The sequence below is a fragment of the Calonectris borealis genome, chromosome 23 (genome assembly GCF_964195595.1).
Source record: "Calonectris borealis chromosome 23, bCalBor7.hap1.2, whole genome shotgun sequence".
NCBI lineage: Eukaryota > Metazoa > Chordata > Aves > Procellariiformes > Procellariidae > Calonectris > Calonectris borealis.
The window spans coordinates 7138001-7208952 of NC_134334.1; the positions used below are offsets into that span (position 1 = coordinate 7138001).

Sequence of the window (70952 nt, forward strand, 5' to 3'; positions counted from 1 at the left end):
GATTCATCCTCTGCTCCAGAGCACTCACACAGCCTGTGCAGGATTTCCACAGCTCCCAGCCCCCACAGAGCCAGAAAAAGGGGAGCAGCTTCCATCTCCACCAGTCTATGGGACAAAATCCACCGCTTACCTCCCAACACATCTGCTCCGAGACCATCAAGATGTACTTGCTCCTTCTATCATTATCCCTGCGCTCACCTTAAGCACCATGCACAGCTCTTCTGTGTCCAGGCAGGCGTGAGATGGTCTCCACCAGTTCCCCCTCTGCTCTCATAGAATCATAGAATCATTAAGGTGGAAAAGACCTCTAAGATCATTGAGTCCAACCGTCCCCCTCTCCTGGCCGAGGGGGATCCCAGGCTTTTTTACGGCCCCACCTCAATAACAGATGTATTTTACCCTCTCCGCAGGTGGCCACAGCCCAGTTTCAGGCTCTCCTCTAAGCAGCGATATCCAGGGTTTGGAGGTCTCCTGTCCAGGGCTTGGAGTTGTCCGTCAGCTTGGCAGTGGCTCAAGGGCTGTCCATGCCTGCCAGCCCAGGAGCTGGGTAAGGCCTGGGAAGGCTAAGAGGAGCTTCAGCAAAGGTGCAGAGGCACCTGGCCATTAGCACTAATCCTCAAGACCTTGAGCACCATCTCCTGGTCATTCCTGGATTCAGTGGGAACTTAACCTCATGCTTCCTCCATTTCACTGTCACCGCAAAGCCTGGGGGACAAACCCTGCGTGCAACCGAGGAAGAGAAAGGTGGGAGCACTTCTTGACACGTGCAACACTTCAACGGGGTCATATGCCACACACACACACAAAAAAATGCCATGCAGAATATTTGCTCCACCAATCCCCTTCCCTGGGGGCACCCCTTGCTGTTCACTTCTTCTCTCTGAGTTGTAACAGCAACAACAAACTATCTCACTGGCACAACCACCTTGGCACGCTCCTGTGCAACCGCCTCTGCCTGGTGGCTGCGAGCAGCCAGCACAAGATGCTGCTGGAAAACTCCAATCTGTTCATCTCCTGCACTCCCGTGGCTCTGGGCAGCGTGATAAAACGGGCACTGCTCGCCGCGGGGTCTCAGGCTGTGAGATGCGGCGGGGATCACCGCTCAGTATGTAAATATCGCAGTGGCAGAGTTCAACCTTTTGGCATGAGGGAAAGGAAGATAAATGCTACCAGTCCCCTCAGAGCCACAGGAACCCTGCATCTATCTAATTGCACTTCATAATGGATTCAGCAAACCATTAATTATCAGATTATATTTTAGGAAACTGCAGATAAAAAAGCTTTATGAAATTTAGCCTTAAAGGGGCCACGGTGCTGTAATGAAGCTGTTGCATTGTGCTAGTACTGGAGAAGCAAACTTTACATTAGGTATCTGAATGCATTAAGGAACGTCCTGTGTGCCACGGGGAACAGCTACGTGCAGTCACAGCAGCTATTGCACACTCAGACAAATACCTTCATTAGTGCCAATCCACTGATACCAGTAACAACGGGCCCTGGCAGGCAGGCACAGCTCCTTCTCCTTTCTCAGATGTGGCAGCTTCAGCACGTCCTTGGTGGATCAGAGGAGGGGTGGGAGATCTTAGGGTGTTTGCTCGCAAAGAGGGTGTGGATGCCCAGACCCGCCTGCGACCCTTCTTCGTAACGGACAGCCGCAGCAAAAACATGGATGGGATCAGACCTGTGCTACACAAGGTGTTACCTAAACAGCTCTGAAGCCATTTAGAACAACTTTCAAGTCTCCGCTCGACTGAGAGGCCCAAATGTCAGCTCTGCGCTAGGGGACTTTTCTAGCTGGCACAACAGGAAGCACAATGGTACAGGGGAGAGAGCAAGAGAAAAAACAAAGCAGCCCTTTACTCATCCTGCAGAGTAGCAGATACCTGCAAGCACATCACTGATTCAGCCATAAAAACCTGCACCCCAAATTCTCAGGACAGCTTTTCCTTTGGTTTCACATACCCGTACCACCCCAACTTTGTCCTGCACTAGTCTCCTCCCCTCCACTCTGTTCACAGAAGTGGAGGAACACACGTGAACACACCCAATTCTCATCTTTTCCTCTGCTTCTTTATTTCTTTTGAGCTGGGAGGAATGGGTGGTTCAGCTCACCCGAGCCAGCAGCTGCTGACTGCAGGGAGACTTCCCAGGCCCTCGTGAATGTCTATAAACCTCTCCTGTCCTTGGCCATGCTGTGCTTGCTGCATGCCATTTCTTTTGCAGCATCACATACCCGGGTTGCTTTCCCAAAGAAACCCTGAATGTCCCTGCCAGAGCAGCACGTTGAGGTACAGCTCCTGAACCAGTCCAGTGGACATCAGGTGCCGCGCGCGGGCTCCTGCTCACTCTCACTTGGTTTCTTCGCAAATCAGAGTGACTTTGTCATCAAACAAGTCCTCCATGGTCACTGCCACCAGCTCGGAGCCAGCTTGGCTCACTTGTGATTCGGGCAACGTCACAAAGACTTGGGAGCCAGTGAGTTGGGCCTCATCAAAAGAGATTATGTGCTCTGGTGCTCCTTGCTCCGACGTCTGAATCACCTGCGGGGAAGATGACCTGAGAGTCAGACACTTACAGCATCGCTTTCCCCACAGTCACTTTGCTACACACATCTTTCCCGGCCCCAGCTCTGGTAATAACATTTAGCTTCACGCCAGAGGTCTGCAATTACAATAGGCGTGAGACTAATGGGAAACACCAAACCACACACACCGATGATGCAAAAGAGAAGACGAGAGAGTAATTTAAATATTTCTCTCCACAAAATTGCTATAATTTAGCTCCATAAGCAGTCATAGACAATAAACACTCTGTGATTATCCACTGGAGGAATGCCAGCCCAGGGAATTTTGCACACTGGGCTCCCTCATCCATGGAGCTGTTCTCCACTGATGGCTGAGATATTGAAGAGAAAGAGTCTGGGTTCAAGCCTAGCATTTGGCCTCCAACAAAACAGTTATAATCTCACGGGGTATGTCATCTGGGTTTTAATAACCTCCAAGTAACCAGGCACCTCTGCACACACTGTCAGTCCCTCTTCTTCAGCTCCTGAAAATCAGGACTGAGCTGCTTCCCCTCCAGCGAGCCCACCTCGCACTAGCACAGAAATCCCAGAGCACTGTGGGCTGGGGGGCTTGCGTCCTGGACCCCTCTAAGAAGGGGGAACCAGGGAGCAGAAGGGGTGACAGGACTTGCAGGGTGGATTTGGGAAGAATAAGAGGGTTGGAGGGGGAGGATGGATGAACAACCGCGGGGGCTGAGGCACAGAGCAGTCTTCACCTGTACAATCTGGGCCGTGGTGGCTTGGGAGAAGACCACCTTGGGATGCTCAGCACTGTAGTGCCCCTCTAGCTCGCCCTGGGAGGGGAAGAGCTCCCCACAGAGCTCGCAGGTGAAGGTGCTCTCCGTCTGCTTGAAGTGCTCGGTGGTGACGTGGTTCTGCAGAGCTCCTGGGAAGCGGAAGGATGCTGAGCAGTACAAACAGCGAAACGGCTGGGAGCCTGGGGGGAGAAGCACTACCCTGAGCCTGGCCTCTGACGCCCAGGGCCAGCCCAAGGGCACAGGGAGCTGCAAATGGCCAGGACGCGCAAGGCTGAAACCCACCAGGGACTCAGGGCACAGTACGTGCCAGCGTCCCTTCTCCTGGCTACACCACTGTCTGACAAAGAGTTTGTGGCTGTTCAGATCTGTTTCAGCTCTAGCTCCCTGCAGCACCGGTGTTCAGAAACCAGGTCGGTGTATCTGACTGTCACTGCAGCTGTCCCTTCTCGCAAACATCTCTTCCACCATCCAGCACTGCTCCTTGTTGGCCTTGCACCTCTTGATTCAGCTATTGCAAACCCATTATCCACCCCAGGGGCTCTCTCCTCTCAGACAGAGCTACGTCTAGGTCTTCTCCTTCCTTTTCCTTCTCCAGGCTGCTGTTGGCTGCCCCCTCCAACGTCTCCTGATGCATCTCCTCTCCTGCTATCCCACGCACAGCCCTGGGGACCCACCTTTCGTAGTAGTCTGCTCTGCCAGCTCACTTTGCCCTCACAGCCTTGCTTCAGCTTGCACACTTGCCAAAGGGCCCTTGACGTGGTCTCCCCAAGCCCAGGTCCCTCTCTGATTTTTCTGGTGCTAAACTCCCTTTTTCTCCAGTCTCCCAGTAGCTCTATCCTCCACAAACCCCAATGCTTAGGGTTCAGTTCCTTGTTTTTCTGTGCTGATGTCTCCTCACCTGCACTTAGCTCTCCTCTCTGCTGTAACAAGCAAATCTAGATCCCTCCTTGACTCCAGAAGCTTAACAAACACATCCCAGCCTCACCAAAACCAGTGCTTTTCTAGTTTGTCCATATTTTCTGTTTCCTCGCATTCTGCTTCCTTACTATATCCATCTTCACTCTTCCACTTACAGCTTAGACATCACTCACTGAGAGGAGCAGTCATTGCTCGCAAGGTTAACGTGAACAACAGCAAATGCAACAGACCTGAGTGCCTGCACTTCACATGGACCTGCAGGAGAGCCAGCGTGGGGAAGAGCTCCTTGCACGTCTCGCACTCGTGGAACTTCACATCTGCAAATAAGGCCAAGAATAGAAAAGTGTGTGCCCAAGGTCTTCTACAAGAGACCTTCTGGACCAGAGCTCCGTTAATATTTCAGCAGTACCACACACGCATATAGACATGAGGAGCAGCTTTGGAGATAAGGCAGGAAAAGGAGAGGCCAAGAGCAAGTGAGCTGCAAGACACTGAGGATGAGACTTGCCAGAAGAGACTGTTACAGGATACAAAAAAATCTATTGTGATGCGCAAGTAAATGGGATGCGCAACCTTGTCCTATCAGAGTTATTACTACATTTCTCCCAGCAGTCGCCACATGTTTTTGTTTTTAACGAGTGGGCCGTTACCTGTGTGCTCTGCCTTGACGTGCTTTCGGTGAGCAGCAGTGCTGGAGAAGGTTTTGTCACAGGAGCTGCACTGCAGGGAGGAGAACTTGGAGGAGCGGTGATTCTGAGCTGCAAAGACATCAGGGTGGTGGGTCCGGTTGTGATACCATAACCCTGACAACTGCTGCAATGATAAGGATCAAATCATAGTTACAATACAAAGCTGTTCAGGGACATCATGACAGCAAGAAACCGCGTGGAAAGCAACAGGAACAGTGGGGTTGTGCTCAGCAGGTAAAAGACCTGCTCATCCTCCCACAGGACAACAGCTAACACCTCACTTCTGCTTCCCCATTGCCCCTGAAGGGCTGAACACTGCTGAATCCCTCATCCGCATCTCACTCGCTGCAGGTCTCCTTTTGGTGTGAATTTTTGTTCCCTTGTAGGAATGTGCTCCCACACACACTCCCACAGAGGCATGCCATTTGCTACACGAGTATTTTTATTCCTACACTTCCTGGCAGCTAGAAATTTGGGTGAAAGAGATTCCCGAGGGTCCAGATAGGCAGGCATGTAGCCCTTTGCAGTCATGGCCCATCTCTCTCCATGGACCTGCCTCTTCCCTACGGACTCTGCCTCCTCTGTACAATTTTTCCTTCTGCTGACCACAAACTGCTGCACTCAGTGCGCGTGGATATGAGAGACATCCTGGTGCAGGAGCAGGCAATGGCAACTCCTGGCACATGAGACCAAATCCTTGTTGCACCAGCTTACCTGGTAAGCTTTGTCACAGATCTCACAGCTAAAGGGCTTTCCTCCGACGTGGGTCACCATGTGCCGCTCCAGGAGCGACGGGGCGCTGAAGACTTTAGAGCAGGTAGGGCAGGGGTGGTACTCCCGGGAGTGGGCTTCGTGGACATGCTTGCGGTGCTCCTGCAGGGTGGCAAAGCTCATCCGGCACTTCTTGCAGTCATAGGGATCTTCGATGTCTGCCACCCAGAAAGGCAACAAGAACCACAGGGGACAAAGAAATCACGGAAAAAAAAGAAAAGAATTAAGAAGAGAATTCACAGAGGGAGGGAAGAAAAGGGAAATAAAAGCTTGTTACTTCCCAGATGAAAATTAGCACTGGAGTTTTGGCTTTGCATACAGATGTGGCTGCTCCTGCTCACCTACAGCTTCCCGTGGTAGGTTCCCAGCAGCTTGTGGTTTGCTGGAAGCCAGCCCTACCATTTTCTTTGGGATAACCCTACCCACAGCATCAAATCACTAAAGAGTCTTGCTTTTCTTGGGAGGGAAAAACCCCACCATGAGACACCCAGCCAGCCTTCAGGAACCAGTAACACCTGCACAAGCCTCTGCTGGCACGGATGGGTCTGCCATGACCCCGCAGAAGCCATGTCTTGCAGGCTGGACTGCCCAAGCCAGGGAGGTGGCTGGCCACACTCACTGTGGAAGGTCCGGAGGTGGATGGAGAGCCCGTTGGCCTGGCGAAAGCCCTTCCCACACTCCCGGCAGACGTACGGCTTGTCCCCCGTGTGAGTCCGGACGTGGCGTGACAGCTCGATGGACTGGGCAAACACGGCATCGCAGTACTGGCAGGCGTACATCTTCCCTGCAGTGACAGCCAGGGTGAGAGCCTGCACCTAACGGGACACGAGCTCTGTCTGGACTATGCCTAATTTCAAAGGGAGAGGGAAGAGACTGTAAAGTGGACAGGCTTTCCTGGGGTAGCCAGAGCATCTCAGCGCAGGGTCAAAAAGGTCCAGACGTGCTGGAGGAAACCACACCTGCACAGGGAGTATTAAATTACTAAAGACCTCAAGTGTCTGAAGGTACTACACACTTCTGGGAGGTACTACACACTTCTGGGAGGTACTACACACTTCTGGGAGGTACTACACACTTCTGGGAGGTACTACATGCTGTCTCATGTTCAAAATTAACTGCCCAGCTGCAACATGCTCATGCCCTGGTAGTGGAAGCGGCTGGGTGCAGGGGCAGGAGAAGCACTGGCATGAAAAACTATGTGAAATTCAGCCAGGGGGAGGGACGGGAGAAAGGAGGTTAACCAGAGGGAGGAGGACGCATCGCAGGAGTCTAGATGTGAGGGGACAGAGCTACTCAGGGGAAAAACAAGGAAGGCAGAGGAAGAGGAAGATCCCCTTAGTGGAGAGTGCTAAACTGCTAACTGGCTAGTCAGAGATCCTGGAGAAGAGGATAGGGGAAAGGCAGAATGGGGAACTGCAGGCAAAACCATGTGGGTGGAGGAGATCTGGGAGCAGCTTGCTGCCCAGGGCTCCCCCAAAGGATGGGGAAGCGGCCAGGAGGCAGATGGAGGAACAGGGCAGGAAGGGCTGGACGGAGCCGGCCAAGCCCACGGCCGGGCTTCCACAGGGAAGGCTCACCCTCAGCGTGCTTCTTCTTGGTGTGGTAGGCAAGGGCCGAGGCCTGCATGAAGGTCATCAGGCAATGCTTGCACATGAAGGGCCGGTCCCCCGTGTGCAGCCGCAGGTGGTTCTTCAGCGTGGAGTTGGCCGCGAACTTGGCCCCGCACTCCTCGCAGGAGAAGGGCTTCTCGTCAAAGTGCTCCGTCAGCTTGTGGTACTGCATCCCTGGGGAGGCAGGCAGGACACCGGGCTGGCATTGGTGGGACCAGTGCCGGCCCTGCCCAACCCTGCTGCAGAGGCACCGCTCCACCCAGCCTGGAGGTCCACCAGCCCGCTTGCGACACCAGGGGTCCACCAGTGTCCTCCAGCCCAGAGGTCCACCAGCCCGCCCGGGACACCAGGGGTCCACCAGTGTCCTCCAGCCCAGAGGCCACCAGCCCACCTGCGACACCAGGGGTCCACCGGTGTCCTCCAGCCCAGAGGTCACCAGCCCACCTGCGACACCGGAGGTCCACCAGTGTCCTCTGGCTTGGAGGTCCACCAGGATATTGTGAGCTGCCACAGGGAAGGCAGAGACTCAACTCCTCTTACTCGTCATGCTAAACCAGCCGCAGAACCGGAACAGGTTGATTATTTTTGGAAGCTTTTAAATTTGCCAGTAGCCCCACTTTTCCTTGATGAGCCATGTGGAAAACCAATTAGGGAAGAACTAATCAGAAAACGGTTGTGCTCAATGGGGCAGGAGAAATGAGCTGAGCTGTGTTTCTCACACAGAACACTCACAGAGCTGCAGGGAGGAGGAGGAGGAGGAGATTTCAGACTATTGCTTTATTTATATTGTCCAGACTTCTGTCCAAACACCCCTGCTCCCACCAACCCTACCTGAGGCATGAGCAAACTCTCGGCCACAGATATCGCATGCCACGGGAAGCCTCTTCTTCTTCTTCTTGGCCGTCCCCACCACCCCATGGACCTCCAGCTGATGCTTCTCCAGCTCCTTCTTCGTCGATTTGACCTCGCTGCACTCCTTACACTGGATTTGCTTTCCTCTGGCCACCCGACAACGTTTCATGTGCACCTTCAGGCGGCAGTAGAAGTGGAAGGTCTTGTCGCAGGCTTTGCAGACAAAACTCTTCTTGGAAGAAGCTTTTTCTTGGGGTTCCTTTGGTTCCTTGGCACCAGCACCTCCCACCTTGTCCTCATCTTTGTCCAGAGCTTCAACTTGGGATTCACTGTTCACCTTCCACTTCCTGATCCCAGGTTTCTCCCCGCTTCCCTCAGTCAAGAGACCTGTGGAAATAGCAATTCCTGTTTTGGTGGTGACCAGCAGGACTGGGCACCATCTCCTCTGTCTCCCATCTCCTGAATGCTCCTACACAGACAGTTGCCCTTGCACAGCAAGAACAGACACACATCGGACACGCTGTCCCATCACAACGGTGGCACATGGCTCTGCCCAAAACTGGCCGTGGCCATGCGTGGTACAATGTATGAAAGAGTGGTCCTTGAGTTTCTCCACCCACACATACCCGGGGCTGGATTAGATGGCAAGAGCCAGGACCAGATTTTCTAAAGAGCTTTCTCCTCAAACAGTAACAACTGTTGCTTCCAAGCATCTGCCTCCTGCTCAGATACATGAAGTTATGGCCGTGCTTAAATGTTTGAAGATCTTATCCTCAGGTACTAAGTCTGCCATTGACAGTGGCTATCCAGCCATTAATTACAAGAAATCTTTGGAACACTTCCCAAACGCAAACACTTTGAAAGGAAACAGATAATCTTGCTACGACCCTTTTAAGCCTTCTGGTTAGGGCCCGGAGGTATTTTAAATCGCTCATTACATTCACTTCTTACAAAGTCTAATGCTTTTCTGAGTCCCTGTAACACCATCATCTCAAAAAGCACAAGCTGGAAAATTCACCTAGGATCTCAATCTACAGAAAAGATCCACAGGGAATGCATGTATGAAGAAATCAAAATACAAACATCTATTTGGCTTCTTTGCTATAATGAGAACTATGCAACTGTGTGGCCATGGAAACCAGTGCAAACTTCTCCTTTTGCCAATGCACAGGAAATTCAGCCTGTGCTTGCAAAACTTCATTTCTGCCTTCCTCACTATGGGAAGAGCTCAGCAAAGTGTCCTCCCTGCACAGCGCTGCTGCTCTGAATTTCCAACCAACTCGAAACCAGATGACATACTCCAACAGACTTGGAAATCTTAAGATGTCAAGTGGTGACCCACCAACCTGTGAACACATCAAGGGAGAAAAACAGACTGGAAGTCTGGTTTCCAGTTTGTCCTGCTCTGTCAAGATAGCAATACGCACCTTTCACCTCTAAGGTCTCTTCCCACATCCCTACAACCAACACTGTCAGTTTTTCTGACCCAAATGAAGACGTATCTTTAAACCTCCCAGAACTGTTGAACATCAAAAAGAGTCATCTTGCTGGGCAGGATGAATGTGAATGAAGATACGAGCACTAAGGAAACCAGGACTGGAAATGTCTAGAGGAAGTGCCATGGCAGCAGGGGTGTAACCTGAGTCAGATGAGGTGAAGAGGAGTTTTGCCACGGACCCCAGTGCGCCAAGAGCTGGCTCATGGTCCTCCTGCTCTTATGCCTGTGAAAGAGTTGTTCAGAATTACAAACCTTTAGCCTAGACAACAGCACAAGACTGTAATGGTATAAAGGCAGGGAGAACTCTCAACTTCAGTCCACCTTCATGGGGAAATGCATAAAGGGGCTCCAGGAACAGCTCTCCATCTTCAGGGGGATGCTACTACTCCCAGAGAACAGTTTTGAAAGAAAGCTGAAACAGATCACGTGAAATCAATGGCTCGGTACCTGCACCTTGTAGTCCCAGTATAATACATACAACCTGGATGGCAGGAGGAACCTTGCCTGATGTGGAATACACCCTCAAAAGGCTTTCAAAGTCTGGCTACCATGAGACAGGTGAATGCGAGACAGGCTAAACTGCATGACGCAAAGCTGATGTGACAGTAAGGTCAGGTGCCAGGTTGCTGAACTTGCAGGTTTCTTTAATGGCATCAAGTACCACGGGCTGGCTGCTGCCTGAACAGAAGAGGGGACACATGGCACTGCTACGTCAGGGCAGCAATTCCTTTCCGCCTGGCAGCCAGGATGTCTCCCAGAAAGCCTCCTATGGGTGAAGACAACATTTCATACCTCGTTAGAGCAGCGTCAAGCAACAGACATTAGCCGGTCAGCTTCCATCATTGGAGATGCAGGAAGCTTGGAGGTGAACCCGAGTGCTCTCATGAGAAATAAGACCAGACTGAAGAAATGATTGCACATCAAGTTTGAGGGGCAGGAACTTAGCATGTTTTGGTCACGCCTCTGGCTGAGACGAGCCCGAAGGTAAACGTACACCAGAAAGGTCCCAGGCATGAATTCCCAACTGCGGGGTCCTCCAGGACTCTGGACTTTGCATCGCTTTCCATTCTCTGGTGGCAAAGACATTCAACACTGGAAGAAAAACCCTGCTGTTAATTATGGTGTATTTCATACCAAGTTCTCTTTCTCTTTTGTAAATGGTCTGCTGAGTCTGTAATCCTGGTGGCTGCTCTACCCTCCCTGCAATTCATGATAGATATTAGACTCCAGAAGCAGAAGATACCTTGGTGTGTGACCATCCCATCTCCCACTTCTTCAGCTTAAGCTGGAAGAAAATTTCACCTACCCCTTTGCATCTTGAAGGTCATTTCGATGGTTGCTGACACACATGGTGGCTTCTAACGCAGAATCTTTCTAGGGGAGAATGGTATTTTGCTTACAGACCCTACAGTTTAACAATTCCAGGGGCTACCTCAGACCTAAGTTAGATGCTAACTGTCTGTTTTAAACACAAGACTATGCAGAGGAAAAGCCTTTTTGCTGGAGTTCTTGACACATTTCTGCGATCTGAAAGTAAGGTATATCTTCTGACTGTACGGAGACCTGGAAAGCAGCTGGCTGGAGAGGAGGTTATGGAGTTGGCTGGAAGAGCCAAACCTCATCCTTGCAAGCACCAGCTGCCAACAGTGAAAGTGCTCTGACTACAGAAGGGACCCAAGGAGAAGCCAACAGATTTCATATTGTACCTCCACCAAAGAAACCAACCCATTACTTTGATGATGCTAAGTGTGGTTGGGGATGGACGCAGACAGTTTCCTCCACAGGGATGCCTGATGCTTTCCAAGTGCTTCAGCTCACCTAAATGAAGTATCAGAATTTTCTTCTTTTTTTTTTATTTTGGTAGAGATGTAAAATCTGTTGCTTTCAAGTGGCAATGCAAACTGTACGCATGTCCATGCAGCACATACGTTCTTCAGAAATGTAAGATCTCCTCTGTTTCAAATGGAAACTCGCATCCCTCAAACATGAGGCCCGCAGTTATCGTTCATATCTCATGCCAAAAGCCACATGGCTATTGATCCATAAAGCCACCTGCAACATTTAGGGCTGGTAAGCAGTGATACCAGAGCTAAGCAGACCGGCCTAGGAATTAAGATATGGAAGTTCAGTGTAAAGATCCGCAGGATGCCAAAGAGGGGCTGGTAACTGGCAATCCTCCTCTGCACACTTCATACAGAATACATGTTTTTGCCAAGTAAATACCGTTTTTCCAGGGCTCTTGTTTTTGATGTTGCTTCTTGCTTGATTTCGTCTCAACCTTGGCTTGAAGCCCTGCAAAGACACTTGGTAACAGCAGTCTGCTCTCTTTGATATTGGTGCCAGAGAAGCAGGCATCTGCCAGAGCAATCTAGCTGACTCCCCAAGTCCCTCGCTGGTAAGCACTCCGGTGTCCTGGAGCTAAGATGGGCTGCACGTTCACAAGAACGTGCAATTTTTGTTGGCTTACCTCCTCTAGAGCCACCAGGGCATCAGCCCTGGCACATCCCATGGTCAGACAGGGACAAGGGGAGTGGGGCAAGTGCCTGCAGCATCAGGAGACAGAGAAGGAATGGCAGATAAAAAGGAATTGCCTTTTCTCTGGAAATCCTCATCAGAGCCATGACCAGGTGAAAAAGCCAACTGGATTGGTTGCAGCTCTTTCTGGAGTTAGAAGAGAGGACCTAGATCTGAACTGGGCATGGATTGTGGATCTACAGTCTAGTACATCTCTCAGGGAGACCACTAAGGCCACTGAATCAAGAAAGGGGAGCAGAGCATACGCTATCATCCTCTGAGCTCTATGGCTACAGCAGCAATCCAGGTTTCCTCTACACACGCGCTGCTCCCAGTCACCCCGTCCCATCTACCACCCCAACATTTCCCCGTTGCTCAAGAACGCAGGCAAGCCAACAAACCTAGGCGCAGGTCGCTCTCTGCCCCCTCCCAGCACTCGGGGAACATTGGCTTCGCCTGTCACTGTCAAACACAAAACGATGGCGAGTGTCAAAGCCACGAGGCTTGTGTTCATTCATAAAGACCAATCGTGGCCCTGACCCAAATTTTCAGACAAAGCAATTAAACCTTCTACCCCTAAAAAAAGACAAGACATTAATAACAAGCTGCTTACTCTAACTACCTAGCAATCTGCTCGTATTTCCACACTGCACCGTAAGCTAAGCAGCTCTGGCACCACAAGTAAATAGGGATGGATTGAGCTGAACCAGCGTCTGTGCTCGTATAAAAATCACACTGTGTACATCCCAGTGGATTCTGCAGCCCAAAGAATCTGGATGCGCTGGGAAACACAATGCCATAAAAATGTATGTGAGCAAACAGAATAAGCAAGTCACATTTGCATCCTTTTCAAGAGAATGCAAACCTGCAGTTAGCTTCCTGGGTCTCTGTTATCTTTTTCATTAAAGCACCAAATTCTGTTAAGCATTCTTCCTTCAAGTGACGGATGCAGAGATACAATTCAGCTCAGCCGGAAAGACTCCCACAGCTCAGGGCAGGGTCTCACACATGGTTATTGCTATGCATTGTTTCCGGAGTTCACCAAATTGCTATCTGCATATGTTTCGTTCATACCTTTGCTGAACTAGTACAGTATGTAACATTCCCCTACTGCTGTGGGACCCTCCCAGGGGATCATTTGCTCTGTAAAGTGTACATGCAGCAAGACCAAATTAAGGCACTATAAGTAAATAAACTCAGAAAATAGCCTGGGACTACAAACTGCACCATCACGGTCATCTTTGCACAAGACAAGTGCGCTCTGATGTGACCTTTCCACAATCAGCCTGTGAAGTATCCACACATACACATATAAAATCAAGGGATTGTAATACAAGTCCAAATTCATACAGATCCAACAGCACAGGAAGAGCCAAAGAAACCCCACAGCTTAAGGATAATAATACTGAAAAATAAGCCAATATAGATACAAATTACATAACTAAGTTGTTTAAATGCCTCTACAGCAAGGGCTGGGGTGGAGAAACACAAATGCAGTTAAGAAATACCAGTATGGGGTCAGTTACGGTCTCCACAACCCTCATAATGTACAAAACTTTAACATGGTGCATGTTAAAACTCCAAGCGCAAACTCCAGCGCTTGGATCCAGAGGTCACCCCTACGAATCCTCCTGCAAGTACAACTCCGACATCTGGCCAGGGGTAGTTCTGTGAACCAGGACACTGAGGTCCACTACCAAACTGCCCAAGACTCCCATAACCATGTGTAAAAGATCACAGAAGGATGAAAGCCTGTGCTTTTCTTACCCACATGCCCCAGCTCCTGCATCACTGGCTGCAGGTCTGGAAAGGACTCATGGACATTGCACAGCAGCTGACAGATCTTGATGGCTGGGACAGACTTCTCCTGGGCTGTGCTCAGAGCTGCTTTCAAGGAGGCCTCTGAATTTTCCTTCTGAGCAGAAATACTCAGTAGCTGGAGAAGTAAGAAGAAGAAAACATCACACGACAGAGATTTTGGGCTGTGAAAGGTCGGGATGGTCTGGGATTGAGGGTACATCCTCTTTGTTTTATCTCTACTGCTGGGAACCTGCTTTGAGAAACCAGAAAATAAATCCCTTTCCATACAGGTCTTTGGCCCTCCACTGATGTATGTGCATGAGCTGAGAGAATTTCAGGATTAAAAAGAAGTTACAACAAATTAAATTCTCAGACTTTCTGTTTTGGTATTAGCTCACTTAAAACCACCTTTCCATGGAAAGAGCGGTTCCTCAACGCCTTATAGCATTACAAGCTTACCTAACTCATAAACCTGTGTTTCATACACAACTCTCTCTGGGCTTTACTCTCCCTTCCAAATCCAAACCTGCTTCAGCCAGCCACTGCAAGGAGAACCAGGGCGAGGATCTGTGCATGCCCATACATACTTCACCCTTCCAGATCTCCAGCAGCAGCTAACCAGAGCAGGAATGAGCAACCGCAGACTACTTGGTGGAAAAGGCCAGCTCGTTACTAACTAACACAGCTCATTTTCCTTGTCAAAGGGAAAACAGGCAAGGTGCTCGGGGATGCTACACAATGGCATCCTCAGTGCATTTTCGAGGAGCGTTTCATTCTCATATGTCCTGGAAGAGCCAGCTCAAACGGCACCTTCAACTTTGGATGGCTTCCCCAGCCCAAGTAATGTCCCTTGATTTCAGTGCACGCTGGGGCGTCCACCCTTTGAGCCCCGAACCATGCCGGCTCCGAGAGCATCCCCTCGTACCTCTTTCACTGCTTCTGTGAGTCCTGCCTCCCCCGGAGCCAAGTCCTCCAGGTCCCCTCTCTGCTGGATGGCTTCCGAGATCAGCTTGCTGTGCCGCAGGATGATCTCAATGGCTGTGCTCTCGCTGGTGGCCACTGAAGATGAAAATAAAAAGTAAAGATATTTAAAAACACAAAACCCAAGGAGAATCTGAAGGCCTTAGCTTTGCTTAGCTTATTCCAGCCCACCCCTGAAGCTGGGCTGTTAACAGCAGGAGTGACTTCTTTGGGGCATGGGAAACAGCAAGCTTTGATTACACTAATTGCAGCACTGACACCCAGCATAAAACCCATAAAACCTCACTTATCACTGCTTGTCCAACTTTGGGTGAGAAGATCAGGTTTTCCAAAGCGCATTGCTGAAAGAGACACTGACAACCTCAAAAGGTAGACATGATTCTCCCGCCCCACGAGACCACCACCCTGAGAGCTCCTCACACTCGCGTGAGATTTTCGTAACGATTTTGGGGGAAAAGCAGAGTTTAGGTTTTAAAGTAGGAAAACTCAAAGCCAGAGGCCGAGGCGCCGGGGAGCGCAGGGTGGCGGCTGCACACAGACCTCTGATGAAACCCATACTTTCAGTCTGATGGGCCTCCAGCTGGTTCTTAGCGCAGGATGGTGGCCAGCTCTCAAAAGGTTTGCTCATTACAAAACCTGAAGGCACAGAGCCACAAGCAAAGCAGCCGCACTTGCGGACAGAAGTGCTTTTCCAACCAATCCACTGTTTCACCAACGACATGGGTGTTAAGACCCATTGGAAGAAAGGTTCTTGGCCGGGGAGAGGGTGAGGAGTTAGAAAGCAGTGGGAGAAGCTCAGGGAGAGCGTGGGGGGACACCAAGGACATTACCTGCTTGGAAGAAAAACTCTGCGCCGGGTTGTTTCCGGATCTCCTCCATGAGCCGGTTCAGCGGTGCAGGCTCCCGCACAGCCAGCAGCAGCTGCCAAACGGCAGAGACCGACAGAGACTGCTCCTCCAGCGCTGCCGACACAAGGGAGGCGAATCCGCCGGCCTCACGCTTCACAACCTGCTCCATCGCCTTGGAAAGACCCACAGTGAGGCACTAACAAATGACACCATCTATCTGCCCTGCGTCACGCTTAGCGACAACTGTGGCTCACCCCAGACCCAAGCCTTCCCTTGCTTCCGCCCTGCTGAAGACCTGGCTCACGGTGACTGCTTTGAAGGCCAGCCCTTCACCCAAACACATCAGCCATCTCCTCGACTCACTGAAGCTGAGCATCTCTCCTCAGTGCCCAAATCAGCCGCTCCTACTTGCCAACCTTCAGCTTCATACGCGTTACCTGCTTCACTCCCGCTATGAAATGCTAAGGAATCACTAAACCAAGTCCTGCTGGAGGACTGCCCCAAACCAAGCCATGACAGGTAGTAAATCAAGTCCTCAGGACTTGATAGGGATCCCACATGGGGATTAAAGCTCAGTATCTGCTTGCACACATGCAGGAGACTGCTTACCTCTCTCTCAGCAGGAGCCAGGCTCTGTGCAGCAGAGATGCCCCGCAGCAGCGTCGGGGTGTCTGTGAGGAGCTCCGCTAAGTTTTCTTGGTATTGCCTCAACAGTTTGGCTCCATAATCCTCTGGGCTCCATTTGGCTGAATGCAAATGAATGAAAATAAGAACAGCTCAGCTTGCAGCATCTTCCCAAAGGGCTTCAGAGCTAGGGGAGATCGAAAAAGTCAAGGCAGCCAGTTCTCCCTGGGTCACTAATGCTCAGGCCTTATGCTCAGGACACTTGGATTCACCTTCAAGCAGAGGATGGACATGACAAATCAAAACTTCTCCAAATCAAAGATAACACAGAATATCCTCTGCCCATATGTGCCTACAAAAATAGATCTCTGGCACCCAAATGCCTTCCGAGTCTCAGCCCAGGAGAAGAAAGTCTTGGTTTTCAGCCATGTTCAGCAGGTAAACATGTGCCCTTGTCTGTGAAGACAACACCTCGAGATGTTCATCAGCCTCTTCTGATGCCCTGGAATCAAGGAGACCCCATTACTGACTCTTAATTGTAGTTTCATTGAAAGAGGTCTGTAAGTGAGAGTCTTTGCTCCACTCCACCGAGGAGCTCTGCAACATGCTCCATCTCAGCGGTGTATGACTATCACACATACTAATATTTTACAAACACACAGATGGTCCAAGGTAATCAAGAACTTAGCGGGCTGAGTTGTCCTTGGTGAAAACGTTAAAGGAATACAAACCAGACTTGTGATTGCAAAGCAGTAACAGCCTCTTCTCTCCCTTACACCAAAACAAATGCGACTTTAACCTCATTCCTTCCTCCTCCCATATCTAATTCCAAGCTGGGTCTGCTGAGGTTTGCCCTGATGAGTCTGAGAGGCGATGGCTCTAGAGTAACACCGCAACCCTTTAAAGACACCCCAGTATCAAGACTCAATGGACTAATTCAAGAAAGAGGAACAGTGTTTATTCAGGATAATGAAGAGACTTGGGCAAAATCCTGTGTACCAAAAGTAATATATGACTGTACTTGCCAGATTAGTTGACAAATAAAACTGGAAATTGCCGAAGAGATGAATCTGAAAAGGATTTTTTTTCACTGTTGGACTTACTAAATTGGAGAAGATGTGTAGTTATACTTTTGTAGGACAAACCAAAACAAAAAACTGTTGTTCATCCAAGACATCTGTGTGCGTTTTTTGTTTGTGTGCTTAGGTCTTTTAATCATTTTCGTTCAGCAGCAAACAGAAAAACCTATTATTTGCACAGCACTACTTGGGAGAAAAGCAGCTAAATACACACAGTTTGGTGAAAAGAAAATAGAGTCTCTGGGACCCAGAAGACATACAGAGAAGAGAAAGCTCTCCAGGATGGTGAAGGGGGCAATGGCGGGCTGTGGGAATAATCACCAGAAGATTTTGAGCTAATATGAAAAACTCCCTGGACAAAGACTTCCTGGAGACACAAGTCTACTCCCTGGCAAAGCTAAGGGAACCTCATTAAGCACTTGAGCTCCGTAAGGTTTAGGTGTGACTTGGATGTGCCCCACATGGATCAGGGGATGGTTTACAATAAAAATATTTTCCCCCTTCTCCCACTGGAATGTTTCTGATTTATTACACAAATTTGAGTTGTTAGGAATGCACTCTCGGTTCTGCTGCCGTACCAAGGTGAGCTCCATAACCAGAGCGTGCCCTGCACCAGCGTACAAGACGTCCTCCTTTCTGTTAGCAGGACAGCACAGGACGTCAAAGGCTAACAGCAGTGGCTCAAATCATTCCCTCCCTCTCCATTTCCACGATAAGAAATATTTGTGCTTCTGTTTATTCAAGCTGCAATTTGAAGAGATTCAGCTCTATGTAATTAAGGAATGCTCCTCCTTGGAATGGGTATTACCACTAGATAATTAACCATGTTGGGAGCCTGGTGTTTCAAGAAAGCAATCATGCTTAACAAATGACAAAGCAAACTGCCTGTCGGGAATGCTTGCTGCAGAGGAAATTATCAGCATTATGAGCACAATTTTGCCTTCTATTAAACATTCATTTACATTTCACTGCATGTTAATTTAGTTTTTAATTTTTAAGTGACTTCAGAGCTGGTGAAATTTGCCTCTCTATCTGAACTGCTGCCTAAACCCACCCAAACTTGGAAGGCTGTCCTCCAGCCAAAAGGTGAGGACTCACAAGTCCCTGAACCATCACTGGCAGGCAACACAATAAAACCCCACTAAAACAAAAAGGAGGAGACCAGATGTCCAAGATAATGATGTCTAACGGGGACACTAAGCGTGGGACTCCCATCAGCATACTCTGCTCCACACAGGAGACCACAACTCAATGACCACGACGTGCAGAAACACTACCCAATCAAAGGCACAGCCCGCAACCTCCCTCAATCACAAGGAGTTCACAAAGACTGAAGCCAGGTAAGACATTGCCTGTATTTAATTTCAAGACGTGTACAGCTCTGGGGAAGTTTCAGGTATTTTCTTTCAAAGCCAGCAAATATCATGAGTTAAAGTCACCAATGGACCAGAGTTTGGTAAAGATGCCTTCACCTACGAAGGGTTTATTAAGTGAAAATTGTTCTTTTTATTATGGAGACACACGCTGCTGCTTTTAAGTGACTCAAAACCAAAAAGTAATTTGACACTGGAGGGAACAGTTCTCCAGTTTTCCAGAGATGACATCCTAGCTTCTACCCTATCAGCGTTAAACTCAAGGAAGGAGCCCAACAGGCTTCTGCCCAACACTTCTCATTTCATTGCAAAGCAGGGGCCTTCTTGCCAGCATAGTCCTCCTACGCAAGTGCTCCCAGACCATTTTTGTTTGCATAAAATGGCCATCCCATTCCCTTAAATGAAAGCAGAGAAGCATCCAAACTTCCTGGCAATTCTCTGAACTGAGTCCCCAGGCGTCTGAAATTTAGTGTACCCATACCTTTGCCATCAGAGACGTTTGCCGTTGCCACCAAGTCATCTAGCAGAAGGTGGAGACCAGGGAATGATGCTTTCACAGCCCCCAGAAGTTTGATCAAACTTTCCGCTTTCAGGGTTTTCTCTTCATCCACCTTCCTGAGCAGATTGTCCACTGCTTCCCTCTGAGATCCACCTTCACAGCAATCCAAAATCACCTGTGACAAAGAAACAGCCAAAAACCTGTTTGTGAGAGCTTCCTACAAACTCCAGGATATGAATAGAGATCAGAGAAACAGTAAGAGTATCACAGTGCACAGTACCGCAATAAATCCACATTCACTGCTTCCACTAATTAGATTAACTGGGAGATGTTACAGGGTGCTAGTTACAGGGACATCTAAACAAGTCCCAGGTATATCTGACGTGTCACCTTGAAAACTACCCTGGTGGGTTATTCCACCACGTCTAGCTCTTGGAAGTGGCTGACAAGCAAAAAACATTTTTTCAAAGGGAACAAAAAAAAAAAAAAAAAAAGACTTAAAGACAGGATTCAACATAATACTTCATTTAATATTTTTTGCAAGTATTTTTTAAATTGGCAGTCTCTCTTCCCTTGTCTCCCCAATTTTTCTGCTTGTCATTGAAAGACAAGGATGGAGAGGAAAAAAAAAAAAAGACTTGTTATTTAAATAAGCATCCTATTAATTGAATGATTATATCTACGACGAGGCCACATGAGACATCTCTTATGTGAGATGCAATCACTGTAGCTTGGAAAAGCTCTAGCACGCCAGTATAAGATCTACAAGGCTCCTACAAGGGAAAGGCAGTTGACAAATACAGGTTGACCTCCTCTCTGCAAACACTGTGTTCCTAAGCATTTGAAGTGTAGGACTGGCAGAAACTCTGTAGGTCACCAGCCCAGTTCCCTGCTGTCATAAACACTACACTACACAGCCCCATTAATAAAATTATTAAGGTCTGTCCTAAAACTAGTTACATTTTTGCTTCCTTTCCCCTGGTTGGAAAGCTCTCCCACAGTCTCATTCCCCTGTTGATTCTTCTAATTTTCAGCTTCAATTTATTCATGGCCAGTGTATACCCATTTGTTCATGTGCCAACATTATCTTTTAGCTTAAAATGCTCTTCTAAAATCTCTGAGGCTACCCTACCTTTCCTCTCCAATTTCTTTATAAGAGCACAATCATATTCCCTCTCAGTCTTCACTTCACTTGTCTAAATAAGGCAGCTCCTCTCGTAAAACAGCTTCTCCACTCCCCTGATTTTACAACTGCAGATCCATCTCTGCTTCAATACAAATTCACCTTTTTTGAACAAGACTGGAACTGCACACAGAAATTTCAGATGAGGTCTAAATTCTTAGTTCTCGTTACTGCATCTAAATGTACGCCCTTCACTTTATACTACCACGTTATTCAATCCTTACTACTTAGTTCTCCAGCCATGTAATTCTTCTCCCTCTTGCAGATCCTCCTCTGTGTGGACAAAAGATCCCAGTTTTGCTCATCAGCAAGTTTTGTTAAGCATGCTTTGATATTTTTGTGTCAATAACATTAGTGTTAATATTAAGAAAGTGCCAAGAATCCCAATGGTAACCTTGCTCCAACCTGTCAGTCCTGCCTTCAGCTCAATCTGCAGTTATCTCCCAATAAGATACATCCTTTTTTAATAGCACCACTGCCTCTCGTTTAACAATTTCCTCACATGAAATTCAAATGCTTTGCTTAAGTCTAGATCGAGGCAGAAAAATCCATTTTTATCTCATCAAATAAAGATTCCAGGTCAGGCAGAAACAATTTACTCAAACACCCTTTGCATTTTATCCCATTTTTTTGCTTACACGCAGTGCTTCAGCTACGTGCATCCTCCAGCCCGTCCCAACACATATTCCTGAGCACCCACAGAGCTGGCTGCCTGAATCACTGCTTTCCTCTCCCACGTCTGTCCTGGTTATCAATTGCAGGGACCAGTCTCAACTTGGAAAATACAGTAATAAACCTTGCTGTCGCTCTCATAGCCACATGTGTCAGCTCCTCCAGTCTGTTGGGGGATGCCCTTTGAGTTGTGGTTTCACTTCAGCTGCAGGAAATTTCTGTTTCCGTGTCTCTCCTTGATTTGTCCCTAGGCTCAGTTGTGAGTTTGAGAGTCATCTCTTATTATTATTATTTTTCTTTACTTGATCAGACAAACGTTTGTTGCTTGTCTCAATATAGGCTGTGATGCCCAGCAGCCTAATACTGCAAGATCCTCTTCATACCTCTAAAGTACCTTTATTTGCCTGTCGGACATTTCATCCATTCCTTGCTGGTCCTAATACTCTTCCCTCAAGTTATTAATTCACTCAGGTCTGTAACCTCTCATACGAATTCTCCTCTCTTGTTGAGGATGCAAACTTCAGACAGTTCTCCTACCTTTAACATGAAAGAAACTAATCCAACAGCTCCTCCTGCGCTCTTACGAGCAGCTGATCTCATTAATTCATTCCGCTCATTTCTAAAAATCTGTCCTTTTACAGCCAAAACAGGTTAGTGAACCTGTTGACATACCCTCCCATCTAATTCACACTGAGCTGACTCTGGATTGCTCAGTCTGAAGTTATCTTTCAAGAGAACACAAAAAGGGGTACAAGAGCAGCATCTTTTTGGGGAGCTCACGCTGTAATCTACCGTTGCTCCCAGGCAAGTGTCGACAGGCGCAGAAGTGATGGCCCTGGCAGTGGGGGATGCAGTGCTGACATTTTGACAGTCAGAAAACATACCCCTGTTCTGCTTGCAATGGGACTTCTCCATCGCCCGGTGCGTCCAGTTAGGATTGCTCCTGCAACGGCCATTGCTGTCATTCATACCTGTCCTAGCTCTGAAGCAGTTTGGTTTGAACATCAAGCCGTGTAGGCACTGGAGCCAGTGGGAAGGGAAAGTACATAGCTCAAAATGTCCAAGTCCTCTCTAGAAGAAAGCCTGGACAGAAGGAAAGGATGGGTGTTTTTACCAGCTACTCTGATGCTCCAGGTTCAGGGCTGTACTGTGGTCTGGTCGCTCTGAACTCTGCGACGACCTAAGCCATGGGACACCATGCACAAGAGGTTACCTGCTCTTCCTTTGTATCTAAGTTTATTTCTCTTAAGTGAGAATCTGCACCCAAGCCATCCCCCAAATCCTCCACCCTACCTCCCCCACATTACAGAAACTCTAATAAAGCCATAAAGTTAAGCACTCAAAAAAATAGAAATTCTAGGTTAAAAGTTCCCCAGAAAAACAAGGGGCTTCACAACACATCGCGTACCGGTTTTTGAGCAAAGAAAATCAGACTTGCTCCACGCATAGCTTGGACCAGGCACAGAAAGAACCCAGTTGCCTAGAAAAAAGGCTGTTACATGTAAAACTCGCGCTTGTCTTGCTGAATAAATGTGTAGCTAATGAGGCAGTGACTGTGAGAAGAAAAAGGAAAGCCTCGTCTTTATGAACCCTTGGAGAACTAGACCCTATCTCTGCCAGCCCAGAGCTCTCGTGCAATGCTGGATGAATCAGGTAAGATGAAACCTTCAGAGGTGGCTGCTAATTCCATGTTCGTTTTCCCAGTACTGCACCTGAGACACCAGAGATCTCAACTGCACATATGCCACAGGACCACCGTTTTAATCAATTTAACTTCTGAAATAATTAAGCACTTTTCCACTTGTCTGGAGGGGGAAAAAAAACCAACCAAACAAACAAAACAAAAACCAAATAAACCAAGCCTGAAAAAAGGGAACCCCCCAAGGTCAGTCTACACTTGGCAATTTCCACTTTATTTTCCTGTGCCACAGCAGGGAAAGAGCGATGCACCAAGCCTCACCAGAGTGCTCCCCAAACACGTTTGTTATTTGCAGGGAACCCATGGGCTACAACAGGAGCACAAAGGGATCCCATAGAAAGGAGAAGGATTTTGTATTCAGAGTAGGGTTTGGAGGCTCTGCAGCCAATGGAGCATAGAGTGACTGAAGAGGATAAAAAGAAGTACTGAATAACACTACCCCTTCACCAAACAAGGCAGGAGTCCCGTAGTATATGACGATGCAATTAAAGGCTGGATCCTGTGCCCAAGGGACAGAATTATGAGGGCAGAATGGTTTTAGTTTGTGATTGGTTTGTTTGGTTTTTTTCAACGGGAAGGGAGATAAAAAATGGCTGCATTATAACTATCTAATTTCATGAAGACAAAAAGAAGAGAGCAGGGAAAAGGCACAGCCTTTAAAAGAAAGGTCGCACTGCAACATGAACAGGCATATATGAAAAATCCTAACCTCCCCACTGCTGATGCAGCTTTCACGGCTAGGAGCTCAGCTCCAGGCATGCTCACGTAGGTCTCTGCTGACAGCCGCAATATCCCCGGCAGATACCGAGTCCTTTGCTGCATTCACGCCTCGCTCTCTCCTCTCACATCCCCATTCTGCTCAGCCATGCTGCTTACGGAGGGGAAAATTCATCAGCCACCAGCCACAGCCTAGCCCACGGGGACAAGCCGGATGCCTCTGTTGGCAGCACCTTCTTTGGCCCTCCTGCACCGAGCTGCGCCCTTACCCGGGGATGCTCCACGATGAACACTTGATCAGGGACTGCGTGCAAGTGAGCAAGACATTATTGAGGGACTTACAAGACCGGCAGAGGTTCTCAGCCCACCCGTCATGGCTCTGGTCAGGCTCACTCAGACAGAAAGCAGCCATCATTCATGCCACTGAGCACAACAGCGCTTTCCACTCGCTATAATCCTGCGTCAGGGGAACTAACTGATGTGGCAAACTAGGACAGGAGGTCTGCAAGCTGTGTACCGAACGCAGCATGCTAGGGCACCCTGCAAGTTTCAGCTGCACAGGCAGGATATAGCCAGCTCCTCCCAAAACACAAAAAAAAGCAGGTTATACACAATGTTTTGTTCGTTATGGCTTCTGCAAATCAGCACACGTAATGCAATTGCTTACAGGAAAGCAATAGTCCTCCCCACCAACTGCTGCATTAAATAAAAAAAAAAAAAAAAAAAAAAAAAAGTCAGTGGATGTGCTACTCTTGCAGGCAACTGTGTGACAAGAGTTAAAGAAAAGAGTTAGAGTTGGGAGAGTCAGCTGAAAGATAAGCCAATGATCAAGTATACGAGGATATAACCGGAAGACAGGCAGCACAGAGGTTTTAGTGGTTCTGCTAAAACCCAACTCCACTACAGAGCCTTCTCCAGGCTCACAAAAAGGCATTTCCAGGGCCTATGAGGAGTACCAGGCACCTCCTCTGCCCCAGGCTCCACTTGCAGGGGTGGTCTGACACTGCACCAGGCAATGTTCATCCTGGTCTTGAGGTTGCCTTCGCAGCTCAGCTTTTATTATTCCCAGTTCAGCACAGAAGGACTTGAGACAACACACATGCAGTCCGTGCTGTGCCAAGGGGAGGTGAAATTGCCAGGTGAGGCTAGCACATCACTTGGCAAATCATGCAGTAAGATGGTGCCTTGCAGACACACACACACACACACACCCCCCTCGCCCACACAGGTTTCCTTATTTCAGATTTTTTTTTACCCGCTTCTCCGAGGCAGTCAGGAATCCCTCTTCTGCCGCCTCCAGGAACTCTACGATGGGGCTTAGCTGTGTCACGCTCTGGATCAGCTCCTCCCTGCGTCCCAGCAAGCGAGCAGCCAGCGTCTCTCCCTCGTCTGTGCTCTCTGGGGGGAAAAAGATTCAGAAACACAAGAGAAGAAACAAGTCAGTCTGAAGGAACTGACAGGCTCCTGAAGCGAGTGAAACTCTGAAAGATCTAAGTGAATAGCAAAGCTCATCCCAAGCACAAGCAGCAGAGGAAAACCACTTTGCTATTCTCTTTAAACTCTATGAAAGGAAAACGTCTCATTTATCTAACAGAGCACAAAGCCATAAAGCAAGCTGGAGGTTAACACCAGGTTTGCAAGGCCACTGCTTTGTGTCAGACTCAAGTAAAAAAGGAGCTTTCAATGCTGAGGCTCAGCTGTGCTCTGACCCACGCTGGCTGCACAGCCATCGATCCAGCCCTCCAGGCAGCAATGGGGAGAGCCCTGCGCTGCCTGCACCCCTTTGCTGCGGGACAGAAACGCTCCAGGATCTTGGCCAGCACGTGATAAACCTCCTGCATCCCAGTAAGGATACAGGGTTTCTGGAGAACTGCTTTGCCTGTAAGGTTGCCCACTCACTTTGCCAGAGGTTGCACCCACTTCTCTACCTGTTTGCTGCAGGGCTTCTCCGCTGCCTCCTTCCCTCTCCAGCAAAGCCACTCTCAGCTTGGGATTCACATCTTGAAACAGCTTCAGTAAAGACACGAGGGTCTGAGCATCTCGGGTCTGAGCACCCAGGGTTTGAGCATCCTTCACTTTGCTCAGCAGCTTCTTGAAGACCGACTGTTCCCCTACCTCTGCCAAACAGGCAGCCAGAGCCTACAACGGAACAGGCAAACATGGAAAGTTTTAATAACAAAATCAACTGCCCTATATAAACCAACACAAAAAGCAGAATCCTGGGTTTTTTGTTCAGGGGACAAAAAATTAAACAAAACAAAAAATAACCACATAGACACACACCATTGTCTGCCGCCACCAGCCCCGGGAAGGAGGGCAGCAAGCCCCGCCTGACAGCTCTTATCTTTATAGCAAGTCCCACAAACTGGAGCTGGTTCCAGCACCAAACATCTCTTTATTTCTTCCCCTAACAGCCAATGCCAATAAGTCTAAGAGACCTAGTAAAATATGGTTTAAACACCGTTACTTTGGAAGCCCAAGGCTAGGGCAGGGGATACTAGATTTCACTGCAGAACAAGGAGGGATCACTTGCACAGAAAGCAGAGAGCATTTTAAGTGGGACTTTCAGGAATCTCCATCTTCAAGTCACAATGGAGTGGCGACTCCTAGAGAAAGCTTTGGAGAGGAGGCACGCAAACTCTGAGTGTCATGGGCTCTCAGCACGCCTGGCAATCACGCCCAGAGCTCCAAAATCTACTCCAGTAACCCAAAACAGCAACCAGAGGCAAACATGCCTGTGCAGTTATGAAAATAAAAGTAAAAAAATAAGCTGTAACTCTTGCTCCCATTTCCCCGGAGCCCTTTAACGCTGTAAATATTGCCCCTACAGACACACGCTCCCCAGCTCTCCAGGAGAGATGCCAGCCTTTCAGAGCAGGCGTCCTTTATTAGAGACTCCAGGGATGCTATAAAAGTACCTTTGAAGTGGAGAGCTTAGCCCAGCTCCAGAGAGAGCGGCCATTTTCTGCTGTCATTGTCATTTTTATTTCTATGATAAAAAGACTGAATGCAACTGCTTGGGGCCGCACCAGGGGGATGGTGGACTTGCTTCTCCTAGGAGGTGCAAATGCTCATATATTAGGGCAGTGTGACAGTGCAATGACCTACTGCAAAGAGCGTCCACAGAGGGGAAGCTGCAGGAGTCCCAGCTCTTACCCGCTAACGGCATTTTTCCTGCCGAACAGAGAGACGTGGACATGAAGGGCTCTGTTATAAAGAAAGAAAGGAGATGCCGCAGACGTGCTGAAGAACAAGCTTAAAGGTATTTTTTTAATGCAAACATTAATTTGTAATGAGACTTGATAACCAGATCATGTTTGTTCTCAAGGTTTGCATGCCTGGCCCCTTCCAGATCAAAATGGTCCTGTAAAACACAAAATATCTTGACTCTCACCATCCTAAAGGTGCTCAGCACCCTGTCAAATACATGTTTTTACTAATATGGATGAAAAGTAACTTGCATTGTCGTGGTATTTTTTTTCTTTTTAATTTTTTTTTTTTTTTTAAAATTAAAATCAGCACAGCATTGCTGCCCAGAGCTCCAGATAACACCCCTTCCTCAGTGCAGTTTTGGTTAATGGAAATGAGTTTTCAGAAACTGAAAGGCTCTGCTATTTATAGTCTCTTTTCGGAAGACCTTTCCTTGGACACGTTGCTCAGTGGGAACAACAGCCTTTTAGCATTGTTTTGAAAGAGCACACAGCGCATTTTAGACTCACTTTGAAGCACTAACAATTCCCAAAGATCCTGGAAAAAACAGAGAAATACTGATACTAGCTCGAATCCCAGCTTCCACTTAGTCAAAACGTGCCCACGCATTGCAGCCTGATCCATTAGGCTTTCACTGCCTGGGACACTTGCAAAACCCTTCGTGGCCAAATTGGCACAAATTAGCACACATCCAGCTTCCAGAGTGGAGGAAGAGATGGGCTCGCTGAGCAGGGAATCCCACTCACCAAGATCTGGCTTAAGCTTGAGCTGTGCCACCGAATAGGTTCAATGTCCACTGAGAAGTTGGGTCCCAGCTGAGGGTGTCAGTTCTGGTGGCCACAACACTACTAACTCAGTAGCCCAGTACCGCTACAGTCAAACACCACAAAACAGCCCTCCCAGTTCATCTCAAACCTCCCCATGTCCACGGCAGCCCCAAGGCAAGCTCTGAACAGGCATCACTGCAGGTAACGCTGCAGGAGGTAGGTCTCCTATCTCTATATCATCTCCATATCTTCCACATTTTTCCAGATTTCTTTCCTAACAGAATCAATTCCTACACTGCTGTGTCCCTTCGTCCCACCGCAGGACCTCTTGCTCTGCCCCATTGCTCCTTATTATCTTCTGCTCCTTCCAATGTCCCCTGCCGCTTTGGCTAGGAAGATGCCTGAGGCTGCTCACGCAGAGCCACAACCTGCTCGGCAAGAGCTGAGTTAGCGCTGTGTCCTCCCAGCCCGGCACTGATCTTCCTCCTCACACCAATCCACAACACTCCTAGGAAGACAGTGTCCCTGGGACATCCACCTCCCCCCTCCAACACGATCGTGAGATGAAGTTTTTCTCGAAGAGCAGCTGGTGGCTGGCCCTGCGGGGAGCGACCCTGAGCCTGGGCTGGGTTGAACTCAGTTGGCGTGCCATCCCGAGGGATGTCCTGGGGCACGGAGAGGACCTCAACCAGATGGGCAAGTAATGTACATCCCACCTGAGAGTGCAATGGTCCGTAACTGAGACTAAAGAGGGATGTGGGGAGAGAGGGAGGGCAGGTCAGTGTGGCCACTAGCCCAGCTGGCCACTAGCCTCTCCCCTGCAGGTGGGCAGAGTTACGGCTTCTCATGCCTTATCCATGCTCCTGCTCCCACCGTGAGAGCATGTCTCAGCAAAAAGCCACATTAGTGACTATTCCTGAGCAATCTCCCTCAAGCATCAGCTTTAGAGCGAAGGCAAACACCCAAAGGGTGGTGGGGAGGGATCTGCAAGAGACAGGCTGGAGAGCCATGGGGTTCAGGGTGACAGAAGCAGCTAGCTCCCTTCAGACCCCTCCCTCACAAGCCGAGGCACATCCACCCCTGGACGTGGTGAATCCTGTGCCCGTACCTCAACGCCAGCTCCGTTCCCCGAGGAAAGCTGCACTGGCCATTCAGCGAGCTGCAAAGTCCCTGACTGCAGGAGGCTGGGCACCGCAGGGAAGCTTCCAGAGACGTAATCATCAGTCCTCTGTGAACGCAAGCTGCTTTGGGTTTTTTTTACTGGTTAATTTTTGATGTGCATAAGGTGAAGAAAATATAAAAAAGCCATTGGAAACCCGCAAAGACAGAGCTGCTGCCCGCAGGGTCGGTGGCATGGACAGCACAGGGACTGGCTCCACACATCTGGACCACAGAGAAGCTCGTAGGCCATGACCGAGTCATGAAGTCTGTCAGCTATCACTGTGCATACAATAACCAGAGAGAAACTAGGTTCCTATTTCTGGTTCAGATATCCAAAGTGCTTTGTTTTCAAGCCTGCATTTGTACGTGACTGATGAGGGAGACCCCAGTACCAGCAAGGCTCCGAGGAGAACGCTGACCCCTGCTTGCTCCACACAACAGGAACAAAAGCTCAGCCAAAAATTCCACACAAGTACACCAGAACAGGGGGGAAAAAAGTTCTCCAGCTCCGCCACCATGAAATAAAACCCTCAAAACCTATCACTCCTAATCAGGATGCAGAAGATAATGGGAAACTTCTTTCTTCTGCCGCATCCAGAAATCCCTGCAGCTGCAAATGAAGGACGACAATAATTGGACAGGCCCATAGGCAATGGAAATGATCCACAAGCACAGTGACATTTATTCTACCCAGGAGAATCAATGCTCCCCCATTTCATCTGAACCCAGTAGTAGTGGGAACAAATGAGCTGTGCAATAATTTGAATTGAGTTTCTCTAAGAGAGCACAGGAAGATAAGACTTGACACCAGCAAAGCTCTTCTACGCTCCCCAAATTACTGCAATTTCAGTCTTGTTCTCATTTCCAAGCAGGTTCCATCCAGGCCAGAACCAAATTAGATAGGAATAGTTCATGTGAGATACACAGAGAGACTCTAAAACAAAAACAACCCCAAAAATCACATCTCCCTACACAGAAAAGCAACGCGTCCGCATTTTTCAGCCCAGGGAGCAGAACATAACATCAAACTTCGAGAGAAGCAACAATTCTCACAAAAGCAAGCCCTGCACTACAAACCTCCTTGGGGAACAACCCCACATCCTAACAAATCTCCACTGGAAGTAGCAGGAAATAAGGCAGCAACACCGGAAGGGAGCAGACAGGAGCACCGTGGGGAACAAGGCACCCATGTAGGGACAAGCTCATGAGCAAAGGAATAGAAATTCAGAGGCTATGTCCAAGGCAAAATGCCACTGAAACTAGAGGAGCCTAACCACCAGGACAGCCTCGGTGTCAACAGGCAGGCTTGCAAAACGCCCACGAACCCCCACTTTGCTGTCAAAAACAGATCGCTGCTTGCCTATAGGGATAAGCCACCCACAAAAGGCTCCTGAGCAGAAGGAGGATGTGTACAAGGGATGGGAGATCTTCCCTGCAGCAGAGCAAGCACATGCGGCAAGACTGCTTACTGCAAAGAAACGGCATCTCACCAGCTTCCAGACCGACTTTTACTTGCTCCGAGGCACCTAAGAGACTTCAAGCAAATGACTGGCAAAATAATACAAAAAAGGGGAGGGGAAAAAACAAAAAGGAGAGAAAGAAAAAAAAAAAAAATCCATTGACATCTACCACTGGCACAATCTCAACCTTAATTACGCATCCCAAGCTGGGCTCTTTGGAGCTGAACTTGCACTTTAAGCATGACTTTAAAAACACACCACGGTGTTTCCCCTGAAGAAAACACTGGGGCCTTGTGAGGAAAAAGCTACTCCGTCTGCTGGAAAGAGAGCCCCGGCTTGGTGCTGGTGCCCACAGGTCCTGCTTGTCCCAGAGGGGAGCTCAGAGAGGGACAGATCTGGCTGAACCCTTGCTTACGACAGGCTGCAGTCTGTCCTCCCCCACTGCCCTGGGGCTGACACTTTTCATGCTTGTCACAGCTGAGAAGTGATTTTTCAGGAAGGCTTAAAGAAAATCCATTTCTCATTTATTCAGCATTTATTTATAGCTGCAGAAAAATCGTCCAGCTGCCGTTTTGCGGTCAAACACCCAAACTGTCTCTGAGCTCCACAACCTCTCACTTGGCTCCTGCTGCAGCAGCTCATTTGGGAGCATAAAGGGTTTGCGAACCTCACCTGCTGGGTCTTGGAGGTGCTGAAGAAACATGAAACAACAGTTACTGCAAAGCAATAGAAAATGGGGCTGTTATGCAGAGCAGAAGCAAGGCAGCACGCCTGCCTGGGCATTTTGCAGGTGTGGTTCTGCCCTGTGACCGTGGAGGCAGCACAAGGCAAGGGAAGGCATGCCAGCATGTGCGATGCCTGCTGGCACGGGTGCACGGAGCTGCCAAATCCCTTCTGGCAGCGCCCATCCACATCGCACAGCACCCTCCCCAGCTCTGCTCCAATTGCCAAGGTGCAGAAACCTGACATATTTTTCTGATCAGGGTGACGAACAAATGTACAGAAACCTAATCGTTCTCAGGGCGCGCGGGCATGCTGAGAGCAATGCGCTCGCAGGTGCTTGTCAGCCCGTCCAGGCTTGGGCTTGCTGCTACAAACACAAATCAGGACCCACATCTCCCTCCTAAAGCCCTAGAAATGTTAAGTTCAACACCATCAGGGAGGGTCAGCAGCTAAGGGAACATGGGCTTCCCTCCGTGAACATTTAAAGACTCGTCAGAAGAGAAACCTGCACTCCCCGACTCAAGGGAATTCTCCTCCCTGCTGACATACGGGTTTTTTTCTAATAAACATGTTACCTTAAGTTTTTAAAAGCAGAATGCCATGATAGCCAAAATGTCCTGTGATCCATGGTCGTATTGGTACTGGAGGGACCAAGTGACTTTAATCCAGACAGCTTCCCAGCATGGGAAGCTAGACAGCATCGCAGCCCCCCGACCTAGGGAATAGCATTTCTTGGCTTCAAAAGGTTAGCTAACCACGGAGCCACTGAAGAGCCAGCAATATGAAAAGCTGGCAATAAAACAGTCATATTCTCATTTTTCCACATACAGAAAAGGTACACAGGGCAGTTCATGCAGCCTGGTATGAAAAACGCTCTATCAGAAACAGCCGGGGCGAGGAGAGAAAGTACAGTCCCATCCTCACTCCATAGCAGCCACAGCTTTTTTCACAGACCCTGCGATCGCGCAGCAGCGTGCAGCCAGCACGAGTGCCCTCCCGGACCCACTGCAATCATTTCCAAGCTCCGTGTCCTCCTGCACCACTGCTACATCAATACAGACATAACCTGTTGTTTCTGTAGTGGCTTTGAGCCGGTACGACAGCTGGTATCTGGCTACCGTTGTTCAGAGCCCAGAGTATCCTTCAGCATTAACCAAGCACCAGACTCAAATATCCCCTCCAACAGTAACTCCAGCATCATTCATCAGCGACGACTGCTTTTAAAGCAGCACATCGCCAAAGAAGCGCTGCGGAGCGGCACCCGTAACCCCCCCGTAACACTCCCCACGAGCAGCCTGCCATACGCAGAGCGGAACAGATGCTCCGCAGCAAGCCCTCGCTGAGGGCTTGGGAACTCTATTTTGGGATCTCATATGTCACTCGTTTACAAGTCGATACAGTTCCCAAAGCAAATGCCATAAACAGGAGGAAAGAAATCAGCGCTGGAGCTCTCCTACAACACAACGAAGATGTCTTCGGGGCAGGACATACACTTCTTTACCTACGTGCACGAGCAGGTTGCTCTTACAGATGCTTCTCTCCGGGGTGTTGCTCAGGTGAGCACATGTTGCCCTTCAAACAACCAGGCACCAGAGCCCCAGTTTCCCAGGAAACAATTTCCTAAACAGGGCACAAACTATTCTAGCCCTCAGCAGGGTGAAGAAAAAACTTGTATCATTTACCCAAGTAAACACACCTACCTCCTTTTGAGAGGCATCAATTTCTCTGCACTCTTCTAGTCTTTTCAGCACAGCTTGGGCATCAGAAAGGGCCTCAGAGAAAACACTTTCATATCGAAGAAAGAAATCCAGTTTACAGCTTTTGCTCTCTGCTGCTGTGTGAGAGAAACAAGATGAGTTATTTGCTAATTGAAGGGATTCACAGAAAGCATGATGTGATTGAAAGGCATCAGTTTGTAACCAGCACATTGGCTCTAATAGGGAAACTGTGACTCACAAATCCCTTCTAAAGATATCACACAGCCTGGAGGGAAAACCAACAGTTTATTTAACACCAGTTATAAATGGAACATTTATTTTAAACCCAGTACAGCCTCTGTTTTCCTCCCATGCTGAACAGGAGTTTAAAGGATAAGGTAGCATTAGCAGGCAACTCTGTTCACTTACTGTTATACAGATTGCCTTGTCAACCTCGTGTCCTGCACTAACGCAGATCCCACTGTACGTCAGATGCAATCACATGCGTGGGTAAGAAAAGTTTTGCTCACTATGGCTCTGGTAAAGTGCTGAGAGTGAAGCAACTGCAAAGGCCAAAGGAGAGTATTGCACAGTGCCAAAGGAAGAAAGTCCCTGCAGAAAAGGGGTACATGTCATGCCGCTCCCAACTCAGGGCAGACTAAAAGAACAAACACAGAGGAAAAGATCCCCCGTAATAGGAAAACTTGAGTCAACGCAGTTGCAAATAAGAGGCAATGCTGTGCCCAGAGCTGTAAAGTCTTACCTAAATCCCTCGCTCCTCCTTTCTCCTCCAGAGGCTTAGCAAGCTCCTCTTCTGCTCTGCCACCCTGCTCGGCCCGGACAGGCTGATCAGGACGAGAGCCTGAATCCTCCCGGAGGGATCTGGAGTCACTCGGCATCGCATCCTGGTGAACCCAGGTGTGATTCACGGTAAGTTCCTGGCCAGGAGGAGAAACATCTGCTTCCATTTCTGCTTCTACAGGGCCAGGAGAAGGGGAAACTCTCTGAGGGAGGAGGATATCTGTTTTTCCTTCAGCAGGTTTTTCAGACTGGGGCAGGTTATTAGCTTCAGCATGGTTTCCAGGTAAGTCTGCTGCCTGGCCGGAGACTTCTCTCACTACCTGGTCCTGAGTCGAACAGCTGATGAGGTCCCTGAGGAGGTTTTTGCAACTAACAGCCACATCAAACATCTGCAGACTATCTGCCACGGAGATTACTTTGGTGAAATTGTGTTTCCCCAGTGGGAGTTTGCCACTGTACATCATCTCCAGCAAGAGCGCAAACTCCTCAGGGGTCACCACAGAAGCATCGATGGAGATGGTGTCCGTGCTGTCCAATAAGGATTTAAAAAGCAGACTGGCAGCAGCCAAAACTACCTTGTGTGCTCTAAAATGAATGTTCCCAATGAAGATGGTGCAATCGCAGAACTGCTGCTCTTTGCAGAGAGCGTACAGCTGCTGCAGGAGCTGCTTGCTGTAACTGGGAAGCTCCATGGCGCCAGAGTCTACTGGCCTCCTCTCGCCGTGGTCTCCACACCACCTTCACAAAGCCCAACTAGTGAAAAAACACAGGATCCTGTTAGCACTTTGCTCAGATAGTAGCAAGACAGAAAGAAAGAGTAAGCAAAAGTTACTTTTCAGTTTACACCTCCTAGTAGCTGCAGTTCAGTGGTCAGAGCAAGAAGAGGCCCCCTTCTGAACTCACGCTCCCCAAATTCCACAACTTACACCACTAGAGCTGAAGAGTCTAGATACTGTTCAAATATAAATACTTCAGAAAGAGCTTGGAAATGAGTACTGAATCCCAGGAGTTATAAAAAGGGAGAAGAAACTCCCTGATGTGCCCCTGATAGAGCTCAAGGAGGTGTGAATGCTCTTCAGATCAGGCACCGATGCTGGGTTCAGTAGCTGGTTTCTGGAAGGGCAGGAGGGGAAGCAGTGCAAGAAGACCTGTTCAGACCACGTACGAAACACAGAGGAGAATCTGAGGTGTTGGTTTTAAACTGCAAAGCACTAAGTGGTTTGGGACCAGTTAATTTTCTCCCCACATCACTGCTAAGATCAGTGGGGGCACACGAGCGTTGGAGATAGAGGTCTGCTTGCAGCCCAGGGCCTTCAGCATCTCCCTTCTCAGCACACCACGGTCCTAACTCATTGACTTGCAAGTCTTTTCCGCCAAGTTGTAATTTCTTGTAGAAGTTCACAGCCCTAATCCCATCTACCAGAGCCTCCCTTTTACCTTTCCCCCCGCCTTGCAGGAGGGAGAACAGATAGGACATCTGCCATGAGAATTGTTACCAGCAGGATATCTGCGGTTTTTACCTAAGCTAGACAAGATAAAGATGTTACTGCCTTGTCTACACACTAGGATGCCTAACACTGGTACTGGCAATGATGCTGAAACAAAACAGCATGAGCGCTAGAGGAAGAGCACCTGGATGGACACGATTTACGTGACCTTCAATTACTTAACATCTTTGCACCCAGCTTCCTACTCTCTCATAGAGAACAGCAGTAATATTGTCTATCATCAGGGCACGAGCTTTAACGTGCCGATGCTCACACACCACCGTGAAGCGCTGCCTCGCACAAAAGCGGGCTCGGAGCAACTCCCAGCTTGCACCAAATTGCAAGTTGCAAGCAGACACTGGGCACAGGTTGAGCTGGTGTCTCGCTCCCGCAAGGCGCCAACCCCTCTGGAGTTCAGACTTTGTGGGAAGCAGGACCTCCTGCCCACTGGCAGGCAGGACTCCAGCTGTCCTTCTGCACGGCACTGCCTGCGGTGGCTGTGGGAAGACAGGAGGAGCCAAGAGACATCACTTCGTACCAAAGCCACAGACAGCATGGGATACCACCCATGCATGAGAGCTCTCCTGCTCAGCCGAGAGCTCCCCTGTGCTTTAAAGATGAAGTACTACGTAACTTGCTTTTCAACCATCAGGATGAGACCACAGATGGTTTTGACATCACCTCAAAGCAGAGGTGTCATGGTCTCCATCTGAATACCTTTGAAGTGAGAGCACAGGGTAGGTGGGTCCTTTTCTGGAAGGCAGGGAAACCTAACAGTCACTGATACCCCATCCTCCTGCTTCCCAGGAGCCAGAGCTTCTCCGGGGGCATCACCACCAAACGCTCTCTGGTCTGCAGCTCATCTCTGCTATTTATCGAACATATATATATATAAATTATACATATTCCTTTTCCGGGTTAAGTAAAGGTGGCCCATCCACCCGAATAAAGGCCGATAATTGCAAGTACCAGATCCACTCCCTCACCATGCACAGGGCTGGCCACCTGCACTTCCAGCCTATTAAATGGGCAGGCTCTGCTATCCTCCCACGCCGCTGTAAATCACAAGTAACCAAGCTGCCATCAGCGGAGTTGCTGCTGGTCGTGGGAGAAGAAAGAGACCCGTTTCTTTTGCCAGACTCAATGTAATAGCAGTTTTAGTCCACCCACTCCTTCCCTGGAGCTGAAGGACTTCCAGAATCTGAGATGAAATTGGATCTGCTGGTTAAATAATAATAGCTGTGGCTCTTCCTACAAAAGGACAAGCAGGAAACATCGATGTCCTGGAAGAGATGTCTGCTCACTTTGCCATGAATAGCCTTCTGCATAAAACCTACCGCTTCCACCGTTGCAAGCTGGAAGAAGCAGCAGCACCGTCTGCTCCCTCTATTCCTGGCAAGAATATAGAAGATATATTTGCCCATGACAGCTCAATGTAGTAAAGCTCTAAGCAGCCTAGCAGCACCTCCCCTTCTTTATTACAGCAACCCAGAGCACTGGAAAATGTGTCCTGAGCAATTAGATCAGACATATTTGTTTAAATACAAATTTAATTATAGGGACCCAAAGATGTAGTACTGCCAAAGAGAACAGTCATTTTTTAATGAGGGGTGATGGCCAAGACCATCCTCGAGGCAATTGCCCCCTACTTAGAACACGCTTCAGGCTTTTATGCAAAGCTTACGGCCAGAAGGGACCACCACCAGCAATCTGATTTCTCATCCGTCACTGCCTCCTAGATTTCCGGACTCAGTAACTTGGATTTGGCTAAAGCTTCTCTTCCAGCAAGGTGCCCAGTCATGATAAGAACTGATTTTTAGGGGGAGGACCCTCCACTGCCATAGTTATTCTAACTGTTAAATTACATGCCTCGTTTCTCACCCGAATTTGTCTGGCTTCATTTCCCAGCCATCTTCTAGACAGCTTTTGGGAGATTCGGCTGGGAGACTGGGCTGAACTGGGAATCTCTCTGAAAGCAGGTAACTAATACTTCAGCAGCGATGAGTGCTTACAGAGCACGAGCCATCCGCCTCCGCCAGCACCACTGGCAAGAAAAAGCCATTTGTTACTTTTTCAGCTTAAAGCTGCTTCTCTGCACCCTCTTTGGAGCAAGGCTCCCTAGGGTTTTTTATGAATTTCAAACTTAAGGTAAATGGGCTGCTTCTGGGGTCTCTGACACCCGAGCCACAAGAGCACTGCCCTATTCCAAAATATCAGCACAGTTGAGTCAGAAGGCGGGACAGAGGAGATGGAGATATTTGCTCATCTTGGCTGCCCTCCAGATGGGCTTTGCAAAAGAACAGTGAATCTTTTGAGGAACATCAAGGGACATCTTAAGCCTCATCCTGCCAGCTTCCCAGGGAGAACCCCAAGGTGGCTTAGGAGTTTTCATTCCACTGACTTCCAGTGAGACTGCAAAGTCAATCGATTTGAGTCACATTTTCAAAAGTGGCTAATATTCCTAAGGCTCTACTTGACCACATGTTAATGTCCTCCTGTTCATCCTTAAACAGCAGTTATCATCTGGTACTGCTCTCAGGACACCCACTTCAGCAAAGAAGCCCCTTCTTCTGAACCTCCCAAGTTTAGGAGGTCCAGAACGGGTCTGCACCAAACATTACCCTCTACCATCCAGTTCCAGCTCTTTCTTCCTTTTCTGTCCTCATACACCTCCACAGTTCAAGGGGATCACGTCTTTTTCTTTAAACTTCATTAGAACAGGAAAAGGATATGTTGATAGCAACAACTCTTCTTTACAGAGAAGGAGGAAACAGGAACACCCAATTCTATCTACATAACTGAAAAGGAGTTTCCAAATTAAATTAATTCTCTTCATTATTCATATAATTACTTCAATCCAGATTCAACAGATTCAAAAGCCATCCACATCACTAGGTTCATCAAAAGATAATTGTAATTTAGGACTGAGCACTTTAGCAATTAGACGCTACAGAGATAGAGGCTCCAAAGATGCACAGATGAGACCATCCCTCCTTTGCAGTTACGAGGCTGCCGCAGTACCTCACATCGTCAGAAAGTCCATCACAAGGCGCAGAAAGAATTTTCATGCCACTACGGCCTTAGCAGAAGGATTCTGTATACCCTTCACTGCCATAATTAAGGGCTTTTACAAGGTGCTGGTCAACACACCTGTTGGCATTAATAAAACAACACCAGAAGCTACTTCTTACATCGATTAGTAGCATCTCAGTAGCCAGCTTGAAGATGCGTTCCATGCTTGAAATTATTCCTTGGGATGCACATGAAGCAGGCTTTTTTTAGCTTTCAAAAAAAAAAAAAATTAAAGAAAACAACAACTGTTGCTGCACTGCCAAGAAATTAAGCAATACCATCACACTGCTTTTTAAAGGCACAAACCCGCAGCCTTGTGCTCCCTCTGCTGCCAGCACAGTGCAGTGCAGACAATGCCCAGACGGATAATAACGCTTATTAAGATCAACCTGCACACTCGGTGCAAAAGCAGAAGAAAGCAAATCCTATGCAAGCTCTAAAAAGTCAAAACAAAGCAGGCAGAAAAAAAATAAAGTGGACAGAAAGAGATAAGCAGAATGGAAGAATCCAACTTCTCTGCCTTAAGTAAATGCCACTTCTGTTAGAGTTGATTGGAGGGTCTCACAGCAGCAGCCCGGCAACCCTCCTGTTCCCTGCACTCTTAGCTTTCTGCTCACGGGAGCTACAATCTGGAGGGGTCGTCGAAGCAAGCTTAGTCTCAGCCCGGGAAGGCTCCTCTGAGAGGAGCTCACCCCATCACTTCCCATTTTGCTTTTACTCAAAGGCTCGTTTCAAAAGACTCGTGTAAATCAGTAAATGCAGCAGGACAGAAAGCTGAGATTCGTTCTCTCACGTTCCTTGGCCCTGCAGTCCCTCTGGTACGACAGCAGCCTCCAAGCAATCGGCAGCTTTCTGTTTTTAGCTCTGAGGAGTTAAGGACAGTAACAGCCTTAAATCAGAATCTGAATACTTTGTGTGTGTGTTTACCAGTTTCCTGTTTTCTTGTTACTAAGATGATGACCTTACAAAGAGGGTTACTGGAAAGCCAGAAAATCATGTACTGCAATTCAATTTTCTTACCTCTCCCACCAAAAGTAATTCAGTCTTTGAAGTGTTGAAAGAGGCTGAGGGGTCATTACCTTTCTCTGGGGTGCTCCAAAGGGCCAGAGCAGGCAGCTCTCCCAGAGGACAATGTAAAATCCAGTACAAGGAGCCAGGGCACACCAATTTGTTTTTCAATCTATTTTATTTCAGTTCAGAGCATCAGCGCAGACAGATAACAGAGGAAAATAAGCAACACTGACTAAATTCAGCACTCCACGGTCTCTAAAGGCAGCGGAATATACCGCTCAAAAACCCCGCAACACTTTGGCTATCTGTCTGCACTGATGCTCTGAATGGAAATATAATAGATTGAAAAACGGATAGGTATGCTCCAACTCTTAATAGCAAGTTTTCCATTACTCTTCAAAGCAAGGGCTGCTGCCTATCCCTCCTGGAATAGGGCTGCCTCAACAAGAGAATGAAATCACGCAGTGGAAAACCAGCATAAACCCAAAGCAACAGCCAAAGTTTGCTCCAGTCACTGCTCATCCATGTCTCACTGTGCCCAAGAACACTGAAAGTGCTAATTATATTTTGCAGGTTCCCATAACATCCTCAAAACCCAGAAGCTGGACATCTGAGCTCCTGTTTGTCAGGTAGGTTTACATCAGAAAAGATTGCATCTTGTAATTTATTAGTGGCTCTTTTTTAAAAAAAAAAAAAAAGAAAAAAACCAACACACTACTTTGACCAGCTTTTGCGATCCATTTTGCTGTCAGCAGAAGTGCAGAAGACATTTGTTCCTACACCCAAGAGCAGATGAAGCGCAATGCACCTGTACGGCGCCTTGATCCAAAGGCCTCTTCAAAGTACACGGGCGGGGGGGGGGAAACAAAAACTTTAAAATGACACTTCTCAAGTGTTGTCAGCCCAAAATGGGGACCAATTACCTCAGATTTGTTAGTAAAGTACACGGAATTACTTTGACCTGAATCTATGGAGACAGCAAGCCAGGAGGCACCTGGACTTCCAACGCTGTCACCTCCTGCTTCAGGCCATCAGAGAGGCGCCTCCACAGCCCCAAAACTCCATTAAGGCAAAAGGACCTACAACAACTCTTCAAACGTGAGTGCAGCTGCTTTAAAACACAGGCAGAGAAGGATGAAGCAATGTAAAAGCCTAACGGCATTTACCCCAGGAAGCCAACTCGCTTCCTCCGTCTCCTGGAAGATTTCTTTAACTGCTGAGCTGCGGCCTGGGCGACAACGGGCACATTTTCAGCACCTTCTTTAAGCGGCAGTTAACTCAAAACATACCGGAAAGAGAGATGAAACAAGAGCAAATGAGCAGAACACGGAGGCTGGGGTGGTCAGCTGGGAGAGGACCTCCGTTCTGGTCCGTACTCCAACAGGCTGTTCCTGCATCGCCCTGTCCTTGGACCGGGGTTTGAAACCCAAATTCCTCCTCAAACGCAAGACACTTGGTATCTCTTAACCAAAACCCTTCAGAATCATGCTACCTTATGTCATATCTGGGCCAATAAATCAGGTGTGCCAGCCTTCCTTTCCACCACAGGAGACAAAATTACACCTGAGACTCACCTACAAGCCTGTCCCTCTCTGGGGAGGAGATGGGTTTTATTGAGCAGGACCCACCACAGCACATTTCCATAACTCATCTAACCCGACCTGTGAACAGGCTTCTACAGAAAGGGACAGCCCTGCTCCTCCCTTTTCCTCTGCAGCAGCTCTGTCGCGCTGGTGATCACACAAGAAACTGGATCAGACCGCTGATTTCTTGGCTCAATGCAAAAAACCTATTTGTCTCTTGATGGGTCAGTCTTCTAACTGATCATCTCAATGAACAGACATGATTAGTGGTCCAAAGCAAAGGAGAGGAATCTGTAGCAAAAGGTGTGGAAGAGCAAGGTAATTCCCTTCCCTGCCTACCTTTAAAATACTTTCTGGGAGGTTCATAGCTTCTGCCCAAGCAGGGGACACGCTCAAAGAGCCCCTAAAGCGCACCTAATGAGAAACACCTTTGGGGAGTTAGTAGTACCCAGCTGATATGCTTTGGCTCACAGGTAGAGCCAAAATTCTGGTGGAAGCTTCTTTGCTTTTAAGCACAGGTTACAAAAGGAAAGACCCCTGCCATATTTTCCAAGGCAGTGATGCAATCGACAGCTCCCTTCAGCAGAAGGGACACGTGCAGTGTTTTAAACGAGAGGGACAGCAGTCCTTCAATTTTTTGGCCACCCGTGGAGCACCTATCAAGCACACCTTGATTTAACACAGCACTCCCCTGGGGGTTCCACCTCCCGGCCTCGCCTACAGCAAGGGCAGCCCGCAGGCTCCCTTCAACCTCCTTGTCCACCTGCAAAGGCTTCGCAGGAGCCGGTCCCTCCCTACGGGTGAGGACAGACGCTCCCGTCCCCCTGTCCCCCGGGACGAGGCAAACCGCCCCATCCCCGGCGCCGGGCCCAGCTGGCCCCCCCCCGCGCGGGCTTGGCACCGAGGTGGGGAAACGAGGCCGGGGGAGGCCGGAGACGGGGACAGCCCGGCGGGGTGGAAAGGGGGGAGCTGCCCGCCGAGCCCCTCCGGGACGCCCACCGGGGCGGCCCGCAGCGGAGAGGCCGAGCGAGGCGGGCCGGGCCCGGCCGCCCCCGCAGCGAGCGCGGCCCCCAGGCCCCCGGCCCGGCCAGCGCCACCGTCGCCATGGTTACCTTTATTGGGAGCGGCGCGGCGGACACGGCGCGCGGCGGCAGCAGCCGCCGCTGCCGCCGCGGGAACAATAAAGCTTCAACAACAGCCGCCCCTCCTCCCCCGCCCCCCTCGGCGGCGCTGTGCCGCGCGCCGCCATCTTGAAGCGGCAGCGGGCCGGCTCCCGCGGCACGTGACGGAGGGGCAAAGGGGGGGGGGAGCCCGTGGCGGCAGCTGCGCATGCGCAGTTTCTCTGTCTCACACAACCCCCCCCCCCGGCGGGGCCGCCCTGAGGGAGCGAGCGGCGGCGGCCGCCGCGGCGGCTCCTCCCGCCAGGCTGCCTCAGGCGCCCCCGGAGCCCCCTCGGTTAATAAAACATCGTCCTCCTGGGGTAGAGCCGGCGCCTCTTGCCTTAGGGGGGGGTGGTGGCAGGGCATGGCTGTGGGTGAGCAGCCCGGTGGTGGTGGGCGGCCGGCTGCGAGGGGCCTGCCCGGCTGAAGCGGGGCGGCCCAGGCAGGAGCGAAGTCTGCTTCTGGATCACCCGCCCTTGGGCTGGGCAAGGGGAAGGGAAGACTTGGGCCGTGCTGGGCCTTCCAGAGACAAGGTGATGGGTGTACTTCGGAGGTGCTGGCGTGGGAGGGGAACGGGGCAGAGGGGGACAGTCCTGGCAGTGGGTCCCGATCTTCCTCCTGCTCCATCAGCCGCTTACAGGGTCACTAGCCCGTGGCATCACAGCACACTGCTGGCACGACTGCCTGCTCCCTCCGGCGGCCATCTCGCCATTGTGGTGGTCCCCTACACCTCCCCTAGCCACTCTGAGGGCAGCCTCACCTGCAGCCCAGCTCATGGGGGCCCTGCACCACAGGCTGGGGAGGGTCAGAAGATGAATTGGGGGGGTCGCAGGCAATCCCAGCAGGGACCCCCAGGGTGCCTGGCTGGCCCCAGGAAATGTGAGGCGCAAGGGAGCCCACCAGCTGCTGAAGGCCGCCATGCTTTCCTGAAAAACCTGTCTGCTGAAAGGCCCTGTGTACGTATGCCGTGCGTTAGCCTGCGTACGGCAGGACGTGGGGTGGGAACAGGCTGTCCTCACTGAGCCCGTGCGCTAGCAACCTGCTCTCGGCGAGACCCCAATTTGTATTTCTGCACAGACACACGCTGGCGTAGCGGGGGTGCTCCTCGTTCCTCCCCAAGACTTCGCTGTGTTTATGTTCCCTGTCTCTCCGTCAGTAATCTGACCCAGCCCGTAGCTCAGAGACAGCCTCTGGCTGCATTTCATTTCATCGGGCTCGGAGAACTTCCCTGCCATCAAACAGCCAGGCCACCAAGTGTCCCTGCTGGCCTCGCTACATCGCGATCACACCTCGACCAGCGAAGATGCGATCCCTCTCCCGCCTGTTACGGCGGGCGGGTGTTTTCTGTTTTCTTAACCGAACAGTTGCACAGTGCCAAAGCGCACACCTGAAAGCTGCTGTTTCCTCTGCCCACAGGGGAAAGTTTTGTCTGGCTCGTGACATTGTGGAAGCAGAAAGATTTTAGCTGTATTTTGCATGAAAAAAAAAGAAAAAAGAAAAAAAAAAAGCCGCCGGACGCTGCAGAGAGCAGCAGGTTCAGCCATTGCCATTTGTATTCCCAGGCCCGGACGGGGGCTATCTGCTGCCATCTATTGATGGATTGAGGGGGAGGCCTAATGAGCCCACTCATTTGCATAAACAAGTGCTAATTTCGGGATAAGTGCGTGGAGGTGGGGAGAGTAATATCCTCAGCTATGTAGCTTTGAGACCAGGCTGTGTGTGACCTGGTAGAGAGCTGCAGGCAGGGCCTGGGATTGTGGATCCTGGCGGCTGTCAAGTCGTCTCCACAGGGATGCGGATGAAATCCTGGGGCTGGCGTGTGGTCGGGCAGATCAGCTTGCAAACAAATGGGTATTAATTAGAAATCCACAACGTCATGATGAGACCTGCTCTGCTCTGGGGCCTCTGCGCCTTACCAGGGAAATGCCTTTTGGCTGGGTTCCTCAGCTGTGAGTGGCACAGCCAGCTATTCTGGCCGTTAGAATAGAAATGGCATCGCAGCAGCAGGTTTCAAGGTCACTTTTGGTGAATGCAAGAAAAGCAGGACAGGCCCTTTTCTTGCAGAGGTGTGGAGAGAGGTTCCTGGGAGACCTGCTCAGACTACGGTCCTTTGCTGGCCTCCTGCAACTAGTTGTCTCTGTTACAGCTGTCAATTCCCACTCCACCAGTTTTCTGTAAGTGCTCCTATTTATGTGCTGAAGAGTTCCCCATGAAAAAGCGCTGAACCCAGATCTGGTTATTTTTATCCCCAGGCCGGTGATGATCAAAGCAAGTTGATGCTGAAGCCCTGCGAAGTCACTAGTGTCTGTTGCTCTGTGGCTGCTGACAGCAGCTGACCTGAAGATGATGACCAAGCTGTGTCAGATGAAAAACCTGCTCTCCATCTGCCGCAGGGAGAGGCTGGCACTTGCCAAGGAGCATCGGTGAGACGAAGGGCAGCGAGCACTGCCCGCTACACTAGAAAGACCATCCTCATCACTGTCGGATCTGCACTTGCTGGCGGGATCATCTCATGCTGTCTGAGGCAGTGATGAACCACAGCAGAGTAGGAGCTGTACGTTGCAGTAGGTGCCTTCTCCAGAGCAGCAAAACCTTTCCTGCAAAGTCTAGGATGGCAGAGAAGAGCCTCGATGTTTCTCATACCTTGAGAATTGGTCCTTGGGGAAAGAAACTTGCAGCTCCGGCACCAAAACGAGTCTAGTGGGGCATGAGGTTTTGGCTCCATGTTTGTGAGCCTGCCTGTATAGTGTCTGCTTTGGCTTTGTGTTGTGGTACTTCTAGTGAATAGCTGGAGCAGGCCCTGTGATAGCAGCTTTTCACCAGGATTAGGGAGAGGAGACAGCTGAACGCCCATCACCGCCCAGATCAAGGCAGTGCAGCAAAAGGTGACAAAAGGGTGGCTCTTTGCTGAAACCAGCTCTGGAGCCGAAATCGCCCTTCGCTCAGCAGTGTCTGAGGTTCAAGGTGGACTGACGGGATGATGGCAGCCTGCTGAGAGAGCAGCTACGGTCTCCTGCCTTGGAGGTGATGGACAGTGGTGTATGGAGACAACAGGACAGTAGCACGATGAGAAGTGACGGAAGAGAACAACAAACATGCCTTCAGAGAGGCCAGGCTTGCTTTCCTCCAAGGACCGAAGGTCCCATGGTACTCTGGCTACAGGGACAAAAACAGATTCAGAAGTTCCCTTCCCCATCTGCCTGTTTCTGTCCCCTCTGCTCCTTAACTCAACGGGTTTTGGGGCCACGCAGTGTGAATCAAACCAATGCCATGATCAAGGCCGAAAGTAGCCTCCCCAAATAAGGAAAAGGGTGAGGAAACAGGGGACAAGAAGAGTGTCCCAATATAACTTTGTCAATTCCTATCACAGTAACACCCTGTTGTCCCTTGGAAACGTCTTAATTCTCGTACAGCAAGTACCGATGAGTGGAGGTGTACCATCTGAGTGTTTTCTTTCCCCAAAGTGTAGGACCATAGGATAAAGCTCCACCAGGTGATTCTCCAGGGAACCCTCAGGGGAAGACCTGAGCAAGGTGAGCTGTTTTTGAGTTCACCATCCTGCCAGGGATCACTTGTGTGTCACACAAAGGAGCCCAGATGAGCATGTATGGTGTCTCCAGCTCCCGCTGTCTCACTGGGAGCAGGCAGAGATCCCGCAGATCCAAACAGGCCTTATCTCTTGTTCCCCAAAAAAGCCCCTCTTGCTGGGACAGAGCCCACTGAAGGAGCGAGGACTGTCCTGCCTTGCTGTGCCAAAACTCTCCACACAGCTTGGAAAGCTCACAGCAGGGAGTCAGATGGGGTGAAACACAACCTCCCCTCCACAGCTGGGACACTGAGACTCAATCCTCTCCTCTCCAGAGGAGGTCACATCTTCTGGAGGGATGGGTCCAGGAGGTATGGCTGGGTGGGATCACTCCAGTGGTCAAATCAAAACCACACTGTTTTCACAAGCTTTTGACGTGTGCATCTTTTCCAGGCAACACAGACCATGGATCTGCTTTGGATGCTCTTGGAGCATCTCGTGGTGACAGCTGGACTGTCACATGGTGCAGATCTGCCCACGCAGGGGAAAAGAAGGAAGACAGGGGGATGCAGGCATTTCGGCTTAGCACAGGCAGGGACAGCAGTGAGCCAAGCTCAAAGCCACACAACCACATCTTTCCCCTCCTAGTTCATAATCTCTCCCCTGCACCGCAGCCTGGGTGGTAGCAAGCTCCATCCCTGGATTGCGGCTTCTCCTTTGAGCACTTGAGGGCACTGTTGGAGTTTGGAAAGAGGCAGCTTTCTGGGGTGAAAGAGTTGTTTCGTGTCATACCATGCAGAGGCACACCGGTTTGCAAGGGCTCTGGCTTCCCCTAGAAACCTTGCTGTTCACAGGGGTTTATAACTTTGACATGAACGCCCCATCTCAGGCAAAACCTTTCGCAGAAAATATCAAGTGATGGAGATTTCTTTTATCTTCCTTTTTCTGTAAACATTTCTCCCTTCCATCTTTTTAACCCCAAAGCTTCTCTCCTGAGGGTCTGGTTTCAGGGAACGGGGTGGGCTGCACAATCAATTCTTGAGGGGAAGCAGTTGAGTTTGATCACATGGAAATACACTTCACCTGCACAGATACTATAGGTTTCCAAAGCGCTGTTGATGCAAGGACTTGCAGCCTGTCCATGTGCAAACACAAATCTCATCGCTCCTGGTATCGGCCTCCAAGGGAGCCAGCAGAGCAGGCTGTGCTCGGGGTCAATGCTACAACGGCTCAGAAGGACTGCACACAGCACTGCTGGGAAGCTGTGCCAGAATAATTATTTACATGTGCTGGCATAAAGTAATTACTAATGGAGCGGAACACCATGCACAACCCCTCCAAGCTGTCCCAGAGGAGACACTGGGAGTTACCAAGCAAAGTGCACTCTCCATGTACCAAACTCCAGATTTCCTCCCACTCCAGTCCTTCCCCCTCCTCCCGGGGGAGCGGTTGTTTCATGGCAGAGGAGTCTCTGTCCCCCATTTTGCCCCATCCTCTTGCCTTTGCCAGCACATTCCAGGGTTGTGCTCGGAGACTGTAAGTTGCCCTGTTATTCCAGCTAAATTGCCCTTGAAACTGTGTCTGATGAGGTCTTTTGGGGAAGGGGACATTCACATTAAGGAGCAGGGACTGTAAATAGGTTTGCAGTATTTCACTGCTGTGTTTCTCCAGCCAAACTGAATTTTCACTTAAGAGGTGGACTACTGGCACCCAGACTGACTTCCTAATGCCTTCTTGTAGTTTCCAGTTCACCAGCTTCCTCAGCTTTTGACTTCATTGCTTTTTATTGCAGTGATTCCCAAGGGGGACCATCTCCTTGGCATTTGCCATTCCTGCTCCCTTCTGTCTGGTATGTGGGGAAAGATATCTTGTGTCCCAGTTCCCACAGGATGCCAGACTGTGTCCACTCTGTTGCTGAGTGTGGTGGCCCAGTGTCTGAGCAGCACATGTTGAGAACGTCAGGCTTTCCAAAGTGCATCTTCAGTACATCTTCACGTTCTCCATCAGATTCTGACTTCAGTGGTCTCTAGAAAGTCTGGTTCCCGGGCTCTGGGGTTGCTATTGAGGCGATCGCGTATTACTAAATGTGATCAGGTTTCTTCCAGTCTTTTCACAGAAAGGGTGGAGTTTCAGGAGGCTGCAGAGATTCCTTTCAGGATGGGGCACAGCACTTGTCTTCAGCTGAGCATCAATATCCAGCCCTGGCACCACTCCAGGCGTGCCTTCATCCTCGGCTCGGCATGCCTAGGCATCTGTCCGTGATGTCAGCTCTTCAGTCCCCTGGTATTAGTGCCTGGCCTCTTTTAAGCAAAATCCCACCCTAAATGTGGCCCCGAACTCACCCCTCACCTGGTGGTAGGAGCTGCTGGTATCTGTCACGTTGATTTTCTGTGATCTCACCAACCTTGCTGTACAAATTATTGTCCTGTCTCAGTGCCAGCTTCTGTTGGGATCTTTGTAACATCCCTTGAGCCATCCTTCCAGCCATTCCAGTGCTGTAACAAGCTAAAAGACTGCAGATCCATCTGCACGTGTGGTGCAAGGTGAGCCCAGCTCAACTTACTTTTTCTCCAAGCTGATCTCCAAAGCTCCTCAGTAGGGGCTTCTTCATGGTGACCGGGGATCGCTCAATGTATGCGCTGCAGTGAGCTGGTGGGTTCACCCCCTTCCAGAGGACGCAGTCAGCAGCTCCTTTTCTGTCTGAGCGCAATCTCCTTCCTGTCCGTAGATGCTCTGTTAGCAAAGCAGCAAGCTTCTGGCTTGGCAGGATCCCTGCTCCTAGATCTGCAAGCTGCAGGCTGCTCTGGGCACTGAGCACAGAGCAGTTCCTCCACTGCTGCCCGGAGCCACACACTTTTCTGTCCAGTTTATTCCCTTGTGTCCATTGTACATCGCTCTGTACAGCCAGCGTGTCTCAAACGCTAGCAGCTACCGCTCGTTATCGATCGTTTCTCATAACTTTTAGTCTTGTGACATTTCTTCTGTGTTAGATCTGCTTCTCTCAGCATCTTCCCTACATGTTCCACTTTACTACCACCGCCTCCCATGCTGATGCAGAGTTCCCCGCTCCAGAATCAAGTATCTATTTCTTTTCCCGTGTCTTGGCTTTAGGTAAAAAACAGTATCTCCGTACTCTCATTTTTTCTGGTGAAAGCACCCATCAACAGCTCTCTCAGCTGTTGTAGTGATTCAAACACCATTCCCGGGCTGAAGAGACTGTTCTTCCAGAAATCATATCCCCATTTAGATAATAAAAGGTTTTCCTTTCATTTTCCTGTCTTTACTCCTGGAGGCCAGCTCTGCACACAGCCTGTTTTTCCTTCCATGCATGTGCACGGGTTTGTCTGCGATCCAGCATCCCCGGTGGTCTGGGTCCCTCCATGTTGTCCGTTTGCTCCGTTTCTAGGTGCTGATTTGTTTTCCTATTAATCTCACTCCCTCCCTTGCTGCAACTCTCCCTAGACTGACTGCTGCCAACACGTTTCACGTATCGTGTGCTGCGTAATAACACGAGGGAAGGGGACTCCATGCCTGTAGCCCGGTTCTCTGTACGAGCTATTTCCAGAGGTGGCAGGTGCTGGCGGGGCTCCAGCCGTGCGCTCGCCTGCTGACTTAGCTGCTCTCCCTCCAAACTACCCCTATGGCACATGTCCCTCTGCACGTCCCGACCCTACATGGACCATGTTCCTGCTGGGGCAGAGACTCCTGCCAGTCCCCTTTTCGGCCCTCAGCACACGCAGGCTGCTGCACGCCAGTGCCTGCTGCTGGCTGGGAGTGGAAAGCACGCTCGGCTTTCCCACCACCATGCTTTGCTTTCTCTGCTGGAGGAGCAGCGGATGGAGACTCCTGCAGTCTCCTGATGGTGCCATGGTTTGGATCACGATCTCCTTTCCAGGCAACAGGGTTAGCTGCAGAACAGGGAAGGGCTTGATGTTCTCCATCACTCAGCCATGCAGGTGAAGCTGTGCCCTCTGCACCTGCCTGGGAAGCATCCTGCTTCCAGGCCTCCGTCACAGAGCAGCAGTGCCCCAATCACTTCAAAAGGGTCCTTTCTCATGGACTGGGACGTGTCCCGTGGGATCAGTGAAGGCCGAGTAGGAGAGGTCCTGATGGTGGGCATCTAGCAAGGTGGGACCTATCCCTAGCTGATGCAGGCAGAGCAACCAGCAGCCCATATGCCATCCTTCGGACATCCCAGTCCAAATGCCAGGCAGGACATTTTGGGAAGCAGTGTTGCAGAGGAGGCTTTTTTATCAGGGAAAATCAGTTTATGGAGTAGCTGGTAATCATCTCTCCATCCTCATGCCACAGCTTGTTGTCCCTGCCATCTGCTGACACATTTGTTTGTGCTAAAGTTCTAGCTGTGGACATGACTTGGGGGTTAAATATATCCCCCATCTGCTTTCTACAGCAGTCCACAGTCAGCTGGATAGGAACAGTGGAGGGCATGGCAAGGCGTGAGAGGAAGGAGAGAAATCATTAAAATCATCTTTGTCACCCAAGAAAGCATGCTGTGTTACTCTGGCAGTGGTGGGAGGGGACCGGGCGACTGCCAGCCAGTCTGGTAGGAAGAGACAGCCGTCCTGATCAGGGCTGGGCAAGTACTGTGTTTACTGGCTGATTTGTGGTCTGGAAAATTGCAATCCAGAAAACACAGTTCACATTGACCCGAAATGGTTATTTCTTTGCAGTTTTCCTTATTGGCTCAAACTTTGGTCATGTCCATCAAAGTTGAGGCACTGACCTCCAGACTCTTCTCCACGTGGGCAGGACAAGCTCCTGGGAAGAGGAAAGCTGATCTGAATCCTGGGCACGGGAGGATGGGGACAGTCTCCTGCATCCAGGGGTGCCCCGCGCTCCCTCTGCTATCACAGAGGAGCCCCCAGCCCTTTCTGACGTGGGAAAGCCGCTTACCACCCCCCAACGTTACTTGGCAACTTCAACCTGACTGGCTCAGCACTGGCACCGAATTTCCTCCAAAATTCATTATGTTTTCACATGGGAGGAAAATTCAGCCTCCGTGTGAGCTGCCCCTGCCCAGCAGCCTCCCTGCACGGCCCAGACCTCCTCCTCCGGCCACCCCAGCCCGTCCTGCTCCCCTGGGAACAGCAAAAATGACTGACACTATTAACGCACGCAGACCCGGCTGGGGCTGCAGCAACCCTGCCCGACAGCCCGGTTCCCGTATAAATCACCAGGTCACGGAAGTTGCGGCATTTATAAATATTGATCCTGTCTTTGGGGAAGCTCACCGTTTCGGAGAGGGAGTTTTTTCTAAATAGCATTAAATAAAGATGCTGGAATTATTTTTGGCTCTGTCAACAGCGTGGATCTGTGTGGCTGCCCTGTCCGCAGGGCTGAGCGAACCAGCCTGGTCCTGCTCCCTGCTCCTCCTCCTCTCTCTCCTGGGGCTCGGTGCCTCGGGGATATTTATTTTGGGGTCTCTCTGGGCAGGGCAGACCTGGAAAAGGTCTGTCTGTCACAGAGCTCTTTGCAAGGGAAGCGTTTTAGCCCTCCGACAGTTTTAGCCCTCTCCCCACACACTGGGGACAGGTTGTGCAGGGCCACCCACCCACCCCTGCAGAGCTGGCTCAGGGCAGCAGTAGCTGTGCCGGCTGTACCGTATGCGCTGTTCTGATGCGTGGTACCCAGCAACAGTCACCCTCTGGGAAAAACACCTCACCGCTCCTCCTCTCTGCCTCCCAGGCATCTGCACCATCTGGAAAATGGAGGGGAGACTCAGAAATAGGGTGACAAAAGCCTTGCAAAGCTCCAGAAAGTTTGTTGGTGGGTTATGTGGCTGAGATAGCGTTTCTAATCAAGCCTGTGAATTGACCTCGGGAGGTCTTTTACTCCAGCTGCAAAGGATGAAGAGTGGCACAAGTTCTAGTGGGCTGGGACACTGCTATCATATGTGGAGGGTCACTGGGTGGACACATCTGGGTGGAAACCAGAGACCTTGATCTAGCCTGATCTCCTGGGATGGGGAACCTCCAGAAAAAGAAAGTGGTTCAATCCTGATAAGTGGTTTCAAATTCAACCACACCATCCAAAGTCCCCATCCCTGAAGATGAGGGCTCCCATTTGGAGCTAGAGGCACATCCTACCATGGTCCTGCCAGTGTGCTGGGCCCTAAGGGCCATGTAATCCCTCAGGAGGCAGTGCTGGACATCTTCTCTGTGGCAACAATTGCTTAAATGTTTGTGTGGATAAGACTGCCCTGGCTGGGGCATAGTACAAATAAGACAGAGGTAACCATAGCGGGTTAGCAGAAGCAACTGAAATCCGTGCTTGTCGATCTGGGTCTCTTGGGGAGGGAGCTGTGAACCAGGAGTCTTCCTCTCTATAGAAGTTAGAGACCCTTTGCTATTTATTCTGACCCGGCATCTGTGGACATTGATTCCCGAGGCTGACCTACAGAGGACGGCAGGCATGGGGACAACAGACCAGATGGATGGTGAGCATTTGGTCATCCTCTCAGGAGAGCCCCCAGCCTGGCCAAGCCCCAGGGACAGCGCAGAGCTTCTCCATCCTGCTGGGATCTTGACCAATAAATTGCAACGAAGCATGGGCAGGCAGGTGCCACGGCAGGCACAGGAGGTTCTGGGGACAACAAGCGTCCCAGAGACCCCCACCACTTAACTCAAACCAGCTAGGTATGAGCCAGCTTGCCCTCCCTTCCCAACTCAGTGGGTTTGCTGCTCCAGCAGTGCCATAGCATGGGCTGGAAGCAAGGCTGGGCCAAGGAGACTCCATTCCTGGGACCACTAGGGACAACTGAAGGACCAGTCCTGCTCTCCCCGACCCGGGTGGGTCCTCTTCTTGCACCCAAAGGGAAGAGCTGATTCTCACAGCCAGCACAGACCTGTCAGTGGGACATCTTCCTGGAGGGTTGTGCATCTCTCTGGGGGTGAGAGATCTCTGGTGAGATGGGCTTTGAAGCATAGAGTGCACTGGAAATCATAAGGCAAGATGAGCCACCCTTACCAGGCAGCCAGAGCAAGCTCTGAGCTGGCACACATTCATTCTGGTCTCTCCTTTCCTCCTGAGCTCTGCATCTTGCAGCGCCTTTTACCACCTGGGCAAGGCTCTGCATCCCTTCCCGAGGAGGAAGGCAAATTGCTCTGTGTGTCCCCGTGTGCCCCGTTCCGGAGGGGAAAGCGGAAAGGCTGGTCTGCAGCACCAGGCAGCGCTAGCCAGGTGGTCCACTGGTGTTGCACGTGGCTAGCTAGGAGCAGAGCACATACCGGGCAGGTCCTTGGGTGGCTGCAGGGCTAGAGCCCTGGGTGAGGCCATGCAGCTGCAGGTGGCTAGTCAGACAGCTCTTGTCCTAGGCAACCTCCTTCTGGAGGCTGGTGCTGGAGGCTGGAGTTGGCCTCCTGGGCTCCCCTGCCCTGCTCCAGCGAGCGGGTAGCAAGTACAGGCAATAGCTGTGTGCAGGGCTCTGTTCTGCACGTGCTGCAGCCAAACCATGAACCCATTTGTCATTTCTCAGCCACTTTGCTGACTCTCGGTAAAGCCACTGCTCTCCTGCCGCAGGGCTGAGAGCCTCCCTGCCACAGGGAGAGGATCCCCGTGGGTGGGGGGCACTTAAGGGTTAGCAAAACGAAGTAACTTGGGGCAACGGAAATTCAGCCTTGGAGTGAGTCAGAGGTGTGAGTCAGCGGGTCCCAAAGCGCAGACCGAAGCCTCCAGCCTTGTGCAGGGAGAGGTCAGCGTCCCGCTCCTGCTGCACAGGATCTGCGAGGGGACAGCCGAGGGCAAGCCTGCATCTGCCCACGCGGGATGCAGAGGTCTCAGAGCAGCGGAGCAGGGCAGAGGGGTATCTCCTCGCCCACCACCCTCTGCTCCCTGGGATCTGTGGCCTTGGCAAAGGGACGGATGAGTCACGAACCTGGTCAGCAGGAGACCTCCTTCCCTGGGAGGAGAGAGCCCCCAGGTCCATGCTTGCCTGCCATGGTTCAGCGTGCAGGAGGGAGCAGCACCGGATCGGGTGAGTCTCTTCACTGCAGTCCCTGTGCCATGGTCCCTCTCTCTGGAGTGGTTCCTCTCTGCTGCTTGCCCACCTGGTTTTCTGCAGGCACCTGAATGCCGGTGCTGCCCCATCCTGCCCCGTGGCTTCCTGCACGCACTGTGTGATTGCAATGGACAGGAGCCTGATGGACGGCTGTGTCCTGCCACCAGGATCCTCACTGGAGAGCTGTCACTGTGGGCACCAGGCTCAAGAGCCAAGTGCAAGCTCTACCTGGTCTTTCCGAGGGTGGGGACGTACAAGCGCGGGGCCAGGAAGGAGCAAGAGATGTGGAATGAAGATGAAGTCGGGTTGATGCTTAGCTTGGTGCTGTGCTCAAGATAAACTTACCCCATTCGGTTGTGCGTGAGGTGTATGCTTTTGCAGAAGGTGAAGCAGATGAAACATGGCAGAGAGCTCGTTTTTATTCATTCACTCATCAGTAAGCATTTCAGCAGACCAGAAAATTTACAATAAATGTCCATCTTCTCTGTCCTAAAGCCCTTCTGATGGCCTGATGGACCATCGCAACCACTCAAACTGCGTGCTGGTATACCAGAGCTCTGTCCTTCAACCCTGACTCTGGAAAAACAACTTCCTTTGACGCAGCTTAACCTTTGCAGTGAGCCTTGAGAAGAGACTCTTAAGCACAGCTGTGCTTCTGCAGAGCAAAGACTTGGGATCTCCAGACAGCTCTGGAAGCAGGGTGAGACACGTCGACCATTCTCCTGCAAATGCTCCAGGACCACATGCAGCCCAGTGTTAAATAAACGCATGTTTATGGTAAGCCACCAGGGATATCGGCCTGTGAGATTTTTGACCTCAATCTGAGGTTGTCTTCACCATTTTGCTGTTCCTCAGCCTGAGGTTAAACCACAACAGCCTTTTCTTTTTGCAAAGCTGAGACAGCCCCTGAGATTTTCTTTAGCTATAAGTCACTTATGTCTTCAACTACTGATACAGGTCGCTGGAGCAAGAGCAATACCCTATAAAGAAACTATAAATCCAAAAGGACTATAGCCAACATCACAAACAAGGCATTTGATATTTTTAGGATATATTTCCAAGCAGCTGAGTGTTCACTCACCACAGTTACAGCCCCTAGAGAAGTTCCTCCAGATCCAGAACTAACCAGAAGATAGAAACAAACCTGGAGGCTTTAACTTTCTTATAGGAAGGGCAATTCAATTAAAAATTAAAATGAGCAAGGGGTTGGAGCAGTTGTCTTGTGAAGAGGCACTGAAAAGGTTGGGATTCATCATTTTGGAGAGGAGAAAGCTGAGAGGGATGTGACAGAAGTTTACAAAATCCCCAAGGTGGTGAATCAGGTGAACATGAAATCAAATCCCAAGGACAAGAACTAGGGGCAGTCAGTGGAACTGGTAAGATATCACTCTGAAACAGAGAAAAGGAAAGATTTCTTCATGCAGTGAGTAAAACCTCAGGAATTTACTGCCGCAAGAGGCTGTGGAGGGAGATGCTGTCGGCATGGTCAGAAAGGGATTAGACCAGCTGATGGACCGCAGGTCCGTAAGGGAATATCAGAGGGGACAGGCAGGTATGTGCCTTCTTCTGTCCCAAGCCCAGTGACTGTGGGTGCTAAAGCATGAGGTGCTTAGGCTGCAGAAGGCTCACGCCAAACAGCATCTCCTATTGCCCCTGCTAGATGCAGGCTAGACAGGCTGCAGCTCTGACCCAGTAAGGCGTCTCTTACATTCCCATTCCCTCTCCTGTTCCAATTTTCTCCTGCAGGATTTTTCCATCAGTGAGCACTCAGCTAATGAGGCGTTTCAGCAATGGGACTGGGGGACGTGTCCATGAGGATAACCTCCATTCTCACCATGGGGAGGGCAAGCTCTTATTGATAGGGGGGAAACACACAGGGAAGTGCGTGCTGTGTCCATGTCCAGGCATTGAAACCATCCACATTTAGCTACATATAACCCCCTTAGCAGCTAGATCTTACCTGCACAGCCCTGATGTGCCTGTGGCTCGTGCTGGAGCCAGCAGTCTTGCTGTGCCTCTCTGTGCTGGACGTGCAGCCCCAAGCACCTCCTCAAAAAGAAAATGCAGGCAGTGGATAGAGCTGTCCTGGTCCAGGGGCAAGAAGGCAAATGCTGTCCCAGCATGGGTCCAACGGGGACTCACCAGCGTCGCACAAATCCTGTACACCCATCAGCGGAGGTTGTGTACCACGTACCATACAGAGACCCATGCAGGCCATTCAGTTTTAGTTCTTTCTCCTCAGGGTCTTTGCAAAAGCAAATAACCCATCTGCTTTTTCCAACATATTTCCCCTAAATTATTGAGACTCCTTTACAAATGAATCCCACCTGAATAGGAGGCATGGAGTGAAGTTCGGGCAGACCTAGGACATCATAATAACGAACCATCTTCCCACCCAACTAATACGGAGCTTACTGCAATTGCCCCATTACAAGAAAGTGCTCATTAAAGATATGTTGGAAGCAACTAGGGATGGGTAAAATGGGTTGGGCTGGGTTAGGAAGAAGGCTCCGTCTCCATCTCCCAGTTCCCAACTGTATTGGGTCTGGCTGAGATGGAGTTAATTTTCCCCAGAGCAGCCCTCATAGTGCTGTGCTTGGTATCGGTAGCTAAAAAGGTGTTGATAACACTCCAGTGTTTTGGCTACTGCTGAGCCGTGCTTGAACAGCACCAAGGCTGTCTCGCCAACGTTTTCCCCCCTCACCAGTAGGCTGGGGGTGGGCAAGACCTTGGGAAGGGACATAGCCAGGACAGCTGACCCCAACTGACCGAAGGGATATTCCATACCATATGACATCCGCTCAGCAATAAAAGCTAAAGGAAGAGGAAGTGGGAGGCATTCATTATTTATGACGTTTGTCTTCCGGAGCAAATGCTATGTGTACTGAAGCCCTGCTTCCCGGGAAGTGGCTGGACATCACCTGCTGATGGGAAGTAGAGAATAAATCTTTTTTTTTTTCCCTTGCTTCCGTGCGCGACCTTTGCTTTTGCTTTATTAAACTGCCTTTATCTTGACCCAAGACTTTTTTGTTTGTTTGTTTGTTTTCCATCTTATTTTCTCCCCCCCATCCTGCTGAGGCTTGGTGGCACCTGGCGTCCAGCTGAGGTCAACCCACCACACCAACATATTCCCGGTTTTACAGAGAAGTAATTTAGAAGATCTTAGTCCTTCCCAGGGCCCAGAAACCGGTGCGTAAGGATGCAGCTGTGTTTCTCCACGTCTGTATCGGGATCCAGGACTCCTCACAGCCTTGGTAACATGCTTGGATAAACCTTGGCTGCGGCCATGAGCTGAGCGGTACAGTTTAAGCCCAGGATTTCAGTGTGCTGAATAGTTTGACCACTCTGGCTTCAAGCATGAGACGCGTTTCAAAACGCAACTGGTCAAGGATGAAAGCTGCGATTGTCCAGCGAGACAAAGGAGCCGATGAATTTTACTCTCTTCCGAATCCTTCCCAGGGTGATCTCAGTTCCTGCCAGTGACTTCCTCGTTCAGGAGTCTCGGTCAAGTAACTTGGACAAACAATATTTAGCCTCAAACTATTTTCAGAATATTTTTTGCTTATTTGTTGTCCATTCACCACGATGCCTGACTGGGCTGCTCGGCCACATGCGACGGCTTCTGCTCATGGGTTGGATGGACCTGAAGCTTTACAAACAGAAGGAAGATGGGTGCTGAATAGCAACCGGCAAACAGCACAGATGCGTGTTTGTGCTGTCCGCCAGCGAGTGCCAGCATCCACAGTTGCTATTTGCATCAGCCTTCCTGCTGGGCAGTCAACCAGAGAGGTGGCCAGCTTGGCTGCCTTGTGGGGAGCCTGCGGTTTAAGTCACGTCGATGTCAGATGCAACCTTCCTGCCATGACGCTTGTCTGAGCCCTTTCACATCAGAGAAAGGACGTCTGAGGTGCAAAGACCTACCTACACAAAGCTTCATCTGACCGACCAGAAGATATTTTACCCTGGCAGTGCTGTGACCTTCTTAGACTCATGAGACATGGAGGAGGGCCCCATACCCACAGAGCAAAGCTAGGTTATTTGTATGTTATAATTGTTGTAATGTAATCCAGCAGTGCCCTGGGAGCCCCTGCATGTCCCAGGAGTGACAATCTCCCTAATCCAGAAACTATGTGTTGTTGTGATGCCACAGAAGATGCCTGGAGAAGTGGCGAGTCCACTAACTCCTCCAGGGTGAAAGCAGCCCGTAAGACTTCTGCTGCTCCAGCTGCAGTCCAGCATAGTTTTTATCACTGCAGCCATGAAAGATATGATGTGATATTGATCTTTCCCAGAGGCAGGAGGGCAAACTCCCAAAATGAGTCTAAGCATATCTGCTAACCCTCCAGTATAACTGCGAAGAGGGAGTTCCGAAGCAAAGTGTGTTTGGGGAGGGGGGCAGACCTGAGCTGCCCCATTGGCACCTGCATCTACAGGACCCAACATCCACCCTGCTGCCCCTTGAGCAGGCGTTGTCAGAAGTCAAGGCATGGGCTTTCCTCGTTTCATGTTTTCTTCTAGCAAGTTTATTTCCAGTTTTGTCCTGAAAAACTTAACCTTTTGCTTTTCTAGAATAAAATTTGGTTCTGCTGTTGTTCTAGATCTGCCTTATAGGGGAATTACAGAAATGTCGAAATGCAGCAACCAAATAAGTTTGGGAGAAACAAGACCTGGGGACTGCCTCCCAGCAATGCCTGGGGAAACAAATTTTATTGCATGCTGAGGAAAAGGGGGAGACCCCCCTCCAAGGATCACCAGCCAAGATCCTCACCAAAGGTGACAATCTGCACATTCATGAAATCCTGCCCTTGATACCTTCATGATATTTTCCTTGTCAGGCTGGGCTGAGAAGTGCTACAGCCAATTCATGACAGAGAAGCTGTGAGCTGTGCTGAATGTGAGAAGGAGCAACTGAACTGCCACAAGAGCCAGCCACACACTCCTGTTTCAGAAAGTTTTGCTCTAGGTAACAGAAAAGGGAGGTTCAAATAGCAGAAGCTTTGCAATCTCAGGTAGGACTTTAGGCAGAGCAAGCACAGCTTTGTGTTTGTCTGCCTTTGCAAATGTCAGTGGGAGCCAAGGTCCTGGCCCTAGAACCATGTCAGCATGTGCTGAAGATGGAGTATCTCGCTCTTGCCACCACGGGTCATTTCAGGTTTTCTTAGCTGAAAATTCACATTTCTAACTTCACCAAGACCAACAGCTTGCGTTTCAGTTCACATCTTCTCGGAAGAGTGGCCGGTCTATGTTTCAAGGCTGTATGGGATGAAGAGTTTACCACGTCTCTAGGCTCCTTGTTCCAATGGGTAGTTATTCCCACTGTTAAAAATAGTTACTTTATCTCTAGCTCAACAACCACCAGCTTTGCTTTCCAATCCCTGGATCTTTTTCTGTCTTTGTCTGCCCTCTTAAAGAGCCCTTTGCACTCAAAGTATTCCTCCACATCAGTTCTCACAGACCATGATTAAATCACCTCTTAAAAACTAGATAAACTAAACAGATCATGTTCCATTAGTCTCTCACTGAGAATGATTTCTAGCCCTGGGATAATTTTCTAGTTCTTTCCTGAGTCCTTTCCAAATTTTCAGCGTCACTCTCAAGCATAAGCACTAGACCTGAATGTGCCATTTTGGTGATGATGTCACTAAAGTCACATGCAGGGCTAATGCCACCTCCGTGATATTCCCTGCTTGTGCATATCAAGATCATATTCAGCCTTGCAGCAGCAGTGGGAGCTTCTGTTCTCTGGGTTTCAACTGAAGGCTAAACCCTTTCCAGAGTCTCTGCTTTCCCTGGTCCATCATCCCAGAAGTGGCCTGCACATCTGATACCAAGCCATCATTAAATGTTGACTAGAGTGTCCCTATTTTCCTGTATTCTGGTGCCTATGAACCCCTCATCCCTCCAGCTTGATTTCTTCCTATGCCACCAAGTATCCGTCTGTGTTTTTCTTTAGATAAGATTTTATCCCATCCCAGGCAACCACTCTGTGCTGTCATTAATCCCATAAACAAGCTTTTCCCATGAAGTTCTTGTGCTTGCAGCATACCAGTTGCTTCCAACAGGGAAAGAAAATCTTTGCCGTCACTGAACAGTACAGACCGTTCCGCCGATTTCTACAGCATTAAGTCAGGTATTTCTAAAATGAGAACTTTTTAAGCAGCGTCACAGGCAGTCCCAAGTTTGCACTCTGGGAAGGGTATCATGGGGTTGACAGAGACAGTGCATCCTACTCTAAAAAGGTGTCTGAAATGCTGAAAGGACATGCCATTTGGGGGGATTCACCTTTCTTCTCCAGCTGCAGAGAATCCCAGACAGCTCCTAGGTTAGACAGCAAAGTGATACGAAGCCGAATGACGTGAGAGTTAAAGTCCCATTTTTCAAATAGCCAAAGAGAGTCAATGAAATGCAGCATCCAAATTCCCCAGAATTCTTGCTCCAGCATTCATGCACGTGTCTCTTAGCAGACCTCCGGATCCTCACCTACCCCCGGGACGTATGGGAGCCGGGGCAGCAGCATCCTCGTGCATCCCACACCCTGCAACGCGAGCATGGCTCTGGCGAGCGCTGCCCTTCTTTCCCCAAAGCAGACGTTGGGTTAACATGCTCTCCTCTGGATGCACTCGCTGCACATCTCAGGGGGGTACTTCCCATCTAGCTGTCAAGGCTCTTAGTTAACAAAGTGTTTAAGAGGTTATGATGCTGCTTAATAAAGCACTTAGAGACATCTTTAATGTTAAGAGGTGAACTTCAGTTAAGTACTTTGCAATGGGAGGAGCGTGGAAAAGTCAGCTTGATCGTACCCGTGTGAGCTGCATTGCTGAAGGGCCGGTGTCAAGCCCAAGACTTCTGAAGCCAGAGGCAACCTGGGAGGTTTCAGCAGGAGGAGCTGGATGGGCTCCACAGCCACCAGTGTGAGCCCAGAGCCCTTCACTGTCTGCCTGCACGTCCCCCTTGGCTCTGCGCGTGGCAGGGCGAGGGGTGGGCTGAGGCTGTGCAAACCGTGTTGTAGATCATCAGCTTGCTTCGTCTCAGCTTTGAACAACATAGAATCATAGAATCATTAAGGTTGGAAAAGACCTCTAAGATCATCGAGTCCAACCGTCAACCCAACACCACCATGCCCACTAAACCATGTCCCCAAGCGCCTCATCTACACGTCTTTTAAATACCTCCAGGGATGGTGACTCCACCACTTCCCTGGGCAGCCTGTTCCAAGGCCTGACCACTCTTTCAGTAAAGAAATTTCTCCTAATGTCCAATCTAAACCTCCCTTGGCGCAACTTGAGGCCATTCCCTCTTGTCCTATCGCTGTTACTTGGGAGAAGAGACCAACCCCCACCTCACTACAACCTCCTTTCAGGTGTTGTAGAGCGCGATGAGGTCTGTGTGCAGGATAAGGCAGCCTGTGCCCCTCTGAGGGACAGCCCGGGCAGGCTGGGAGGGCAGAGGCTGGGGGGTTTCTGATGGAATACTTTAAAAAGGGGATTTGAAGGAGGGGGAGAGTGAAGACAGCTGAGAAGAAGCAATATTGCTCCCAGGTGTTAAGGATAACAGGACGAGGAATTACCAGCCCTGCCCAGTCCCTTCCATCCCTCGTGCTTGTGTCATGGCTTGGAGGTCCCTACTCCAGGATAAACCCAGACCTCCACCCCAGGGGAGAGAGGAGGACCCCAGCATGGGTCCCACGTGGCTATCAGCCAAGGAGGTGGCACTCCTCTGGACAGCTTGGACCATGGCAAGAAGTCTGAGGAGCTGAGAAAAACTTTGTTTTCAGAGGAACAGCCTTCTCCAGAGGGTTCCTTTCAGGGACAGGATGAATGCCTGGATCTTTCCTGTCCCCATCTCAGCAGAGCTGCGCTTCCACTGGGCACCAGGAAGATGCATTCAGCCCCTTCTTGTTCCACTGCACCAGAACATCCTACATCTCCCACTGCTCCCACCATCCCTCTGCAGGAAACCAGCGACCGCCAAGATAAGGCAGTAACTACTCTGGAGCAGCTGCATCTCAGATGGCAAAAGCTGGTGAGAGGCTTTTCTAGCTTTTCTGGATGGCTTTTGTATCTGTATTTCCTCCATTCCTTTGCTAAGTGCCAATTTCTGAACCAGGACCTGGTCCTCAGGGCCCATGCCACCCTGCAGCCCCCACGCCAACACAGCCCTAGGAGAAGGAGGACCTGGCAAGAGGACTGGGAAATATTGTCACTTCAGCTGAGGTCACTCTACAGCCCATCTTTTACCCAGAGACCTCAAATGAAGAAAGTGGAAAATAACACTGGAACAAACTCACATGTTATTCTCCAGCCTGTCATTACCCTGAGTCAGACGGAGACGAGCGAAGAGCCTCTACCCGGGCTAGATTGTAATCGGAGTGATGGAAAAGACCATTAGGTCATCTGGGCCATCTGCCCCCGCCGATACACGCCTGTTCTCTGCTTCATGTTATCTAGAGCTTAGCTCGGAGTGAGTCAAGTGATGCAGCTTCCAGTTTCCCACGGGAGACTTTTCCTAATAAAACTAATAGCTGAGATGGAAACGTTTCCTGATATTCTGCCGAAATATGCTGTTGCTCACATACATCCCATTACTCCTGCTGATCCTCCCATGGGGCTTTCTGAAAGCATGTCTCTCCTTGGTGTTCATACCCATCACATTCCTGCTGACAGTTACTGTCATATTTTCCCTGGGTTGCCATCTAGACAAGCTCCATTTTACAGTATGGTGGTAACGATTCCAGACCCAAGGCTGCAAATAGCTTGCTTCGTCCTTGGAGCCTTTGGACTCCTCCTAAGAAGTCAGATTCCCCAGAAATTCTGCAAAGGGGAATATTCTGGAGAGGTTTTCATGCAAAATCGAGCATGGGGTTTAGAGAGATGGGCCCTTGAGTAAAAAGCCTGTTTCCATGTTTCTGAAGTTTCTCGTGGTGATTGTCTTTTGTTCTGATCTAGTTTTCCTTCTTTAAAATTTGATCTCTGATTTCTCCAGGGATCTCCATCCCTTTTCCACACTTAATTAGAGCTTGAAGTCCCAGCAAGACACGTGATGCCACTTAGAGGAAAGATTCAGGTGCCAGGTGACAAAGATTTGCAGTTTGTAAAGAGACTTCAGCGTTTATTAGCAAGGTGAACGACAGATGGAGAGAAAGGGGGTAGGTAGATGTATAGATTGATGCCTTTAGGAGCAGGAGATATAGCCATGACTTGGAAACTTTCTAAAGACTTCAGTACTTACGGCCTGGCTCCTTTCCCTCACCATGAATAAGAGGCTTATTAAAATCAGTGATTTTCAGGGTTGTGCAACCCCCCTGTAGAGCAGCTCTCCAACATGGGATGCTACAAGGGCGGGGAATCCCCTCGGTCCCCAGCGAGCGCAGTGTGGGATGTGATCCTCGCTGAACCTGGCTGTTGCTCAGCCCGTACGCTTGAGCCGAGCACCCACCGCTCCTCGGGGCTTCCTCCAAGGGCACGACTGGGGAGCAGGTTGGTGGCAGTGAGGTGTATAGAGAGGAGGGACCTGCTCCCTGAATGAGTTGGGGGGACACGCAGGGTGTGCAAAATCGCAGGTTTTTCCCCGTAACTGAGACCTGGCTTTTCTTACCATCAGCTTTTAGCCCCTGAGCTCCGCTTGCAGAAACCCTGCCATGCTGACTCGATGCCACCAGCTTTGAGACGCTGCAGTCCCTGAGGTGAAGGGTGTCTTGAACGGAGCAGAATGAGCTGCAATCCAAGATGGAGCCCCTGTGTAGGTCAGATAAACAGAGCCGTGCCTGCAACAGGAAATTAATTTAAATTTAGAAGAAATAATTTTTTCCCTTGGTCGAATGAGATGGGAGATCCTCCTTCTGTTCTTCATTAAGCAACAAAGGGTGAAACCAACAGCAAATTGTGTGCAAACCACCCAACTGCGGCCCTGAACTCCTGAAACATCTTTATTCACTTAATCTGGGATTCAGGAAATTCTCGTCCAAGCCGGTTTTATTGGGTGGTTTGAATTGAGCTCTCAGCCTCCCAATCAGTAACAGATGAACAATTTTGCATAACATTTTTCTCCTGGATTTTTGGCTCTGCTCCGTCCTTCCTAGCATCTGAGCTGATGAAGCAGGCCTGTTGTTCATCCTTTCGGAGAAGCCAGCCTTGCTCCACTTCTGGGAATGGCCACAGGCTGTCCTGGGTCCTGATCAAGGCCAAGTCCCACCTTTCTCGGTTCACCTCCATCGGCGGCTCTTCTCCCCATCTCCTCTCTCACTGCCTCCCTCTTGATTCCTTCCTCCAGCAGCTTCCAGGGCTGGCATCAAGCACTGCGCCCATAAAGATCAGCTAAAACCAGGTCCCAGGCGCTGAAGGGCGGAAAGTAGATGCTGATAAACCTCAACGCAGCCTGACTGAGATGTGTGGACATCTGCTGATAGAACACAAGGCGGGACAGGTCCCGGCTGTGGCTGGAGCTGCATGGGGAGAAAGGATGCTCGATGGGCTGACCTGCCCTTCAGCACCTCTCCAGGCAGGTGCTTGTTTTCATCGTTCGCTCGTGAGCGTGGCTTTTGTGGTTGGGAGCAGAGCACAGGTGGATTTCTCTACTGTTGGGCTACCTCTAGCATCAGCGTCCGTGTGGGCCCATCACCCAGAGCACGGGAGGGTGCCCCGGGCTGTGGGACGCGCTGTGGCTGCAGAGCTGCCGTGCGCAACGCGTGGACACGTGTGCCAGAAGCGGTGTGCGTGTGTGTGTGAGCCTCTCTGTGCTTGCGTGCACGCTCATCCCCACGGCCAAGGTGATGCCAGTCCTCAGGACCCCTCCGCTCTCCTGGGAATGCGTGGCTTCTGGACCACTGGGAGAAAGCAAAAGGAAAAGGGTGAGACTCTGGAAAAAAAGGAGGATGTAAAACAGCCCTCTGGCAAGGGGCTGTTCACGTCTGTGCCCCCGTGTCCGTGCACACGTGCGTTACTTGTCAGCATCTGCCTCCACCCTCGCTGCCTGGGCTGCCCGGAGCTGCCAGGACTCAGCTGAAGGCCAGTCAGGAAATGAAATAGGTGCTATGGACCCCCGTGTCCCCCCCTCTCGTGGGTGGGCTCCCTCACCTGCCCGTCGCCCCCCGCACCCCTGCCGACCCTCTGGCAGCAGATTTCGCCGGATGATGTTGCCGCCTTGATGTTTCAGCGCTGCCAGTTCCCAGAATAACCTGGTCCCGGGGCTGGGGAAAAACACTTGCTCAGCCGATGTGTTTGCTCAGACGCTTCAGCCCAGGCTTTTATTATTATAATGCCTCCGAGATCTGGGGCTTAGAGGGGGATTTGCTGCCATGTGCCTGACAAAGAGGAGTGACCTCAGCGACACCGGAGAGCGGAGAGCGTGTAAAACCTTTCTGGGCTCTGCGTAGGAGTGCCGCTTCCCTTCTTGGCTGCTTTCAGCTCCATCTGCTCTCTCCACACACGGGTCTCCCTGTTAGTCCCTCTTGGGTGGAGAGAGGACCGGGCAGGAGAGGAGTGTTCACACAAATGAGCTTGACATTATTTGCAGAGCTCCCAGATCTGTGTGCCCTGAATTTTAAGCACGAGAGTGATTTCCCTCACTCTGATGGGTCTGCAGCTTCTCCTCTCCATCCTTTGGGGAGCAGGGCAAAGAGCAACCAATGCATTGTCCCATCTGCATGAACTGCTCACCCCATGCGCTGGATCTCCAAGGGTGAAGGAGCTCCCTACCCCATCTTGCCTACAGGGACTTGACCCTGACTCTGTGCTTTTCTACCCAGGTCTCTCCTGTGCCGTTTGGTGGTCACCACCATGAGTTGTAGAGTTGGAGCTGAGTCAAATCAACATGTCAAAGATCATATTAGACATTCCTTCACTCACCCCATGAAATATTGGCCATCTTTTCTGCCACATGGAGCAAAGTAAGTTGCAAACCCAATGGGAAAGGCAGGAAAAACAGTCATTAATAACTGTACTTAATTACAACCTAATTTCTTGAAAAATGTGTTTGAAAGCAGCTGGCAACAAGTTGAACTATGTGGAAAGTTTGAAGAATACCAGACCAGACATTAATTAGTCAACAGCCTCCAGAAAAGGTCAGGCTCTGGAAATATTTAAAGGTCCCATAATAAAATGAATTTTAATTCCAATGCTGAATGAAAACTTCATTGCAAATCCCCAGAAAACAGACTCCTTCCCCACAGACTACACTGTACGTGTTTGAGGGAGACTTGCTCTCCACACACCACAAACTCCCTATGGGATTTCCCAAACCATCTCTTCTACTTACCTCCTCCTGGTTGGAAAGTCCACTCAAGCAACTTCATTTCTGTCAAGGGTTAAGTATTGTTAGCATGAGACCTCTAATATTAACCTCTCTAAATTACCGGTTGGCTTCTGTAATGCAGCATGACCTCTCTAAAAGCCTGGTGCCACCAGGAAAATCTGATCTCAAACCCACACTTGTGCATGGAGAGAGACAATCTCTTGGGAAGACCTGCAGAGATGCTGTGGCCATGAGCAGTATGACAGATATGGCCAATGGTTTGAGCCCCTACCGTTCTGGCAGAAGCGAGGACTTTGCCACATCAGTGATCATGTCCTGGGGGTACGAGTCATGCAGCAAACACAAAAGTCCCAAAAAGGAAATCTGCTGATAAAGAAAAGTATCTACCAGTAAAGGATGACACTCATCCAAGAGGTGTTTGACAGAAAGCCACTGTCAGGAGACATTTTCCATGCCTCTGAGTTTGAAATATTTCCTTGCGTCTTCCTAGCTTCTTGGTTCTCCAACCCTGTCCTTAACCTGGCCTTCTTCAAGGGCACCCCTTGGCTGGTACGCTGCAGGAAAACCTGTTCAGAGGAAGGTGTGAGACCCCTGGAAACGTCATGATGTTTATAGCCAGAAGGGGCACATCTACCAGTCAGTGGAAGACGTCCTTCTGGGAAGAGAACTGGCCCATGCCACAGACTGTTTAGTCTAACCATCCCATCACAGACACCATCGCCTTCCCACGTAAAGGTACCACTGTTCAGGTTGCGTGGCATTGCCCTGAAAGCATGAATTCAAGGTTTGCATGGGAAGAAGAGCATTCCTGGTCCTACGGCATGGAAGCCACGTGCTCAGCCTTCACACGTAACTGCCCATTGCTCACCCATTCTGGCTGCTATTCCTCTGCCGCAGTGTGCTAAATGATACGTATCTCCTTGGGAAGTGGGACTGGGACACACTGGAGCTCACTGGTGGATGGTTTTTGGCAGAACGCAACATCGTTGAACGTGCGACGTGCAGATTTTGACTGAGTGCAAGCTGGTATCTCTGAGCTCTGCCCGCTTCCCTGCTGGCTCATCTGCCCACCCAGCTTGGAGGCAACCACAAGTCCCAGCCCTCCCGTGCTGCTCAGCCACGTCCAGAGCAGCTGGCAGGAAGCGGTGGCTTCCAGGTTTGCAGGAAGTTGTGAATAGTTTGGTTTCAGAAATAGCAAACTGTTTGGACTGCAGGTGTTTCCAAAACAAAACATCTCAGTAGCTTTCCTTCTGTGAAAGGTTTCGTGAAGTTTGTGTGTCAGTCCATTGCAGAATAAGGCATTTTCCTAAGATCTCAAACTGTTTTCAGGGAGAGCATTTCTGCCATGTGATGGCTAAGTACTGCCAATGCCAAAAAATGGCAAAGCTTTGGGGACAGAGGTCTGACCACCAAGACATCGCTCTGTTCTCCTTTTCCCTTCCTGACACTTCTCCTACGATGCGAATGGAGAGGGAGGCAGGTGCAGTCTAACATCCCATCACTAACAAGGAGGTGGAAAGCAGCAAAACAAAATTCCCAAGTCTTTCCCACAAGTGGCAATGTTTTTCAGTAGCAATTGTGGGATATCCTTTTCTAATCCCAACCTTGGACTGTTCTGCTGGAGCTGGGAGAGAAGGTTCTCTCCTCTACTTGCCATTCAAAGGTGCCTGGTCCATCTCTGCGGGATCAGCATAAGGTTGCCAGAGAGGCCAGGCTGCCTCCACAAATCCAGTCCCAAGGGTTGCCAGGGGCAAACAGAGAGGATGTTTTTGTCCATAGCTCATTTTGGAGGATGTTTCCTTTCTGCTCCACATCATCTTAGCCCTCCCCTGTCATCCAGAAGATGGCATAGCAGCTCCTGCTTCTGAGGAGACACCAGGACCAGCTAGGTGGTCAGCGTGCTTGGAAATCCTGCTTCCAGATCAACTGTCACCTTGTGCCAGACGGATTGGGATTTGCTCACTGTAGCCAAGGTTCTGCCGCCAGCCACCGTGCTTATGAAGGAACAGTGGAGTATTTTATGACTCGTGTTGGGGTGAGCAGTCCCCCAGCAGCCAGGCTGAGTCACCATCCTGCCCTAGGGTCCTGCTGGATGCAGGGTGACAAATGGCAAAGCAGTAGCGGCTCTCCAGGGCTTTTCTTACTGAGCCAGCTGGCTCAAGGCTTACTCCCGAGTCCAAAAGTGAGAATTGACGGGAAGCGCTGCAGGCAGCCAACAAGGAGCTCTGCAAGACCCCAAACAGCCCAGCCTGCAGAAGGGCATCACTAACTCCAGCTGATACCAGGCAGAAAACTGCCTGGGTCCCACCTCCAGTGGTGGAAAGCAAATCCTCTCTCTGTGAAAGGAGGTGATCTCTGGGTTACGTCAGGGAGCCTAGCCTTGAAATCAGCTAGGACAGTCCCAGCACTGCTCTGTCCTGTGGGCTGCTACCCAGAAAAGCCAATGTGCCATGTCTTCACCTCCTGTGCCCAGGGACCTACATCTGTGGGGCTGCCAAGCATCTCCTTCACCTTGACCCTGAAGCCCTCGTTCCCCACTGGGCAGCGGGCGCTATCAGAGCTGGCCGTCTAGCGGAGCTGGGTGAGGAGTAAGTCAAGGGCTTGGAAGATTTTCCTGTGCGCGGGGTGATTCATGGCTCGTGTTTTTCAGTAGATGGGAGTGTTTGGAGAAGAGCCAAGTCATCATGAAAACATTTACAAATCCCAGACGTTTTGTGGATTTCACCACAAATTATCTTCTGTCCAACACAGCCAACCCACACGTTCATCGACATTTTTGAGCTGCAGTTTATTAATCCTCCATTTCCAGTAATGGTGTGAAGATGGTCAGAAAGAGGGGACATTCCGTTAGAGTTGTACCAACTGGACAGGAGAAGGGTGAGTGGTTGGAAGCCAAATGACTCCTCTCTTCACCATGGCCACATCACCTTGCCAGCAGTCAAAGAAACATGGATGCAAGCCTTCCCTGGGGGAGAGAAAGAAGAGACTGTGCCGGCTGTTCCTGGGAAGACAAAGGCTCTTACTGAGGGCCACGCCAGCTTTACACGTGCAAAACAAAATTACTGAAACCATTCTGGTACCCACCACTTTGTGCCTTTTGTCCTGTCTCAGAGTGTGAGGAGCTTGTTTGGAAAGGAGAAATAATGCCAGAATTGCCCATCACCACCAGCAGACACCAGACTGAACAGCAAGCAAAAGTTTTTGTGTCTCCCTTGGCTGGGCATGCGCCAGCCACAATCCTCACAAGACTGCCCAGCGGCAGGGTGTAGGAAAAGGCAAAAAGCTCTCAAAAGTCATGCCTTAGTGACACAACCTTCCCTGATCAGAGCAAAAGCCCAGAGTAGACTGGGCTTCCTTCGAAAAACGTGTCTGTGAGCATCTATGGAGATGTGTAGTAGAAACATAAAGTCTGAATGAGGATGTGTAGGGGTCAAAGCTCAGGAAGAAATGTCAAAAAGGGATAAAAGAATATCAGGCATTGATGGCACCAAGGTAATTCCGATTATAGCACTTCTGTGAGTTGCTTTTCAAGACAGACCAACGGGGAAAACAAAGGGCAGCCCAAAAAAAGAACAGCATAAAATTAAGGACAGACTATGCCCAAAAAAGGAGTCTAAAGGAGTCTTAAAAAAAAAAGTCAAAAGTGTGTAAATCAGCAGTGTTGCCCATTGACTCACAGGGGTGGACCAGCGTGAAGAGAGTGATCAACTCCTAAATGGTACCAAAAGGTATATCCAAAGCCAATGCATGGTCAGCAGCCTGAGAGCCCAGGAGATGTGAGGACTTGCTCACTGGCATCCCTTCTCCTCTGTGTCATTACAAGGAGCTCTGGACAGACCACCTGGAGATATGTCTCGGAACCGGAACGCTGGACACTTGTCCTGGTGCTGTGAGTACGTGGGTGTGAGACGCTGAGTGCGTGAAAACAGTTTTGTTTGAAATAAAATCACCTTTTCCTCCTAAACCCTCTCTCACAGATATGGGGAAATATGTGGGAATGTAGGGAAATATCTGGGGAGATCTGGGGAAACATTTGCACGTAGTGGGGGAAAGTCCCAGCTTCCTATTCCAAAAAGAGGGCAGAAACCCATCCTTTTTCACGGCATATTGGGCTGATCCCTCAGAGAAGGTACAGACCCTGGTTAACCTGATGTTTTGGGATATAACTGTGTAGATGTTCTTCTCCCCATCCTTTACAATGCAGGCTGCCCCTCCATCACGAAATGGAAAGGAAATTTGGCATGCTGGAGACTTTCTTCAGGGTCTCTCCACTTATGATGACTCCCTGGGGCAGGACAGAGCTCAGCTTTCCTGCACATTGAGCACGGGAAACACAGATCCATGAAGGTCATGGAAAGCTGTTCGAACCTTTCTGGCAAAATGAGGACCAGGCAATGAAGGCAAGAAGTTGGACCCCTGAGGAGGACTGGTCCTGGAAAGGTTCACCTGGGAGGGACGATCCCTTTCAGGCTGATGCTGGGATGCTCCTGGTGTTCCGGGAAGAGTCGTCTCCACTCTTACCATCCGCAGGTCTCTTGGTGCATTATTTCTGATTCAGATTTTCCCTTTTGTGATATCCAATGCCTACAGCAGCAGCTACGGCTAACGCTGCCAGAGACTTTCCGTTGTGCACCCTTGCGGAGTGGCTCGTGGCTGCCTCCAGCCTTCAGTTTTGGAGCTGAAGTGATATTCGTGACAGCTTTTGGTGCCCACCACTTTGAGGAATGGCTATGCAAATCAGTGGCCCAGGTACCCCCAGATGTTAAACAGCCATTTACCAGGGCCAGATCTCAGGGTTCCCACGCGGCAGCTGAGAGCCAAGACCTCTGGACTGCAGCCAGGTTCTCCCCTGCCTATCACGTTGATTCCAGCTAAGGCGGCTATGCAAATCACTGAGTTTAAGACCAGAAAAGTAGTAAATTACCTAATTCAACCTCCTAGGTATCTCAAGCCTTTGATGTTCACCTTGATATTTCTATATTAGGGCTAATAATTTGGCTAAAGCATCTCTTCCAGATAGCGGTGTTACTTGATTGCACCAGCACAACTTCATTAAAGAAAAACCTTGCCTTGCTGTTCAGTCAGGATTTTATGGTGCTGACAGCAGGGCCATTAATAATGTACCCATTTTCTGATGTATCTTTTAACGCAGAATCATTTTCCAGGACTTTCACAACTGTTTTGAGAATTGGCTTCCCACGGGGCAGTGTGGGAAGCTGCAGGCAGAAGCAAGTCCCAAAACTGGCAGGAGGAGATGGGACGACCTCGTCAAGCCTGTCCGAGGCAGGGGACTGCCAGATCATGGGGGACAGGGCAAGGTGCAAGGCAGCATGAACCCTCAGGAGAGGGACAGCATGTCTGCGACAGAAATTTAAATGAT

General features: G+C 50.1%; 1 protein-coding gene across 7 annotated transcripts; it reads right to left on the bottom strand.

Moving 5' to 3' along the window:
* Positions 1-1833: 1833 nt before the first annotated feature.
* Positions 1834-41877, bottom strand: ZBTB40 (zinc finger and BTB domain containing 40). 7 transcript variants are annotated; one of them, XM_075171944.1, is made up of 19 exons: positions 41733-41877; positions 33430-34220; positions 32670-32800; positions 25577-25787; positions 24904-25046; positions 19360-19552; positions 16412-16548; positions 15785-15974; positions 14899-15032; positions 13941-14109; positions 11883-11951; positions 8141-8548; positions 7277-7483; positions 6319-6483; positions 5643-5857; positions 4890-5052; positions 4470-4556; positions 3280-3500; positions 1834-2540 (listed from the first exon to the last, which is right to left on the bottom strand). In XM_075171944.1, exons 2-19 carry the CDS (start codon positions 34157-34159, stop codon positions 2349-2351), a joined length of 3765 nt encoding a protein of 1254 aa, XP_075028045.1. In that variant the 5' UTR covers positions 34160-34220; positions 41733-41877; the 3' UTR covers positions 1834-2348. The 7 variants fall into 7 exon arrangements, 5 of the variants coding, with proteins under 5 accessions (XP_075028045.1, XP_075028046.1, XP_075028044.1 ...); XM_075171945.1 differs by having other exon boundaries at positions 3280-3449; positions 32670-32803; XM_075171943.1 differs by having other exon boundaries at positions 32670-32803.
* Between the last annotated feature and the right edge of the window lie 29075 nt (positions 41878-70952).

Bases quoted from the DNA above. Each gene is read 5' to 3' on its own strand.
- ZBTB40 (XM_075171943.1), bottom strand. From the start codon at position 34,159: ATGGAGCTTCCCAGTTACAGCAAGCAGCTCCTGCAGCAGCTGTACGCT. The intron at 19,553-24,903 runs GTAAAAAAAAAT...TCTTTGTCACAG, and splicing joins TGACTGCCTCGGAGAAGCGG to GTGATTTTGGATTGCTGTGA. The intron at 6,484-7,276 runs GTGAGCCTTCCC...CTGTCACTGCAG, and splicing joins CAAGAAGAAGCACGCTGAGG to GGAAGATGTACGCCTGCCAG.